The 72,089-nt window shown below is 33.6% G+C and overlaps 3 protein-coding genes across 5 annotated transcripts; 1 reads left to right on the top strand and 2 right to left on the bottom strand.

Annotated features, from left to right (window-relative positions):
* Positions 1-12,202: 12,202 nt before the first annotated feature.
* LOC127084912 (AUGMIN subunit 4) lies at positions 12,203-18,801 on the bottom strand. 3 transcript variants are annotated; one of them, XM_051025432.1, is made up of 13 exons: positions 18,446-18,801; positions 18,278-18,325; positions 17,260-17,385; positions 15,823-16,164; positions 15,600-15,699; positions 15,445-15,517; positions 14,449-14,542; positions 14,186-14,257; positions 14,051-14,109; positions 12,896-12,964; positions 12,766-12,817; positions 12,588-12,665; positions 12,203-12,477 (listed from the first exon to the last, which is right to left on the bottom strand). In XM_051025432.1, the coding sequence occupies exons 1-13, from the start codon at positions 18,572-18,574 to the stop codon at positions 12,403-12,405; spliced, it is 1,317 nt and encodes a 438-aa protein (XP_050881389.1). In that variant the 5' UTR covers positions 18,575-18,801; the 3' UTR covers positions 12,203-12,402. The 3 variants fall into 3 exon arrangements, with proteins under 3 accessions (XP_050881389.1, XP_050881391.1, XP_050881392.1); XM_051025434.1 differs by having other exon boundaries at positions 15,445-15,499; XM_051025435.1 differs by having other exon boundaries at positions 15,445-15,493.
* A 35,210-nt stretch (positions 18,802-54,011) lies between these two features.
* On the bottom strand, positions 54,012-58,263 carry LOC127084910 (syntaxin-61). Its single transcript, XM_051025430.1, has 7 exons — positions 58,079-58,263; positions 57,733-57,843; positions 55,862-55,975; positions 55,536-55,720; positions 54,659-54,749; positions 54,418-54,483; positions 54,012-54,317 (listed from the first exon to the last, which is right to left on the bottom strand). Exons 1-7 carry the CDS (start codon positions 58,130-58,132, stop codon positions 54,207-54,209), a joined length of 732 nt encoding a protein of 243 aa, XP_050881387.1. The 5' UTR covers positions 58,133-58,263; the 3' UTR covers positions 54,012-54,206.
* Positions 58,264-69,378: 11,115 nt separating this feature from the next.
* On the top strand, positions 69,379-71,088 carry LOC127080822 (uncharacterized). Its single transcript, XM_051021115.1, has 3 exons — positions 69,379-69,604; positions 69,842-70,005; positions 70,123-71,088. The coding sequence occupies exons 1-3, from the start codon at positions 69,379-69,381 to the stop codon at positions 71,086-71,088; spliced, it is 1,356 nt and encodes a 451-aa protein (XP_050877072.1).
* The last annotated feature ends 1,001 nt before the right edge of the window (positions 71,089-72,089 follow it).

The following is a 72,089-nucleotide window of genomic DNA, read 5'->3' as shown; positions in this document are numbered from 1 at the left end:
CATCATTATTTTGGTTGCATTATGCTTCGGTTTTGACATATAATTTGATTAAATCTCAAAATCAGATTGGTGCATTATGCCTCGGTATTCTTCTATATGCTGTCAAAATTACTCACACCTTATTTTGGTCCTAAGTTAAATATGCATGATAGGACTAGGTTTAAGTGGTCTTATAAATTACAAATATTTTATTGATGAGACCGTATCATATAGCTCTGTGGTTTTACTATGGTTGTTATCTTGTAATGAAATTTGTAAATAAATTTGTGGTTTTGCTGTTTAGTCTTTATTGTGATGGATTGGATTTTAATTTGTGGATTCGGAAATGTCATGCCGATATGCCACCAAGGTTTCAATAAATTAATAGAGTATTTTGTCGCGTTTGGACTTCGCAGATAACATTAATCCTTGTTATCTCGCACGAACCGGTTTGAGCACATCAATTTAAATTAAATAAATCAACAATGTCACTATTTTCATTTATTTTCTTAAAAATTATAATTAATTGAATTTTTGTTTGATTAATTCATTTTAATTAATTAATCTTAATTAACTTAATTATTTGAGATAATTAAATAATTTTGATAATTAATCTTAATTAATTCAATTAATCAACTTAATCAAATTCGGATAAATGAATAATTAAAGGTTGATCGTTCTCTTTTCCACCATCTTTTCATAATAAACAAATTCGATTTCAATTCATCATCAATTCAAATCAATTTCAAAAAGCACAAACCACAATTCTCGATCCAAATATCGATCCCATTTTCAAAAACACCTTTGTAAGTCGATCGCTTTTATGCATCGCCATCAACCTCACATAGCTTACTCTTGGGCTTTCTTACAATGAGACATGTTTGATTATTGATTAATCGAGTAGATGATCGATTCACCATAATTTATTCAATAAACACAAATTCAAACCATTTTCTAAACCATTTATCTCCAAAATAATTTTCTCTTAATATAAATTTTGGGATGAAAAAGATATAGGAAGCGTTCGCTTCACTATTTCCCAAGCACTTGAATAATTGGCGTACGCCATATTGCTCGAGTTCTTGTCACCCGATTAAACCTTAATCATACACTATTCAAATCATTTCTTTCAAATTAATTATAAATTCTAAATCCTTCTATATTTTAAATTTCAGATAATAAAAAGGATAGGAGGCATTCGCCTCATTATCTTTCGATCATTCGAATAATTGGCGTACGCCACATTGCTCGAATTTTCGTCATTTAATTAAAACATCAAACCATAACATTTCAAATCATTTCTTTAAAATCAACTACAAGTTCCAAATTCTTTTAATTATTTCCGATAATTAAGGGTAGGAGGCGTTCGCCTCATTATCTTTTGATTACTCGAATAATTGGTGTACGCCACATTGCTCGAATTTTCGTCATCAAAATTAAAACCATAATTATACAAACTCAAATCACCTTTTCATATCACACCCAATTTCGCAAAATAAACTTTAACTTCAATAGAGAATGGGAGGCGTTCGCCTCACCATTCCTTGATTATTTGAATAATTGGCGTACGCCACATTGCTCAAATCATCGACTTTTCAAAACCTACCAATTCAAAATTCAAACTATCTTCGCAAATCGAATACAATATCTAAAAACATATCTTTTATAAATTAAACTTCGGATGATAAAAGATGGGAGGCGTTCGCCTCGCCATCTCTCGATTATTTGAATAATTGGCGCTCGCCATATTGCACAAATTATCGACTTTCGATTAATACATTTTAATTAAACTTGGATAAAGGAATAAGTGGCGCACGCCTCATTATTCTTTGAATAAGCAAGTAGGAGGCGTACGCCTCACTACCGTGCATATTCGACATCCGCAAACAAACTTTCAAAATAATTCGAACAAAAAAGGAGTAGAAGGCATTCGCCTTGTTATTCCTCTAAAGAATTGGACGATTGGTGTGCACCATATTGCTCAATCTTTCGTCGTTCTTCAAAACATCTCAAACAAATCAAAACTAACTTCTCGCCCCTGCGCGATCGAAACCAACCAATCAAAACACCAAACACATCAAATCAACTTGTCACCCCCATGTGGCCAAAAAGAACACTGTTAATCCTTTCTAATATGCACAACAAACCAGTGCAAGAGCCTCCCCCGAGAGTAGACAAGCCAGCGTTTAGCCTTTAGAACGCCGATCTACACAATCGTTCATCAAAACAAAACACACCAAATATTCGTAGTAGCCCAAACTACGAATGCTCTGATTTCCTTATTGCACCATAAGGACACGTAGGCAGGAGATTACTGTATCTTCGCGAGCACACTAATAAAAAGCCTCTCATTTCCCTCCTGAGGTCTTCATCCATATCTATCATCAATTCCAATTACTCGAAGCAAGCGAATAACATTCAACTAACAGTCAAATAGCAAAATCAGAGTAAAAGGTTTCCGTTGAGTACAACGGACATGAGGGGTGCTAATACCTTCCCCTTGCGTAATCGACTCCCGAACCCGAATATGGTTGCGACGACCATTATTCTTATTTCTAAAGGTTTTCTTGATATTTTCCTATTCCTTCATGGGAATGAATAAAGTTCGGTGGCGACTCTGTTCGAACTAACTTTTTTTCGCGTCCTATCGCGAGGGATCGCATTATCATTTTTCGAGGTGCGACAGACTGGCGACTCTGTTTCGAACAACATTTTTTCCGTGTTCCATCGCGAGGGATCGCATTTTTTCGAGGTGCGACAGTTGGTAATCTTTTCTTTTAGGCCTTATTACCTTTGTCAAGTTATCACTTGGCTGATAGTTAGGTAATTTCTCCCCTAGTTGAGTTAGGCATCCCTTTTAATTAATCTTTTCCCCGACGAAGTCTTGCCTTGCTAAGACGTCCCATGTTGGGCCTTTGGTTCGCTTATTTTTTTAACTATACATTTGTTTCTTTCCAATACAATAGTTATTCCTGAGTCGAGTCGTTCCCTTGTGGAACTTTGTTTCTCGCCAGTTGGGTTTTCCCCCTTTAGAATTTGTTTCCCCTACGGAATTTCAGTCTCCTCTTTTCTCCAGCAGTTCTTTATCTCTCATGACGCTACATTCCCCACAGAGATCCTTGTCTGCATTCATATCATATCATAAGCATTTTTACAGTATCTTAGGGCCAAAAATTAGGTTTTCTGTATTTAAATCTCCTCAATCTCGTCGAGATGAAGATCTCAATCTTCATATATCTGAATTGAAGAAACTTAAATATGGGCATTTGTTATACCCTAATTTTTAACCCTAAGATCCCACATGTCATTTGCATCCTTGCATACAAACAAGATCACATATTGGTCATCTCCCTATCATCTTTGGGGTTTGCCTTTTGTAGGGATCATCAAGCACCTCTTTGTTGGTATTTTACCTTTGTGTTTATATGTCCGTTGTTTATCTAACCACTAATCAAAATACTAAAAATATGTTTTGTTTTCTACAAGTTTATTGTGCAAGGTAGGGATTTTCATCAAGAGCATCAAGCATAGCTCCTCGTCCAGGTTTTCTTTGATTCCTCAACAAATTGTAATCAACCATTGATTCTTAATGGGACCATTTATCAAAGCATGATTTCTAAGGTTCTCAAGCATCTTGCGATCTCATTGTGATCAAGAGTATCTCAAAGTCTTGTGGTTTATTTCTCAAGAAAAGTCAAAGGTTCATGTGTTTATTTCCATGCCTTTTTCAATAAGTTACCTCAAACTTTGAGCAATTTAATCAATACACATTCAAGTACATCTTATTTTTAGTTCATATGATCATCCATGTATCTTTAAATGCAAGAAAAGTCCAAGTACACAAGTTTATTCCAAGAGGTCATACCAAAAATTTAAAGTTAAAGTTCAAAGGATAACAACTCCTTCAATTCTCAATATTTTTAATGCTTTTTTTCTCATATGACTCTTCTCAATATCCTCTACGACTTCTCTTTACATGACAAGAGCTAATTATGCATGGAGGATCATCAAATGTTTGAGGACATTATAGGTCATTTGTGGACTTAGTGAAATTTGACATATTTTCAAGTGATTTTTTCTCAACTTTCAAGGATTATAACTTCTTCAATTTTCAACATTTGAGGCTGATTTGTTTTGCACAATATTTTTTGTGATGCCCTCTACAAGTTTTCTTCAAGGGTCAAAGTCAAATTATGCTTGGAAGGCCATGGAATTCTTTGAAAGATTACATGTCATTTTCAGCCATTTGGGACTTAGAATTTTCTAAGTTACATGACCAGATTTTCGTGCCAACTTCAACATGCCATAACTTTATGCTTAAGCATCCAAATGCAACCTTTCTTGGCACATTATAATCTTTGTTATGATGTCAACAAATTGCAAGAAGAATGGGATCAAAAAGCCCCTTGAGCAAGATGCCTCATTGAGTTAAACATGGTGACTTGGAACTGAAGAAATCACCATGATCAGAATTTTGAACTTCACTAATCTCAATTACAAGCCAAATTACCACGCGTTTTGAACCTAAACATGTTTAATCAAGTCTCCAAAAGTTAATTGACTCTTAAAACACATCATTTGGTTGAGTTTTGATGGATTGAAAGTCACACTTTTCTCACATTCTGATCAAATTCATTTTGCACGAATTGAGATTTATTCCACACGTATTTGGATCCAAACACATTCCCTATAAATAGAGTAATGTATTGCATTCATTTCCAAGCATTTGAGATCCAAGAAGTCCCTGTTTCACTCTAAATTTTTTCAGAAAATTGAACTATCGTGTTTTGAATTCCAGCTTGTTTCAATTTAATTTCTTGATTCAATTAGCACTTCCGGTCTTCTCTGAAGCTTTTGCAACAATTCCCAAGATCTAAGATCTTCTGAAGTATCCTGACCAGATCAAGCTTCATCAACTTCTAATCACCATTTGGACAAGGTAGTTCTGAATATCATTTGATCAAACAAGTTACCACAATGTAGTCATTCACTCTCTGATGCTTTCCCCTAACTTATCTGATGTTGATTGATCGTGTTCATCATTTAATTTAATTTTCTGTGGCTTGCTTCTGAAACTTCTCTGAAATTCTTCATGCTCAATTTAGATAAATGAATTTTAAGCATGAGGTCGAATTCATGATGAGGAGGCGATCATATTGGTGTTTGTCTCGTGTTTTAAATTTACCAAACAATGAAACTTCAGTGAGGGATCATCGGGGAAGATGACCTGAGTGTTTCAGGTCATCTGAGTTTGGTCATCCACATTGGTATTTGAAATGTTTTGATTGTCCTATTTTAAATTGGACCTCGTATTTCATTTTTGCTAGTTTACATCGTGCGCCACAGCCTGAGGATTATTGGATCTGCCACGTCAATTAATGAGGTCAGATCCAACATTCCATGATTTTTCTAATTTTATTTCTTTTTTTTTCATTTTAAATTTATTTTTCTTTTAAAATTAATAGAAATTTCACTTTGCATCCAAAAGATACCAAAATAATTTCTAAAATTTTCTTTTATTTTTCTTCATCTGATATTCATTTTTCAACATTTTATTTTCTTGATTTCCTATTCTTTATGGATTTTCTCTTTTTCCCTTTGTTTTGATTGGTTCAAAAATACTTTTATGCATTTTAAAATTCTAAAAATTTTATTTTATGCTTCTTATTTTATTTCCAACCTTAATTTTCTTACCCATTTATTTGGTATTTTAGGCCTTTATGGATTTTCTCTTTTATTTCCCTTTTAAAATTCATTTTTAAAATGTTTTTAATGCATTTTATTTTATTTTATTGCATTTTATTTTTTATTTGACATTTGTTGACTTCTGTTGGCCTTGGATCATGTTTGATTTGATCATAGGTCTCATCAAACTCAATGGATCTTAGGTGTTGATGGGGTGAAAACCTTAATCCACAAAAATAGATGATTGATTTTGATGATGACTTGATCAAACCTTTGATCCAATTTGGATGTGATCTATCTTGTCCTCTTCTTCTTCATCTCTTTCTTTTCCTCTTGATCAATTGGATGATTTGTGTCCATCTTGTTCATGATGTGTGGGTTGGTGCTTGATGAACTTTCATTATTTTAAACCTACCTCTTAATTGATCATGGATCATTTAAGGTACTTTGGATTGATGCATGAGTTTGTCCTAAGTACTGTGAAGTATGGATTGGTGTAATGGACCACTCTCCTAGCCTTTGTGCTTGATCAATTCTCTTTTCTTTTTTGTGTGGCATAGCTTTAGGAGAATGATTTACATATCATTTCTCTAACATGTATTAACATAGATATTATTATTGACCGGCCTCAGATGATTGTGACTTCTACATAAGTCCAATTATGATTGTTTAACATGGCGCTAAATTTGAACCGAAAGCAAGTCATTTTCATAAGTGAGATTGTAAGTTTCCTACTCCTCATGGTATTATGTGAAAAATATTGCTTCCTTTTTACCTAAGAGGGCCAGTGGCATACTTATTGATTTTTATCCAAGTTTGAGCCCTTCTCATAGTGATGTAAAGGTCCATATTTTTATCAATAGCATCACTTACTAACATATTATTGTATTAATTTTTACTTTAATGTCATTTATCTTATGATCTTTATTCTTTTGTCATTTACATTATGCTTTTATTTTTAGCATCTCATATGATATTGTTTGTGCTTATTGTTTTTTTGTTCTTTGTCCATTTGGACTTCATTTTTCTTTTAAAGACATTTATAAAGGAAAAATACATAAAAAATTTGACTCTCTGGATTCATGGATTTGAGGTTACTATCCTTAGCATTGTTTGGAGTTATGAACTTAGAACTAGGATATTGATCCTTGCTTTGGGAGCTTGTGATTTGAGACCTTGGGATTCATCTGGTACCTTTGACTTTGGACTTCTTTTGAAGACTTGGCTTGGTTACTTTGGTTTCATCTGATGCATGGTTTATTTTTTGCTTATTTGGCTTGCTTGAGGCTTAATTCAAATGAGGGAGTTCTTACTTGACTTATGTCATAAATCTTGTTATCTCTTGGTTAGATCTTTTCTCCCTAGCGTTTTACTTTATGCTCTAAGATAGTCTCTTCTTCTCCTCTCCCTCTTTGATTTTCAAAATCTCCCCTCTCTTTTCAAAACTTTCTTTTCAAACTTGAACCACTTTCTTAATAAACCTTAACTTTTGTCAATTGATTTTCAAAACCTTTTTCTTAATAAATGCTAACACATCTTAAGCATATTCTGGCCAGTTTCCAAAGACTTAAAAAAATACATAACTCATTCAAACCATTTTGTGCCCTTTGTGCATATTTTCCTTTTAAAACTTTTTCTCAAAGTTTAGACAAAAGTCATTTCCATAGTTGAGATGTAATTCCTCTATCCCCATAGTATTGATGATAATTCTTTTCTACCTAAGAGAGCTAGTGGCGTACTTGTTGATCTTTATCCAAGTTGGAGCCCTTCTATATGGTGATGTAAAGTTCTCGTACTTGTAGGTGATTAGTTGAGTGTTCTCCTTAAAATGATAAAATGTATTTTCATTAAAAATGAATCAAAACAAACATCTTTTTTATTTTTACCACGAACTACGGGGTTTTGATCCTCTGTTGCACTTTGTTGCTACGTAGGCATAAGACTTAGAAAGTCTTGACAAACACAAAAAATATAAAAAAATATATTTATATTTCTCTTATCATCTCCCCAATCTTTTGCAAACAACATCATTTTTAAGCCAAAATGCATAGATTTTCAAAGAGGTTCCTATAGAGTACTATAGATGTTTAGGGTGCTAATACTTTCTCTTTGCATAACTAACCATCGAACCGTTATCTCTTTTTATTAGTTTTATTTTAAAACTTCTTTGGATATTGTTCTTACTTTTTATCTTTCCTTTGGAAATAAAAAAAGCGTGGTGGCGACTCTGTCTTTGTGAGTTAAGTTAATCAATGGCTTAATCTCAAAAAATGTACCGCTACAAATACATTTCACCTTTATGAGACTAAGGATTCAATCGAGGTGGCAGCCACACTAGCAAGTCAATAGGTGATATTATAAAAATGCTAAAAGATCACAATACATATTTTAATGATGATATGTTATTTTAGATTTATGTCATGTTATTTTAGATTGATGTTAAGTTTATGTCAGGTTAAGTTATGTCAAGATCTTGTTAAGTTTGTGTTGAGATTATACAATGTTAAGTCATGAACAAGTAAAAATACAATGACAAAAAGTCATGAAACAACAAAAAAGTCATTCAACAATAAAAAGTCATGATCCAACAAGTAGTAATAATACATCTATAACAGTTCATCATGTGCAATGTGTGCAATCCACACTGGTAAAGCGTAAGCCTTTCCATCTAGATTTAATAGAAAAAAGAGTTACTGTTTACAATATTTGTCGATCATGCATACCAGATTGTGGAGGCGATGGTGGAATGTCTTCTAAATTTTCAGCAACATCTAGAGGGTCGACTAAACTATGAGGGATAATAAGAGTGTATGATACTATATAGTACCACTCCAAGTATCCAGCCAGACATTGTCTCGAAAAAGTCACAACCACTACATTTTCTCTAATCAAGGAGACACTAGCCATCATATAAGCATAAAACCATCCATCACCACTAGATGGTACACTAGGGATTGGTTATGGTATGCTCTGCATGTAGTCAAACTGGTAGACACACCGCACAAGAATGTAAACAATCATCGAACTCTCCAAATGCACATAACCTAAGATGCGTCAACTAGAGGCAACAAGCTAAAATTATCCACTAAACTCATGACCTTAACAGGCATGTGCGTACGTGCACAGATGAAAACTTCATCACATGAGTAGAGGGACCTTCAATAGAATGCAATCATGTAATAATTAAGTCATAAAATACCTGTTATTTTAGATTTACCACCAATACATCAAATTAAATTAAACTAAAATATTTATACCTACCATAATTGAAAGGCAACATGAAAACAGGACTCTGTCAGCATTATCAAGTCCAATGGGCACTCTTGGGAACCCCTCAATTGTATCATGTTTGGGAAGCACTGTATGATCAAACACCTCAGCATGTCCCTCTATATCAACATTATTAGGCACATCAGCATGTGTCTCTATATCAACATGAGTAAGCACCTCAACATGTGTCTTTGCATTAACATGAATAGACACCTCAAAAAGTTCCTCATCATCATCGCCTTTGAAGCATCTCGCTCTACCTGTATGACAAATAGTTTATGATTCATGAATCTCTTCGGTCCTCCCACATTGAGGACCGATGGGAGCTAACGTATTTGTCTTGGTTCGCAAAAGACCATCAATAACAGTGACATATATATCACTCAACCTAGGGATGATACTATGTATCTTCCTCTTTGTCTTACTAATAAATAAATAGATAAAATTATTAATAATTAAATAAAAAAAGCCTATTGTTTTTATAAAAATCCAAAGCCACACGCACCCCATATCGATTCTTTTGAAAAGTCTAATGTCAATCAAAATGCTATATCAAATGTTTTAACTTTCTAGTATCGGCCTTGTATTTAAATCGAATATTACATATAAATTTAAATCGAATATTACATATAATCTGGTACAATCCCATGCATTTCTTCAAGTTTTCTAAAAACCTGATGTTAACCTATATATTACACCGGATATATATTAATAGACACCTCAAAAAGTTCCTCATCATCGTCGCCTTTGAAGCATCTCGCTCTACCTGTATGAAAAATAGTTTATGATCCATGAATCTCTTCGATCCTCCCACAATGAGGACCGATGGGAGCTAACGTATTTGTCTTGGTTCACAAAAGACCATCAATAACAGTGACATATATATCACTCAACCTAGGGATGATACTATGTATCTTCCTCTTTGTCTTACTAATAAATAAATAGATAAAATTATTAATAATTAAATAAATAAAAAAGCCTATTGTTTTTATAAAAATCCAAAGCCACACGCACCCCATATCGATTCTTTTGAAAAGTCTAATGTCAATCAAAATGCTATATCAAATTTTTTAACTTTCTAGTATCAGCCTTATATTTAAATCGAATATTACATATAAATTTAAATCGAATATTACATATAATCTGGTACAATCCCATGCATTTCTTCAAATTTTCTAAAAACCCGATGTTAACCTATATATTACACCGGATATATATGAATAGACACCTCAAAAAGTTCCTCATCATCATCGCCTTTGAAGCATCTCGCTCTACCTATATGACAAATAGTTTATGATCCATAAATCTCTTCGGTCCTCCCACAATGAGGACCGATGGGAGCTAACGTATTTGTCTTGGTTCACAAAAGACCATCAATAACAATGACATATATATATCACTCAACCTAAGGATGATACTATGTATCTTCCTCTTTGTCTTACTAATAAATAAATAGATAAAATTATTAATAATTAAATAAAAAAAAGCCTATTGTTTTTATAAAAATCCAAAGCCACACGCGCCCCATATCGATTCTTTTGAAAAGTCTAATGTCAATCAAAATGTTATATCAAATTTTTTAACTTTCTAGTATCGGCCTTGTATTTAAATCGAATATTACATATAATCTGGTACAATCCCATCCATTTCTTCAAATTTTCTAAAAACCTGATGTTAACCTATATATTACACTGGATATATATATGAATAGACACCTCAAAAAGTTCCTCATCATCATCGCCTTTGAAGCATCTCGCTCTACCTGTATGACAAATAGTTTATGATCCATGAATCTCTTCGGTCCTCCCACAATGAGGACCGATGTGAGCTAACGTATTTGTCTTGGTTCACAAAAGACCATCAATAACAGTGACATATATATCACTCAACCTAGGGATGATACTATGTATCTTCATCTTTGTCTTACTAATAAATAAATAGATAAAATTATTAATAATTAAATTAAAAAAAGCCTATTGTTTTTATAAAAATCCAAAGCCACACGCACCCCATATCGATTCTTTTGAAAAGTCTAATGTCAATCAAAATGCTATATCAAATTTTTTAACTTTCTAGTAACAGCCTTGTATTTAAATCGAATATTACATATAAATTTAAATCGAATATTACATATAATCTGGTACAATCCCATATATTTCTTCAAATTTTCTAAAAACCCGATGTTAACCTATATATTACACCAGATTTTACCAAATATCTGATAAAAATTCAAACTTTTAATACCGGTTATATTACAAATCTAGTATAAACACATAGAATTGTTGCATTTGTATGTAATTGTGTCAAATTTTAGTGATATTCAATGAAAACCTAAATAAATAAAGAAAAAGAATACTTGCTTGTGAGTACCCATTAGTCTAGAAAAGTCCGAAATTTTACAACAAAATATTATAATCCAAAAAAAAATTTTACTATTAACAGTTATACTTTAATTTATTAAAGAGTTTTACATTTTTCCATTCAAGATTTAGGGGTGTCATAAAAAATTGAGAAATGCTAAATTGACGCATAAAATCACATCAACACCGTGTATAAATACTTAAGTATTTTTATTTTTTAAAATAATTGTTTGCATGCTTTGATTTCTGTGTCAAAGTTAAAATATTAAAAAAAATTATGGTGTTAGATTCGGGGTGAGTTAATAAGGTGTCAACATAATACGTCTCTAAAAAATTCTATCAGATCTATCTATACCCATAAACAACAATCTAAAAACTCAACACATCTTAAAACTCAAACAAAAACAAAAAACAAAATCAGCATTTAACTTGTTAAAAAGCCATCTTAAAGAAGATTAAAAGGAGGACGAGAGCAAAATCTGGAGAGGAGAATGGAATTTCAAAACGGCAAGGTGTATTCATTGAAATAAGTTTGAGGATTTGTTGGTAGATTTACACTAGGCGTTTATTATTTATTGACCAATGGAAAACTTGTCGATATATTTGTTTTTTTAGGCATTGGAGGTATATATTTTCTTGAGAACTATCATAATACTTTATACCTCCCCTATGATTAACTCCAAGTTTTTATACCTCCCCTATGATTAACTCCAAGTTTTGCGAGTGCATCAGCATCATGATTAGCTTCGCAATACACATGCACAATTCGAGCTTCCAAATCCTTCCTAAGTTCAATTCAAATATTTGTTCAATTCGAGTGCATTTTAAGTATATTTGTTAAAACGGGTTTGAATACATCTTTTAGGATATCAAATTCGTGGATGGGTTTGAGTAAATTTGAATACATCTTTTAGGTAAAAATCCATGAAATTAGTGTGATGAAGAAATTACATTTCTTTAATAGTTTGGTATGATGTTTCAAATCGGTGGGTCTATATAAAAAGTAACAAAACAAATGGAGGATTAAAGGAGGAGTCATGTCTTTAACACCATTAACAACATGTGGAGAATCAAACCGTGTTAAATGAACACAAACATAAATCTTCTATTAGGTAGAACTATCTGACATGCGTTTCAGATCCATCTCAACTTGGTCTATTGTCCATTGCATGTTTTCCAATTTCTGCACAATTTCATCAATGTAAGAATCTTTTTAAAACCAAAAGATTGTTCCTACAGGAAATTGAAATGATATTAAAACATGGTGTGTGTATTTGGTTTAACTATTGTCACCTTTACAATGTCGTGGTACTGCCTTGCAATGTCGTCAAAGTGAGGATCCACACCCTGGTACTCGCGCAGTCGAGTAACCTGGTACAAGGGTTAATATTAATACATATAACCAACACATCCATGACGAGCTCTAAATCATCCAAATGAGAAAACATGCATATGGAAACATACAACATACCGCTTTGTTATATGCAATAGAAGCCTCTTCAGTAGCCTCGACGAGATACTTCCTACAATTTAAAGGAAATGGCTGATTAAAATTAAATCAGGAACTGTTTACAGAGTTACAAAGGCTTCATCATTCATACCTTATCTTATGAAGGGCGGGAATAGACTCCTTAGTGTAAGTTCCGAGGAGAAGAACATTTTCGAGAACCCTGACATGAAATTGCAGATATCAAAATTATTAGATAACAGCAAAACTAACAAATTTTGAAACTACTGATAATATAATAGAAATACATAATGTAAGTAATGTAAGAAGTAAACCAGAAAATATCCGGGCTATAGTACATCGATAACATCCAGCACAAATACAAATTTAATTTCATTTAAATTTAAGCAACATAAATCCAGCAAAGTTTTAGAGTTATTTGTGGATGAATTATCAATCGAAACCATTTTACTACAAATTCGGCAATCCATGTTATTTAAATTGGGCAAAATACCCTTTTTGGTCCCTTAACTATATACCCTTGGGATCAGATTGATCCCTTAACTCTTAAAACGCGTCATGTTGGTCTTTTTGTCTAATTAGCGACGAATTTTGCGATCGATTTTTTAACTTTTCCGTCGCTAATTAGACAAAGAGGACCAACATGACGTATTTTAAGAGTTAAAGGACCAATTTGATACGAAAAATAATTAAGGGACCAATCTGAACTAAAGATATAGTTAAGGGACAAAAAGGGTATTTTACCTTTAAATTATGCAGTTTGGCCATGTGACTAAAAGTGTGATCAAAATTACTATTCAAATAAGCAAAAATTATAAACATGATTAATTATTGGTATAAGAAACTATTTATTTCATTGATGTCTCCTGCTGATCTTCCATTATACATGAAATTTTCTCAAAATCTAATAACTACCAATGTGCATGCATAAATTCAAAAATAACATACAACAACAGCAACAACTAAGTCTTATCCCACTAGGTGGGATTGGCTTCATGGATCAACTTTCGCCATAATGTTCCATCAAGGACCGTGCTTCAATCCAAATCATTAATCTCGAGATTTTTTTAATAAATTTTAGAACCAAGATCACTCTTCCTTTCTAAAATAAACACATCCATTTGGGAATTTTAAACACAAACTATTAAAAAATAAAAACAAAACTGTCTATTTATCAAAAGAATCCCTTCTTAAGTTCTAAAACATGGCTGTTTTTGATATCAAGGTGTAAGATAAAAGATAGCAGTATTTTGATATCAAGGTGTAAGATAAAAGATAGCAAACAAACCTCAATTTTGCACTCATGGTCTGACATCTTTTACACAGCCAGGTTTTCTGCATCTCATCCTACAAATATATTTGGAAGTCAAGATGTGTCCTTAGCTATCAAAATAGTGGACTATGGTGACTAATAAATACTCACATATTTATGTTGATGATCCAACTTCAAATCTTTGACAAGTTTATTGAGCACCCCAAGTATCTGTTCCAATACCTGATTAAGAGTAATGACATCAACTATCTACATTATATCACCATATACACAATACCTAAAAAGAAATACAATGTATAAGCATAACAAACCACACATGATATCTCTCTCTCTCTCACACACACACACGTGTAGATTCAGAGTGGGAATTTTGAGAAATGTTGTCAGCAAGAGAGAAATGCTGATGCACGTACACTATAATATTCAGCGAATTTTCTATCAGCAGAATAAAGGTCATCCCTCAGTGCTGCTTCTTCTCTTTCGATCTCCTCAATCAACAACTTCACTCTGGTAAGATAACAGATATTAGAGAAAGAAACTTCGGTAAACAGATATATTTCTAGTATCAGCATACAAGTACCGAAACATGCACTTCACACATTAGTGCTCTCCTACTTCATTAAAGACCTTTGCCATATCAAATGTTTGTGGCTAGCATAAGCCATAAGCAATGGAAAATATAAGCCCGATTCATACTAAAAATATGTGTAATAGTACCACATTGAATAAGATATGACCTGAACATGTGTTTATATGTGGTGGGTGGGTAGTTCCCAGCTTACGAACCGGTTTTGTAGGGGTTGAGTTAGGTCCAACCTAAATATTAGTAATTAAAGTATCTTTTTGTCTTTTCATATTTATTAACAAGAACAAACGTTAATTTTACCAAACACTACAAATTCGCTAGCTTATTCGCCATAAGCCTACCCTGCTATCAAAAACACCCCCGTCTTGTGGAGATATAGAACCAAAAGTTAAACAAATTTTGATTCATATAATCTAAATCACAAAAATTAAAGGAACCATTGAGTATATAAGTCATATCAGTTGAATCATTCATTTTAATCAATACACTGGACTGATATAAAATTGTATGAATAAAGATATGACCTACTTCAAAATCTTTCACAAAAAGGGATAGACATCATTTTGTCATTCGTTAAGTTAGAATTGATTATTTCGTAAAAAAAAAAGTTGAAAACAAGGTAGTAGTCTCTTAAGCGTTAAATATATGCAATTCTCGTGTAGAAGCCCTAGGTTGCATACTTACTCCTCAATCCAACCAAAATAATGTGAACTCTCTATGTTACAAATTACAAGTGAATAAGAATTTCCTAAACATTAATTCCCAAAATAAAGAAGAATTTATGAAGTATTAAAAGAATTAGGCAACTCAAATAAGCTCAAACCTTTCTGGAAGCCGTGAAGTTGAACTTTGACTTCCAGATGATGATGAATCTGAATCTAGAAACAAGGTATCAGCTGGCAGAACCAAACTATAAATCAGACGAAATCGCCACCATTGTGTCCCCATATACATCAGAAATCTGCAATTCACACTTACCATTGTCATCCAGTACAAACGCGTCTGATAACTTATCACATTTCATTTTCAAGCGAGCATCTACCTCCCGTGAGAGAGACATGCGATATTCTGTCATATCCTAAAGATATTGTTCGTGTCAGTAATAAAAAAGATAACCAAGCTTGCTAAACACTTCAAAATAATAACTATCATAAAAAAATACTAAATCTGGCTTTCATATACTGTGATTCACATGTTATACCACAGATAATGGTGTTTTCAGATGCTGAGTCTGCCACAAATAAGCCGGTGTAATTCCAAGAAAACGATTGGGAACACCACCAACTACAGGTTCTACTTGATCCATAGAAGCAAGGGAATAATTAACCCCACTAACAGAGCTGTTTGGAGTGGCATAACTAGAAGAATTCATGCTTGAATTGTTAACAGCATTGCTGCTAGTACTGTCAAGGGAACTTCGAGACACTACACTTAGCTTTTCAATTTCTTCATCGTGAACTTCTCCATCTTTGGAAATAAGAGGAAGTCTCAATCGCTGAGCCGCTTCAGCGACAATCATTTGATGTTCTAATGTCTGATAAACCTGACAATATATAGACATGTTCATTTGATTCAATAAAGACCGGTGCCCTAAAAACATATTTAAGCACATAATGCACAATGCATAAATATGAAAGCATGAAATATCAAGAATCAAAACAGTAAAATAAAGAGATAACAGAACATATTCTAACAAAATTAACAGAAAATGAAATATGTAATTCTATAAGAAATACATTCACAGTCCTCTCTAAGGCAAACTAACTAAGACACGGATCTTTTGTGATACAGAACTGGCGTAATTTCAGGAAGTACTCAATAGATTAAACTTTCTCTGCTTTGCAATTCCGTAACATCTAAATTAAACTCCCACTATCTTTATCATTATGCAGTTCAAACATCACTTCCCTCCATGTAACTTATGATCTAAGGTATGACCGTATGAAGTGAAGAGAAGATCTGTATCATATGCCATTCCCACAAAGAGCATTTTGTAAAGAGCATAACTGTTCTCTTCATGTTCATGACTCAAATTTTTTAGAAGGAACAATCAGCATCACTCTCAAACAGCTAACATATGATGTAATCTATTCTGCTTTCAGAAATCAATATCTTCTTTATTATGCTATTTAAATATCAATTCCATCCATGTAACCAATGATTAAAGGTGTTAAGATTTCCACATCAGACAATATTTGATTTGAACATGTGCTTATCCTACAATATTTAAGTGGGGTAATCCTTATCCTACAAGTCGGTTTTATATTGTTGAGTTAGACCCAAACCACACATTCTTAACATGGTATCAGAGTCTGGCTTAAGATCCGGCGAGCTACCTTCTGTCAGATTTCCGCTATCGGGCCATCCACCATTTATAAGTGGGGGCAATCCCTACCCTATAAGCCGGTTTCGTATTATTGAGTTAGACTCAACCACATTTCTTAACAAAAGATACGAAGTAAAAAGAGATGATCCATACAATACTCCACTCCCTCAAATTACATTTACCAAAGAGTTTAAATGTTATCATTATGTTGATGACTCAAATTTTCAAGTACCAAAACCAACAACGTTCTCACACAAGTCTCATATTGGTTTCTAAATCAAACTAAACTTTCAGTAATAATATTTCAAGAACCTGAGGAGAGTTCCTCAATCCAAACTGCGGATAAAGACCTCCAGTATCTCTCATTCCACCGATGCTAGACACAGAAATGGCTTGATGATACTCTTCCACCATTGCAATAGCCTCAGAATATATAGCCTACAACCAAATCCACCAAACCAAAGTATAAATCACTAAAATAAGAATATCACATTCACACTACACTTAACAAATTAGTCCTGTATTATAATCTACGAGGGGAGGGAAGGGCTTATTTTTCTTTTCTAAATTAAGCAAGCTATAAAATGCTTCCAAAATTAGATTAAGTGTAATTGAAACTTAATCATGTGACACCTTCAAATAAATTGAAATCTCAAATATATACCAAGATATAGACTTAGCTTTCCAAAGTCCTTCCTCCCAAACCCTCCATCCAAACACATTATAAGAGTTTATTTAGCATATATTACAATATAAATTAGTTTTACCCTGACATTCAGTGGGACTCCTTCAACTTTTATAGTCAAATTATCAATTCTAAAATACAGTTATAAAGGTGGCTAGTGTGGCAAAAAAATAAATAGTTTCAATCATGGTTTTAAATTGTAGTTCGCAACTGCAATTATGGCTGCAACATTGCTGATGGAGTAGTCTCCGCAACCACATCGGACCATAATTGCGGTGTGAATTAAAAACATGTGTCCAACCACCATTAGAAATCAATTCAGACAATTTCGCCCACTTTTCTTCATGTATTTTCATCAAAACTCAAAATTTCAGAACCCAAAACCTCAATTTACTTCCTATGTTAAAAAAAAATCTTAACATCAAAGTATTTTTTAACTGTATATTTCAAACATCTCCTAATTAAAATTCACGCCGCAATAACCGTATTCACAACACCTGCAATTTAAAACTATGGTTTCAATGAATGTAAGTGTACAATCGGTTTACATTACAGTGATAGTACATATGGTTCACATCCAATCTAAAACCCAAACACAAGATAACATTTTATGAGTGTGTATAATACACACGAATACATACATACCATGGCTTCGAGATAGCGATGTCTTTCCCTGCACATTTCCTCTCTAGCCTGCAAATCAAACAGCAAATCTCAATACCCAACTAAATTTTTTTCAATTTTTCGGACATATAACAAAATGGGGAAATTCAACAAACACATAGAGAGCATTGTTTGGAGAAAGAGAATTACGAGTTGGAGATCGTTGTAGAGAGGCTTGGAGATGAGAGATCCATCAGGAGCCAAGCAGTGGCGCTCTAGCTGATCGACGACATGTGCTACATCGGCGGGGAGGTTTTGGCTGTGCAAACCCTTAACCATCGATCGAAAACGGTGTCGTTTCGGTTACTCGGGAACGGAACGATGCTTTCAGTGTTAGTTGGTAGCTTCGAGTTGAAGATGAAGAGAAATCGGGTAGAAGTTTGAGAATCTCGATTCTCAAACTACGAAATCATAAAAATGTTTGAAAAATTTAGCATTAATTTGTCCAGTAGTAACAGAAAATTCCCTCCCTTTTTCGTGTTTTTTTTCAAGAAAATAATCTGAAAATTTTAATTAGTTTAATGGTTCATTCTTCTTGAAAAATATTTTTATATTTTTAAATAGAAATTCATTAACTATTTTTAAAAATACTATTGTGATTTAGTGGAATACATTTGATTGATCGGATAATAGTGTAAAATTATTTTACATCGTGAGTGTATATTTTTTTCTTCTATTTATAAACATGATTTTTTTATTAGTAATTATGATAAAAATTTAGAGAAAAATACAAATATTAATCAATGACGATTATGTATTCCATCAAATCTTAAGAGTGTGATAGATATACAATTAATCGATATTGATCATCAATGGGCTCATATATTTACCAAATCCTTTACTATTGAAAGATTTGATTTTATCAAAAAGAATTTGAACATGCATTTTGTTAAAGATTAGTGCTTACTTCTGAATTGAGGATCAGAGTCCGATAATGATAAGAAGCTCTGAACCATCTTCTGATGAATAGTAGCATCTGATGCAACTTTGCCTCTGATGCTCAGAATTTGATTAATTGCCTCTGATAGTCTATAAATGGAAAAGTTTTTATTTTAACACTTGTCCACTTATATGTCATGAATCTGAAAGGTTTTCTGACACTTGGTTTTCTCATCTATTGGGTAATAACGGGTGGTCAATGATGCGAGTGTTTTGAATACTTTGTCTTACCTTCATATGTCCTTTTCATATGTTTTAGTCTCATATAATTCCTTTTTGCCTATGATTGTTTTCTCAGAGTTTATGAGTTATTACACTCTGAACCGGTCAGTTCTCTGAGTAAGAAAGTTTTTTGGTTCAGAAGGTTCTAATCCAGAATTCCTCTTGAAATTTTTTGTCTTCTGATCTCTAAGTTATCTTAATAGGCATAACCGAGCACTTTCTATTAAGGAAAATACTTGTGACATCTATCATACATACTCTTTTGTTGTCAAAAATGTTTGTGTTAACTTTGGGAATTATTTTCTTGGATAAAATTAAATCATGTTTTATCACCCCCTACATCATTTCTTTTATGGTTGTGTGATTAAAACTCCTTTTAAACTCATTATATTTTTCTTAACACTCACAACTCAAAATTGGTTGAAATGGTTGAAAACTTCTCTAAAAAATTCTTCTTAATGGCTCATCAAATGAATGTTAGTGACAGAAAATTCATATATAAATGTAAAAGCAAAGGATCTGTTTTATTATTAATCAAGAATGTGGTACAACTCTTCATTATTCTCATAAGCAAATAGATGCATTACAAAGACTACAATGCTCAGACTACGTCGGGATGAAAATCACGTGTTTTTAGGTAGTTCATCCAATCCTCATCAGCATCTGATCCATAGTCATCAATTGGATCCTTATTCTTCTTGAGTTTCTTCATCTTGGAGACTGAAGTCCTTCCAACCATGGAAACTCCTATAGATGAACCAGTTTGTGACTTTGAACCTTCAGAATTATTGAGCTTATCTTCCTTGCGGCTTCTTCCTTCCGCATCCCTGACAGCCTTGCCAGTCTCTTTGGAAGAGCTCACCTTGGAATTCTTGGACGACTTACTCATATTATCAGATTATGAAAAGAGATAGATGGATATGAATGTGACTCTGTTGGTAACGGAAAATAGCTTTTATAGAGATTTTGGGATAAAGCAAAATCAGTGTTGTGTATTGTGCACCAATGGGTAGTGGAAAAAAAAATATTTTTAGTCTTCAAGCACATCTTTCCAACTTTAACTTCCCTATTTCTATCAAATGCTCAGTTGTTAGAACCAACCTTGACCATCTTGTAAGTTTAAGAGTTGTTTTCCCAACCATTCTATCCAAATTTCAATCACTTCTCAAAATATTGTATATAAATTATTTTTAAGGGGAAATCAAGTATGATTTTAAATTCATTTTTATCCAGATCTGATAACATCCGGAAAAAAAAATTATTTGTGCATTCTTCTTATTAGATTTTTTAGCCTCTAAAAACTTCTTTGGTGGGATGAAATATTTATCTTCAATATCTTTTCTATTGCCTTAATTTGTTTTTGTTGATTACAAAAGGGGGAGTAGATATAGAAGTATTTAAGTACTTGAAATCTGACAATTTTCATTCTTGCTTAAATTCTGAAGAATTACTATTGTGTTTTAATTGTTCAAATTTAATTAACCTGGATAAGATTTAAGGGGAGCTTACAAACCTCACCCTATGGACTAATAGACTCAGGGGGGCTTACAGACCTCATACCCAAATTCACCTTGTTAATTAAATTAAAAATCATTATTCTTAAATACTTATGCTTGTCATCTTAAAAAAAAAGGAGATTGTTGAAACAAAATTGGTCTTTCTCATATCCCTTAGGTTTTGATGATAACAAAGTATTTAAAGAGTATTTGGGTGTACTAATATTTGTTCAATATGCAGGACCATGGACTAAAAATTCATGAATAATCCATGTATTGGTTCTGACTATGAACATCTTAAGAGAAGCTTAAAAACCAGAATCCTGAAAACCAGACTCAGAAAAAGGTCAACATCTGAAGGTCAGAGTTTGAAGAAGTCATCCTCTGAAGACAAAACTTTAAGTGAGTCTGATTTTGATGATCAAAACTAAGTTAGTTAAAGCGCAAGGACCAAGGTGACTCTGATGGGTTACTGTCAACCTCTGAGCCTACTTTGTCATCTGAAGACCTAACCTCTATTTTCTTCATAGAGTCGGTTGAGATACAACTGATAATTCCTCTTACAAAAAAGGAATTTCAAATAATCTTTCAATGCCAGTATCCATTTGAAGAAAAATCTCAACGTCTCTATTCAAGCTTCTCAAAGACTCTTTTGTGTTGGATCTTCAACTATTCTTTTCCTTCTCTATTTAAGGAGCAGAATACTTGAAGTTAAAGACATCTATTGACATCAAAAAAGAGGTTACTATGTTAAAACAAAGCACAAGCTGAACTTAGGATTTCTTATCTCTGTATATTTTATCCTTAAGTCTTAAAAGAGTCTATTTACATTATATTATTTCTACACCTCTGATAGTATATAAAGTGTATTGCCCCAACAATATTTTATCTTTTAGGTAGAATGTTAGAAGTCTCTTGCTTGTGTTCTTGAGCATAGAAGTCTCTTACTAAGTGTTTGAGCATTTGAAATCTCTTGCTTGTATGCTTGAGCATTGGAAGTCTCTTGCTTGTGAGCTTGAGCATAGAAGTCTCTTACTTCGTGTTTGAACATGAAAGCCTATTGCATGTGTGCTAGAGAAAATTGTAATCTTATGTGATTATAGTGAAAATTTCTTGTAAGTACAAGGGGGTTTGATTACTATCAAGTTGTGAAAGGAACCAAGATAATTTTGTGTGTCTCTCTTCTTTTTTGCATTTCATATCCGCTGCCTACCTCTGATTGTATTAAATTCTATATGTTGTGTTTAGAATATGACCGAGTGTTTTAAAAAGAAAGAAAAATTCAACACACTTCAAGCCCCCCTTCTTTCTTATGTTTTTCTCACCTTTAATTGTATGTTAAATTTGCTTTTGCCATGCAAAACTGTTTGTATTTTGAAACTATGATAAAAACCATTTCCCAACAAATTTTTAACTTGGGAGGTCTATTCACCCCCTCTCTAGAACATTTATAATCCATATTCTCAGCCAAGAATTGGCCTTAAATTTGGTCTTTTGATCAGGTCTAAGCGACTCGAAAGTTTGGAATTATGGGTGACGGAGATCCGAAGGGAGCGTAGAATAGAGCACCACTTTTTAAAGGCGAAAATTATGCTTATTGGAAGAAAAACATGTATGTACACTTAATGTCATTTGATAAGAATTTATGGGTAGCAATTACCGACATGCCTTTTATCCCTAAATTCGAAGACGATAATGTTGTTAAACTCCCAAAAGATTGGATTGACGATGAAACCAAAAAGGATTCATATGATTTAAAGGCAATGAATATACTTATATTTGAGTTAAGCACTAAAGTATATTACTATATCTCACATCGTAAGAGCGCACAAACCATGTGGAACGCTCTTCAAACCCTTACGAAGGAGCTAAATATGTTAAAGATTCTAAAATAAATATGTTGATAGAGGAGTATGAACTTTTCCATATGGAACCCGGAGAGTCTGTGGAATCCATGCAGACTTGTTTTCTCCATTTAATCAACAAGCTAGAAAATTTGGGAAAGACCTTTTCTAACAAAGTGTGATAACAAAATTCTGAGATCTATGTGCAGGAAATAGAAACCAAAGGTAACAACCATAAAAGAGTCAAATGATCTTAGTTCTTTGGATATCAAAAAATTGTTTGGAAAGCTTACCGAACATGAGAATGAACTGAAACGGCTTGTGGGAAGCAAAGTAAAGTCGAAAAAGAAAGAGAAGGTAAAATAAGAGAAGCATGATCCATCCTTGAAAGCTTCAATGTCAAGGACAAATAAAAATAAGGACGAAACTGATAGTTCCGATGAAGACTTTCTTAAAGAAGATGACATGGGGTTACTCGTCAAGCACTACTAAATTATGTTCCTCGGATGGAAAGATTTCAAACATAATGTCTAACACAATGTATATGACAAGATAATTACGTAGAAGACATAATAAAAACAAAATATAAATAACACATGAAATGGTAACCCTCAGTGCAAAATCACTTATGTTTGGAGAGCGTAAACCCAATGAAAGGAAATTTACTCTTAATAGTCAGAAGTAAAATTTGGTCTTAGTTGAACCCTCTTGGTTCAATGCCTTTTTTCCTAATACTACATGTGAATTTCTATTTAGAACTCCCTATAGAGAGAAATCCACTCTTAATATTCAGAATTACAATTGGTATTATCTAAAATCACTTCATCCAGTGCCATTTTCCTAATAATACTTGTGAAGATATGATCAGGGCTCCCCCTGAATCTGAGACACCTCTCACTTTCATTTGAGCATACTCTTAAGATTTTTTTCAATAACAAAGATGAAATATAAACTCTAATATAACTCAAAACTCTATTTGCCTGATTGAGAGTTAAAGCACATGAATATAATGTACAAAATACAGAAACAAGACTTAACTAAAAAATCTTTATGTAGTAGATATTTTCTATGAAGTTCTAAGTTTTCACAAAGGATATGAAATCTTATATAATAACAATGATCCAGCTCTAATAGCTCATCACATGAATTCGGTTGCAATCTCGAACTAGTCTCTCATTATAATGATTAAAAACATGATTTATTAAGTCTTGAATAAAATCAAAAATATTCAAATATCATTTTGAATAAATTGATTGTGATAAAAAAAATCTTATTCCAAAAAGTGAAGTTTCAACAATCTCATGATTATACACATAAGGAAACAGATCATTAATCCAAAAAACACTAGAGATCAATATTCAATAATGGTTTATTGCAAATCTTGATTGATCAAATATGAATTTCTTCATATTAGAAACTTTATTCTTAGTTAAATTTATTTGAGATTAAACTTTCCAAAAAAATGCACATTATCAATCAAATCTTTATTATGATAATTGAGATCCCTAATTGATATAAATCTTGAACAAGTAAGAACACCAAATGCAATCTTGATAGAAATAGATATTTTTTCAAATCCGAACATGTTCTAATACACTCAAATATCTCATATAACAGAAAAAGAAAACAAATCTTGAAAGGAATAGATAAATTTCAATTTATCTTGCACTCCAAGGAAACAGTCTGTGACATGTTGAGACAGAATGGTTGGGACATTATGTTCAACATCTTGCTTTCTGCGAACAATTTTTTTTTGAATCTTCATTAAATATATCCAATAATATCTTTGCTTGATATAATTAAGAATTACAAACCCTCAAGTATAGGATTTAGAATATAATATTTTTCTAAAACATAAACACACTACAAATCCTCTTTAATAGATTTCTTCTTATTAAGTGCAGAACTAAATCTTATGATAAATGCAAATTCAAATCTCTTGTATAAAACATATTCAATTGAGATCTTCTCCAAATAAATGTACGATATAATCAAATCTTTTCCACACTAGTTTGGATTGAAATACTTTTCAACTTCAATATCATTGTAGAATAATTAAAACCAAAACAAATCTTGAATAAAATCTGAAGTGAATTAGAACAAATCTGAGTAGCACATGTGTAATGATGTCACACAAAATATGCGGGACATCTTGCTCAGCAAGCTGCTTACACAACTTGCTAATCAAATCTCTCTTTCACAACAACTTCTGCAAAATCTTAGACTGGACAATTTTTGAACAAAATCTTGTAATAACCTATTAATCAAGCACAAAACCAAATGAGCCAAAATGTGCTTAACAAATATCGCAACATATTACTTTAAATTTTTCCTATAAAAATAATTCAATCCAAAAGTAATAACAACTACAATCAATATATGAAGAGGCATAAGCTCAAGTATTCTGACAAAAATCTAATTAACTTCAAAAAGTATCATCCGCATAAGAAGGAACATAAGAGAAAAGAATAAGACGTCACATGCTTTGAATGCAGAAACTCGGGTCACTATAGAACCATATTTTTTAGTCTTAATAAAAATCATAAGGAGAAGGATAAGAAATTCTACAAGATGAAGGTCAAACATGCTAAGGTCATATATATTATATCTCCTGGGAAGAAGAAGATAAGAGGTCCTCTTCATCTTTTGGTTCAAGTTCTGATGATGAATTTTTCAACTTATGTTTTGATGGAATACAATAAAAGTGAAGAATCTAAGGAATATACTTTCGATCCTGGAGTTAAACCATCTTATAAATAATTATCAAAATCTTTTATTGACACGCATGCAAATTCTCCAAATACTTTTAAGAAAAATTTCTCTCTAAAGAATACTTATTTAAAAACATGAAAAGGAGATTAATGATCTTAATAGTTCCTTAGATTCCATAAATGAAGAGCATGCATCTCTCGTAGTTGAGCATTTTAATATCTCTGATACTTTAGTTGAAAATATAGTAAAATTAGATTGCGTTACTTGTCCAATTTTAAAACTTGAAAATGAAAACCTCAAAGGACAAATAACATAAGTTATTTCTCTATCTTCTACTAGTTATATGTCTTCAAGTGAAAGAGGGATTGGTTTGGAGTAAAGTTCTCGACTTGCTAGAAGAAATAGAAAGAGTATTTCATCTAAAGCTATATGTCATTATTGTGATGATAAATATCACATTAAGCCTCTTCGCCATGTTAGAAATGTAAAAGTTCTTAATGATACCATAACTTGGATACCTAAGTGTTCTTTAACTTTTGGTTCAAGTTCTGATGATGAATTTTTCAACCTATGTTTTGATGGAATACAATAAAAGTGAAGAATCTAAGGAATATACTTTCGATCCTGGAGTTAAACCATCTTATAAATAATTATCAAAATCTTTTACTGACACGCATGCAAATTCTCCAAATACTTTTAAGAAAAATTTCTCTCTAAAGAATACTTATTTAAAAACATGAAAAGGAGATTAATGATCTTAATAGTTCCTTAGATTCCATAAATGAAGAGCATGCATCTCTCGTAGTTGAGCATTTTAATGTCTCTGATACTTTAGTTGAAAATATAGTAAAATTAGATTGCGTTACTTGTCCAATTTTAAAACTTGAAAATGAAAACCTCAAAGGACAAATAGCATAAGTTATTTCTCTATCTTCTACTAGTTATATGTCTTCAAGTGAAAGAGGGGTTGGTTTGGAGTAAAGTTCTCGACTTGCTAGAAGAAATAGAAAGAGTATTTCATCTAAAGCTATATGTCATTATTGTGATGATAAATATCACATTAAGCCTCTTTGCCATGTTAGAAATGTAAAAGTTCTTAATGATACCATAACTTGGATACCTAAGTGTTCTTTAACTAACCCCTAAGGACCCAACTGGAATTGGGTACCTAGTCTTATCTATTGATATTTAGTGCAGGAGAGTCTAGGAATATTAATGGATTCTCAAGACAAGATAAGGAAGATGTATCCAATAATATTTTTGATCGTATTGTATTCTTGTTGTTGTATTAATATTGTTATTTACTAACTTTAATTATGTAGAAAATTTAGTCCTAGGTCATCGTAATTAGTATGATTGTTGATTTCTTCTCTATCTTGTATAGTTGCACTTAAGTTATCCTGATTGTTTTGATTGTGTTGTGGTCATTCAACTATTTTTCATTTGCATCAAAATTAATTTTCATCTGCATCAAAATAATGTTTTAGTTTCATTTAAAAAAATTGACTTAAATAGTCTGTTGGTCCATGTAAGTTAGCGAGTTTTTGGTTTTGGTCCCTATAATTTGTTTTTGTTTTTGTTTGAGTCCCTATATCTCACTTTTTGTGTTGGTTTTAGTCCATAAAGTCAAAATCTGCAGGAAAATCCACAGGTTTCCTACGGATTTTACTTTTAGGGACTAAAACAACAGGGACCAAAAGACTATTTAACCAAAAGTGAGATATAGGGACTCAAACCAAAATAAATAAATTACAGGGACCAAAATCAAAAACTCGCTAACTTATAGGGACCAAAAGACTATTTAAGTCAAAAAAAATTCATTAAATTCACCTTGCATTAAAGAGTCTTTTTTTTTGCATTAATTTTTTTTTTGCATAAGAAGTTGCATATTATTTTTAGTTCAAATATACTTTGATGATATTATATTTGGCATCACTAATGATTCTCTTTGAAAGATGTTTACTAGTATACTGCAATGAGTTTTAAATGTCTCTAATGAGAGAGCTTACCTACTTTCTTGGATTACAAATCAAATAAGCGGAAGATGGAACTTTCATAAGCCAAACGTAGTATTGCTTAGAGCTTCTAGAGAAATTCGATATGAAAAATTAGAAGAGCATCTTAACCATCATGGAGTCAAATGTGTTAATAGACAAAGATGAGAATGGCATAGAGATCAACTTTACCAAATATAGAGGTATAATAAGATCCTTGTTATATTTAACTACGAGCAAGCCATATATTATGATTAGTATGTGCATGTGTGTTACATTTTAGACGTGTCCTAGGGAATCCCACTTTAAGATCTTAAAATTAATTTTGAGGTATCTTAATGGAACCTCCCATCATAGTCTTTGATTTCTCAAAGGTAGCGAATGTAGCTTAGTAGGTTTTTCTAATTCTGATTTTGATGGTTGTAAGTCAGATAGGAAAAATACTAGTGGTACATGTCACTTTTTTGGAAACTATTTAGTTTCTTGGCGCATTAAGAAGCATCATAGTATTTCTCTTTCTACTGCCGAGGTTGAATATGTAGTTGCTGGTAATTGTTATGCATAAGTCTTATGGCTAAAACAAAAATTATTGAATTACTATTTAAAACTCGGTTGCGTTCCTATCAAATACAATAACACTAGTGCAATAAGTCTCACTAATAATTGTGTACTTCATTCGTGTACTAAACATATCGAGACCGGACACCATTTCCTTAGGGATCATGTTGAAAAGGGTGATGTTATTTTTGAATATGTGGATACGAAAAATCAGTTTGCTGATAGATTTACAAAACCATTATTCTATAAGCCTTTTCACAAGATACATAGGGAATTGAAAATCCTAGACTCTTTGTGTTTTAAATAGATTTCGTTTTCTATTTCATTTCATTTTCTATTTGTATTATGTTGTACACTAACATTTTCTTGTAGCAAATTTACTTTAATCAACCTTATTGGTATGTTTCTACAACTCTCATATTTCCTTTATATCATTGTTTGTATTTTGTTCTTATATGTTCTTTTGCTTACTTATTACATTCGTTATTTCATTCATTCATTCATTCATTCATTCATAAGTTGTTGTATGATTGTTCATCTATTTCTCTTAATATATTTTTAAATGTGTATTGTTAACTATGTGAATTTGAGCATTTATGTGTTTGTTTTCATGCATTATTTAAATCTTCCATTCATATAAATTTTGATCACATAATTGTATTTTATTGTGTAGTTGCATGTCTACTTGTTTATGTGTTGCATTTAACATGTCTAACTTTGTATTCTATATTTGATCTTTGATGTTGTATATTCTTCTCAGCTATATTTAGCTCTTTTATTTCTCTGGAATATCATTTGTTGCTGGTTTTATTTGCATTTAGGTATTAACATCTATATCTTTTTTATCCTGTCAAAGAGGGAGAAGTTGTAATGTGAGTCTAGATTTGTTTTATGTTGTTGTGTATTGCACAATGTTTCAGGGGGAACATAAGAAATTGAAGGAAAGAATTTATCACATTTTTCTTTTGCTTGAAGTCGACTCAATTCGAAATCAAATATTATCAATCATCAAAAAGGGGAAAATAAATTTGCATGTCTTAAATGCATTAAGGGGAGGATTATGTGTCTCTGCTATATGGTTTTTTTGCTTGTCTCTTAATATTCAATTTGCTTTTTTAATCTTATATCATTGTGAAGGAGAATTGCCATCCAAGGCGCAGCGGAATATAAAAAATTTCTCCTTTAATGATCCTTACGAATGAGCATGATCAGTGATAGAATCGTTACCTCTTGTGGAGATTCAAACCTTTGGTGCAGATCTCTGACAATGATCAACCTTTGATACAGATCCACGGGGCGATCACGAACGTTGAACGATGACAACGTCTCTACTCAGTCCACACGAACGGATTCCTTCAATCGCAGTGCTAGCTGTTTGTGAGTGAAGGCTTTGAGTGAGAGAGAGAGAGATACGAAATTCCAACTCTTCAGTTGTGTTGTCTGGAGTGTTAATGCTTCTACCCAAGGGGTTCTATTTATAGAACCACTTGTGTGGGCTTCAAGCCAAAAAGCCCACTTAAGTGCATTTTGGCCCATATCTCAGAATATGCCAAAATCACTTAAGTATTTGGTACTTTACCATATTTCATATTCTTCTTAAGTACACCGTACCTTACGATGTTCCTTAATTATTCTATCTCTCATCAATCCGTCCTTTGTGTGTGACCCTATAGGTTTTCGCGGCGTTGGCAATTATATTAAATCATGCATTTAACATAATAAACAGTGAGCGGTATCTAGCAACACATCACTGCTACCCAAGTCACGAAAATGTCATGTGATCTGACAAAACCTCCTGTGATAATAATTATGTGTATAATTACCCCTTTGCCCTTATGTCTATATTGAACACAAGGTATAGACCATGTCACCCTTGTCCAGTTCAATATTGGGCCCATAGACATTTATCCTGTTAAGCAGGATTGGCAAATTCCATCTAGGACACTCATGTCCCTCAGCATGCTTCGTGGAGTACCTATCAACTGCCTTTATGGTTATCCAGTTACGGATAACGTTGGATCAGCAATAAAGCACTCGACTCTACATCTAGGATCCATAGTGGTTTCAGGTCGAAGAGTGGTATACACTATTATCACCATGAGAATAACTTATGACACTTTGCATAACTTTCTATATAGTATTCTCATAGCGGGTCAATCCAGTATGAATATTACTCTTAATATTCATACCTATGTTTAAGACTTGATAACTCTTTATCCATGATCCATGAGACGTGATCATCAGTCTACAAACATAATAGTCTTCATGCTTTAATGTTATCCCATTTCATAATAAAGCTTGACTACGGACACTTTAAGAATAGTGTCCTTATGTTTAATGTGATCTCATGATTAAGTCATACTTGATACATTAAATGGACTATCTATTCCAGGGACTTTATTAAACAAACATAATAAAGAAAAATGCCTTTTATTATTAATAAATAATTCGATACAAGTACCAAAAGTATTGGCCTCTAGGGCTTACACCAACACATTGAGTCTCCTCTTCAATTGCTCATATTTAAGGATTGAGTTTTGGATCCGTATTTTTAGCATGCATAATTCAAAATGTTTAAGTATGAGTATGAATATTATTCTTTATATCAATTAGTCGAGTTTTTGGTACAAGAACCATAATTGATATTGGTTCGAGTCATATCACAAGTAAAATCTCAAAATAACTTTGAAAACTTTGATTTTTGAGATTTTAGGTGTGTAATTCGAATAACACAATCCCTTGTGTCGAATCAAATTGAACAGAGGGAAAACAAGAATTTGTATGAGCTTGTGTGTCGAAACACAACTTACACGTGATTCAAATCATGCACCCTATGAGTCGACTCACAGTTTCAACATGAGTCAAATCATGAGAATTCCTTCAGCCTCTGCAAAGTTTGAGCCGAATCACGACTTGTTCATGACTCGACTCACAACTTGTGCCAGTCGAATCACAACATATGCTTGACCCGAATCATGGCGAAATGGGGTTCTCTTTAAGTGAAGATCTTATTCCACATTATTTTCCACTTGACTAAAATCACTAAGTGTTCTTGACTCGACTCAAACATGTGTTTTCACCATTTTTTGTGTTTCATCTCCAACACCTATAAATCATTTTCTATTCTTAAACCATTCAGCATGTTAGAAAACGCATGCTTCCATTGATGATTTCAAAAATCACAAACCACATGTTATCTCATTTTCAAAAGAGTTTTTAATCTTTCTTGAACAATTTCAAATGATTTCTTTCGTCTTCTATCTCATTCTTTTCCCATTGTTGCATGGATATGAATCTTATCTTGGAAGATTTGTGATTGACTGAGGAGATTCATTTTTTAATTTAAAGTTTGTTTAAGATTTCATAGGCTTACAAGAGTATGTGGTATTGTGACTGGTTCTGACAATTCAAGTGAAAAAGAAGGAGGCTCTTCTCTCTAGTTTGATCGTGGTAGTGATGTATATAAGGTTATGGACAAACTAGGACTTCTTCTCAATCTTCGGACAGACCAACGCTCAAGATATTGGAGAAACTGTTTGGAAATTTCTGCAGACGGAGACTTAAGAGCAGGTTGTTAAGGCTAGAAGATTCAAGAAGCGAACTAGAGTAAATTTTTTGCATACAGTTAAGTTCATGAAGTTGTGTACAAGTTAAAGATCCACAAAGAAGAAATTTAATTTTCAGCATTTATTTTGGACTAGTGATTGTATGAACTCTTTTAATTTTGTTATAAATCATAGTGGAAGACCAACGAATTTTCAATGGGCAACCATTGGAGAGTGGATTAAGCACAAACTTAGGATGAACATGCCAAACCACTATAAATTATGGTGCACACAATACTCTCTCTCTCTCTCTCTCTCTCTCTCTCTCTCTCTCTCTCTCTCTCTCTCTCTCTCTCTCACACACACACACACACACACACACACACACACACACGCTCATTTAAATTTTGTAGTTAATCACATGATTATATTGCTTCTAATGCTTTATGGAATTGCATGTTGATAAGATTTTCTGTTGGTAGCAATTTATTGTATAAGTTATAGGTTTTTTTAGAATTGGTAATTCAACCTTCTCTTAGTGTCGATTAAACGTGAAGACTATGGTTGTACAATCTTATTAATGTTGTGAATCATACAATAACATTTCTCATGTAATTTTTCAATTAGTTAATATAATTAGTTTGTTCTTTTGGTGTAATTCAATTGTCCAACTTCATTTTATTATGAGTTGTTTAAGTATATTTGCATAACTTCTGATCGATAAGTATAATCTATTTTATGCTAAATTCGCTTCCTCCATGCAAAACCGTTTGTATTTTGAAACTCTGATAAAACCATTTTTGAACGAATATTTAACTTGGGAGGTATATTCTCCCCCTCCCCCTCTAGACTGTTCATAGTCCATATTCTCACTCAACAATATCTATTTTCATAGCCAATCTACCACTATGAGTTTTCTTGTGGAGGCGGTTGATTGCTTTAGAAGTTAGGAATATACAATCCATAATGCTTCCACCCTTGATGAAAACCCCCTTATTCTTTTGTGGTTAGGATGGGCATCATAATAGCTACCCTCTCAGCCAAAAAATTTATAATAATCTTGAATTTAAAATTAGCAAGAGCTATTGGTATAAAGTTCTCAATGGGGTCAACATCCTTGGATTTAGAGATGAGAATGATAGTGTTGGAGTTATAGTTGGGAATTATTCATCATGTCTTGAAGAATCGAAGAATGGCTCTGCAAACATCTTTCTTAATGATTTCCCAATATGTTTGGAAGAAAACACCTCCAAAGCCATCAGGGCCCAAAGCATTATTCTTGTTGAGACTAAAAATTTATTTCCTAATTTCCTCCTTGTAAGGGATCATAGTGACCAGTTTATTCAGGTTGGTGTCCACAAGCTCAATAATAACTTTCTCAAGAACATTGGAGCATTGACAATTATTTGCAAAACAAAAGATGTTAGAAACGTAGTTGACAACACTATTAGTTGTCTCATTAGAATCTTGAATGATAAACGTGCCATTTCTTAAGTAAGATGTGACATTTTTGGAACCTTTAACCCTAGCCATTCTATGAAAGTATGCAATACTTATATCACCTTCAAGATGTCATTTCACTTATGATTTTTGATGCTAAAAAGCCTCATTCATTACTAGGGTTTTCTCCAATTAAATTTGAGCAATTTTTTCCTGGTTCTTTAGAGATTCAGTCATACCGGTTGTATTGATTTTATCCTAGATTTGTTGGGGTTTGTTTTGTTGAGTTCTTGACCAAATTGTTGATGTCTCCAAAAATCTCCTTGTTCCGAACTTTGAGGTTGGCCTTAAGAAGCTGAAGTATTTTCTGAGAGAATGTATATTGGACAACCCACAATATGAGTCTCCTAAGTATTTTTAATGAGCTCTAGGAAGTTTCATGGAGTGTCCACATGCTTAGGAACTTAAACTAATACATAAAGGTGTGTGGTGTGAAACAATCCTCGTATAAGATAGGAAAATGATCAAAATTGAGCTTAGAAATAGTTGTGGTATTTGCAGATATACAAACAGAAATCTAGGATTGAGTGCCAAAAAACTCTATCTAATTTCCTTTTCGTTGAGCCTAGGTTAGTTCTACCATTAGACCAGGTATAAAAGGACCCCCTTGTTGGAGGATCAACAAGATTATTGTGAGATTTTTGAATTTGGAAGTCAATGAAGTGGAGTCTATTAGGAGTTAATTTTGCCCTGTGTTCATGGGAACCAAGAATTGAGTTGAAATCCCCTATGAAGCTCCAAGGGACATTGGTAGTAGTTTGGATGTAGGGCAAGTCTGACCAAATATTTTTCCAGTGAATGTGACAGTTGGAAGCATATATAGTTTTTATTCCAACCTGAGTGGAATTTTGGATGGTCATAAATGAGATAAATTGATCAATTATAGAGATTACTTGAGGATCAAGATTTGTATTATAAAGGCACCAAAGGATTGGGATATTATTTGGTCTTGAATTAACAACAAAGAGCTTCAAGTTTAGAGCATACAAAAATTTAGATGGGAGATTTCCAAAATCCATCTAGGGTTCTACTAAGAGACGGAAATCAAGATTATGAGTTTGAATTAGCTTTTTTAGTGTCAATCTAGTTGGGGCATTGGACATACCCCTTAGGTTCCAGAAAAGCACTTCATTGTGAAGTCCTATCATTACTAGATTTGGACCTGGTTGAATAGGAGCTTCTAGATTTAGATTTCTGTCTTGATGTTTTCTTTTGGGATTTGGTCATTGCTAGTTGAAAATTAAGAAATTCAACTTCAGGGTCTAATTTCTCACCGGACTGGTCCTCCTCTTCAATTTGATCTATCATATTTCCCCATGAGTTATTTATAAACTTTTCATTCTATTTTTGAGAATTATGTAGAATTCCTCCAGCTTCATTTTTTGTGTTGCGTCAATAACTTAGAATCATATAAGCTAATGGCCTCAATTGTTTCCATTGAATTTTCAATTCTATCCAATTAATTTTGAGGTTCAATAGAATCTATAATCCTAGTTTGATTAGAAGGATCCACTTCCACATCCTAAACTCAGGCCATAGTGACTTGAGTTATCTTGTTCACACTACTCGTATCCCCACCATTAAACCGAGTCTTTTGAGTTTCTGAGGGCTCCACATACGGGTCATTTCCTTTGTTACTCACATGCACATAAATTTCGTTGACCTCTTTTGAGGTTTTTGAATTGCTTCTTGATTCTATATCTTGTCCATATTTCCATTTACACGTGTTCTCCATATGCCAGATACATTTGCAAAAAACCATTGAACAATAGGATTCTCTCATATTCGATTTCTAAAAAAAATGCAAATCTAATTATTTCAACCAAGATTTTGTGCCTTAGTTCTTGTGTTAAACCTATGTCAACAAGATCCCTATATAGTGTCCAAAGGCTCTATCGAACGAAGACTTATTTAAAGTGGAATCTAAACAAATTGGAATGCCAAGATTGCTTGTAATTGTGAAAATGATCGTGGGCCTCCAATACTCCTGAGATAATCCATGAATTTTTGACATTCTAAATCCTAAAATAATATATTTGATATTTATAGATATTTAAAGTGTTCAAAACTAATAAAGTTTACCAGTTTCAAAAACTTTTTGAGATAAAGGACATCACTTCGTCCATTTACACATTATAAATGATTATTAAAGGAGACATTAAATTAAAATAATTCTACATAGCTATAGTGAATATTTATAATCTTTTAATGCGAATAGTAGAAAAAAATTAAAAATGATTTTCCCAACCCGATGTCACCTATCAAAGCGGGGTTTCTCTCAAACTTGAACTTCAAGACTAAAAAACATGTATTTACTGTGATTTCGCAAATGCAGGGTCAAGCCTGACAAACATAAACACAAAAGGGTGAGCTTCAAAAACATGTAGTAGTATAAAATAATTGATAAAATCACTCAATTATCAAGTAAACATCGTATCATATCAAATCATATTTAACATGGACCATCAACATCAAACAACTACATAATTCACTATTTCAAGATATAAACACTCACATCTCAAAGCAACCTTATTAAAAGCAATCAATATGGAATATCAATATAAATCACGACATTTGTAACACCCTTCTAAAATACCCCAAAAGTTTAATTAAAATAACAACATATATCAATCAGAGTAAATATGCAATTAAGGGTGTCACACAATCACTTCACACCATTTTCCAAAACATCCTGTCATGCTCATTTATTTAATCAAAATAGAACGTGTGCATAATACGCAGCGGATACAAACTAACAACATTCAACCATGTAATACATTACATGTAAAGTTGTCCAACAACCAAATGAAAACATAGTAAAACATCTCATCCCGATGTTACATCTACCAGAGCATGACCCACTAAGGACTACACTAGACTCCAAGGACTAGCTTCTACTCAATCACTGCTCGTTACCTGAAAACATAGTTGTAAGGGTGAGTTCCTCAATCGATATAATAAGCATTATAAATTATCATGTAATGTTAAGTAAGTTAACACATTCAATCACCCTAATCAGATCACACAATCAGTAACGGCAATATCAATTCCAAAATCATACTCAACACAATCACCAAAACAACACGTATAATATTGGAATACATCCATTCATATTATACGCCATACATACATACATTATGCAATGAGACTCCATGCATGCGGTACCGACTATTCGTGAACATATAGTTCAACCTCACCGATCAAATCCAGATACGGCTACCAAGCTCACTAGTCCCACTCATTTGAGACCTAGTGACTCACTCACTAATTCCTCACCATGAGAATTAGCTACCACCCCAAGGGCTATGATATGCACGCTAATCACCTAGCATGCAAACATCAACAACAATCCACAATACTAACTCACTAATTCCTCACCATGGGAATTAGCTACCACCGTAACGGCCACAATATGCAAGCTAAATCACTTAGTCATGCAAACATCAACAATCATCCACAATGGACATATGTTCACACTCTAAGCCTTAAACAGTCCATTCATAATTTCATACATGATAGATACATTCACAACATTATGCATATCATCATACATCATCAACATATTCACCACATAATCATATCATGTCATACCACATAGTCAATCACAGCATTAGCACACTCTACTAATACCTATACTGCTCAAAATAACGGGAAATGATCCCTACTCTATCATACATCAGCTAAATTACATTACTCAGCTGAACAACCAAAAACTGCACAACAACAGCACAGAAAATCACAATCCTGCCCATACGCGTATTGCCTATTCCCATACGCGTATGCCCATCTCCTGACCAAATCCCATACGCGTAACACCATCTCATACGCGTATGCTACGCGTAACACTTCCCCGTACGCGTACCAACAGAGGTCAAACCACGTTCAAAACCTCATCTTCCTCATCCATACGCGTATTGCCTCCCCCATACGCGTACCAGGCCATCTCATACGCGTATTGCCTAGTGCCATACGCGTATGACCAGAAACCAGAATTTCCAGATCTGCAATGGCTTTCTCTGCTACGAGATCTATCCAATTCAACCTTCCACAGTCCAATTTTTACACAGTAATCGTTCATATCATCTAACACGAATCCTACCTTATTCGATCTCACAAATTCTAACATTATTGCATCTAATTCCTACGAATTTCCTTCGATTTTAATCCAGATTTCGTTCATCCCAAAAGTTCACAATTTCATCATGCATCATTCAAATCAGAGGCAATTCAATGGTTTATCACTACCCATTACATATTATCCCATAATACCCATTAAACGATGATAAACCCCCCTTACCTGAGTTAATCCGGCGAATCTTTAAGCTTCAAGCTTTTCTCTTCTCCAACCTTCTTCCTCTTGCTCTGCCTCTTTGCCCTTTTCCTCTTTTCAGCCGCTTCTCTGTTTTCACGTGAAAACCTTTTACCAAAAAATGGAACTCTTTTCCTTATTTCCAACTTATATATTTTCCAATAATTATTATTCCAATAATAATAATAATAATCCAATAATTCCAATTATTTAATTAAATTAATAAATATAATATTAACTTAAATTAAATAATTATCTTATTTTTATCGGGGTGTTACAACTCTCCCCCACTAAAAGAGTTTTCGTCCTCGAAAACATACCTCAAGCGAATAACTCCGGATAAGACTCCTTCATCTGACTCTCAAGTTCCCAAGTCACATTGCCACCTGCTGGTCCTCCCCAAGCTACCTTTACTAAAGCAATCTCTTTACCCCGCAACTGCTTCAACTCTCGATCCTCGATCCTCATAGGTGATGTTTCAACAGTCAGGTTATCTCTCACCTGTACATCATCTATTTGGATCACATGCGACGGATCATGAATGTACCTCCTCAACTGAGACACATGAAAAACCTCATGCAAATTCGCAAGTGACGGCGGTAAAGCGATACGATAGGCTACCTCTCATATCCTCTCCAAAATCTGATAAGGACCAATAAATCGAGGTGTCAACTTCTTCGACTTCAAAGCTCGACCAACACCAGTTATCGGAGTAACACGGAGAAACACATGATCCCCCTCTTGAAACTCAAGTGACTTCCTTCTCTTGTCGTGATAACTCTTCTGACGACTCTGAGCAATTCTCATCTTCTCCTGAATCATCTTAATCTTTTCCGTAGTCTGTTGAACAATTTCCGGTCCAACCACAGCACTCTCACCGGACTCATACCAACATAAAGGCGTCCGACATCTCCTACCATACAAAGCTTCAAACGGTGCCATACCAATGCTCGAATGAAAACTATTGTTGTAGGTAAACTCAATCAAAGGTAAATAACAATCCCAAGTACCTCCCTTCTCCAAAACACAAGCCCTCAAAAGATCCTCTAGTGACTGAATCGTCCTCTCAGTCTGACCATCAGTCTGCGGATGATATGCAGAACTCAATCTCAGCTTAGTTCCCAAAGCCCTCTGCAAACCTTCCCAGAACTTCGATGTAAATCTAGGATCTCTGTCCGAAACAATACTCGACGAAATACCATGCAAACTCACAATCTTCTCAATATACAACTCGGCTAATCTCTCTAACGGATAATCCATTCTGATCGGAATGAAATGAGCCGATTTTGTCAATCTGTCGACAATCACCCAAATAGCTTCAAAATTCTTAATTGTCCTCGGTAAACCAGAAACAAAATCCATACTGATACTATCCCACTTCCACTCTGGAATAGCCAACGGTTGCATTAGCCCAGACGGCTTCTGATGCTCAATCTTTGACTTCTGACAAGTCAAACAAGAATAAACAAAACTCGCAATTTCTCTTTTCATTCCCGGCCACCAAAATAACTTTTTCAAATCATGATACATCTTCGTAGCCCCAGGATGAATACTCAGGCCACTACGATGTCCTTCCTCAAGAATACTCTTCTTAAGTTCGGTAACATCCGGAATACACACCCGACTACCAAATTTCAAAACACCATTCTCATCAACTCTGAATTCACCACCTTGACCTTGATTCACTAGAGTCAACTTATCAACCAAAAGCGCATCGGATTTCTGACCCTCTCTAATCTCATCCAGAATACCACTCGTTAAATTCAACATTCCCAATTTAACACTATTGTGAGTACTCTCACACACCAAACTCAAGTCTCTAAACTGCTCAATTAAATCCAATTCCTTAACCATTAACATAGACATATGCAATGATTTCCGACTCAATGCATCAGCCACTACGTTTGCTTTACCCGGATGGTAATTCAAACCAAAGTCATAATCCTTCAGAAACTCCAACCATCTCCTCTGTCTCATATTCAGCTCTTTCTGATCAAACAAATACTTTAAACTTTTATGGTCACTGAAAACCTCAAATCTTGACCCGTACAAGTAATGCCTCCATAACTTCAGAACAAATACCACGGCTGCCAACTCTAAATCGTGTGTCGGATAGTTCCTCTCATGAACCCTCAGCTGTCTCGAAGCATAAGCTATAACCTGCTTATTCTGCATCAACACACCACCTAAACCCAACAATGAAGCATCACAGTAAACCTCAAATGATTCCGACGAACTCGGTAATATCAGAATAGGAGCAGTAGTCAACCTTCTCTTTAACTCTTGGAAGCCTTCTTCACATTTTGAGTCCCAAACAAACGCTTGCCCCTTTCTAGTCAACATCGTCAACGGTAACGCCAACTTAGAAAATCCCTCAATGAATTTCCTATAATAACCTGCAAGTCCAAGAAAACTCCTTATCTCAGAAACTGACTTCGGAGCTTCCCACTTAGATACCGCTTCTATCTTAGAAGGATCAACAGCAACACCACCTCTTGAAATCACATGACCAAGAAAACTAACCTCTTCTAACCAAAATTCACACTTAGACAGTTTAGCAAATAACTTCTTTTCTCGTAGAACTCCTAAAACCACTCTCAAATGCTCGGCATGCTCTTCTTCAGATTTCGAATACACCAAAATATCATCAATAAACACCACGACAAACTTGTCTAGGTACGGATGGAAAATCCTATTCATATACTCCATAAACACTCCAGGCGCATTAGTTACACCAAAAGGCATTACAGAATACTCATAATGTCCATACCTCGTTCTGAAAGCAGTCTTCTGAATATCCTCAGTTTTCACACGTATCTGATGATACCCAGATCTCAAATCTATTTTGCTGAACACACTCGCACCAGCCAACTGATCCATCAAATCATCAATCCTCGGCAAAGGATACCGATTCTTGATTGTCACTTTATTCAGTTGCCTGTAGTCCACACACAACCTCATAGTACCTTCTTTCTTCTTAACCAATAACACTGGTGCACCCCACGGTGACACACTCGGACGAATAAATTTCTTATCCAACAGATCTTCCAACTGACTCTTCAATTCAGTTAACTCAACAGCAGACATACGGTACGGAGCCATCGACATCGGCCTAGTACCAGGTACCAAATCAATCGAAAACTCAACTTCACGCTCTGGCGGTAATTCATTCACTTCTTCAGGAAACACATCAGGAAAATCACACACCACGGCTAGATCGCAAATCACCAGTTTATCTTTAGCCTCCAAAGTCGCTAACAGCATAAACAACTCTGCCCCATCTGCTACTTCCTCCTTCACCTGCCTTGCTGATAGAAACAAATCCTTTCCTTCCTCAATCTCAGGAAAAATCACAGTCTTATCAAAACAGTTGATATAAACTTGGTTAGACACCAACCAGTTCATACCCAGGATAACATCAATCTGCACTAGTGGAAGACACACTAGGTCCATCCCAAAGTCTCTACCAAAAATACTCAAAGGACAATTTAAACAAACTGAAGTAGTAGTCACTGAACCCTTCGCAGGAGTATCAATCACCATACTTCCATGCATCTCAGATATCTCTAACTTAAGTTTCACAGCACAATCCAAAGATATAAAGGAATGAGTCGCACCTGTGTCAATAATAGCTACAAGAGGAAAGCCATTAATATAACACGTACCTCGGATCAAACGATCATCTGCAGAAGTCTCCGAACCCGATAAAGCAAAGGCCTTGCCTCCCGACTGGTTCTCTCTCTTCGGCTTAGGACACTGTGGACTGATATGACCCACCTCTCCACAGTTGAAACAAGTCACAGTCTTCAACCGACACTCTGCAGCCAAATGACCACCTTTGCCACACTTAAAACACTTCTTCTCATTACTGGTACACTCATGGATACGATGTCCAGCTTGACCACATCTGAAACACTTAGCAGGGGCACTAGAGTCTCCCCCACTAGGCCTCTTCATCCCACTCTGTCTCTGGAAACCTTTGCCAGCTGCATACGGTTTCCCCAGATCATTCTGATTCTTGCCTTTCCTATCAACCCTCTGCTGATAGCTCTCCGCTCTGGCCTTGGTATCCTGTTCAAAAATCCTGCAACAGTCAACCAAATCAGAAAACACTCTGATCCGTTGATATCCAATAGCCTTCTTGATTTCGGGACGTAACCCGTTCTCAAACTTCACACACTTTGAAAATTCCCCAGTAGCCTCGTTATAGGGAGTGTAATACTTTGACAGCTCTGTGAACTTAGCAGCATACTCAGTAACAGACCGATTACCCTGCTTCAATTCTAAGAACTCTATCTCTTTCTTTCCTCTAACATCCTCTGGAAAATACTTCCTCAGGAATCTCTCTCTGAATACAGCCCAAGTGATCTCAGCATTCCCAGCAGATTCCAACTCAGTGCGGTTAGCAACCCACCAATCATCTGCTTCCTCCGACAACATATGCGTACCGAACCTGACCTTCTGGTTGTCGGCACACTCAGTCACTCGGAAGATCCTCTCGATCTCCTTCAACCACTTCTGAGCACCATCTGGATCGTATGCTCCCTTGAACATTGGAGGATTGTTCTTCTGGAACTCACTCAGTTGACGAGCAGCTCCCAATCCCACAACATTCGGATTCCCTCCAAGTACTCCAGCTAGCATACCCAGAGCCTCAGCAATCGCAACATCGTCTCTACCTCTTCCAGTCATCTCTATTCTGAAAACCCAACAAGCTAAAACAATAAGTACTGATAGGGTTACACAACACCTATCCCGTACAGGGGAACAGAATAACTACGACTCGACTTGACCGACTATGCTCTGATACCACTAATGTAACACCCTTCTAAAATACCCCAAAAGTTTAATTAAAATAACAACATATATCAATCAGAGTAAATATGCAATTAAGGGTGTCACACAATCACTTCACACCATTTTCCAAAACATCCTGTCATGCTCATTTATTTAATCAAAATAGAACGTGTGCATAATACGCAGCGGATACAAACTAACAACATTCAACCATGTAATACATTACATGTAAAGTTGTCCAACAACCAAATGAAAACATAGTAAAACATCCCATCCCGATGTTACATCTACCAGAGCATGACCCACTAAGGACTACACTAGACTCCAAGGACTAGCTTCTACTCAATCACTGCTCGTTACCTGAAAACATAGTTGTAAGGGTGAGTTCCTCAATCGATATAATAAGCATTATAAATTATCATGTAATGTTAAGTAAGTTAACACATTCAATCACCCTAATCAGATCACACAATCAGTAACGGCAATATCAATTCCAAAATCATACTCAACACAATCACCAAAACAACACGTATAATATTGGAATACATCCATTCATATTATACGCCATACATACATACATTATGCAATGAGACTCCATGCATGCGGTACCGACTATTCGTGAACATATAGTTCAACCTCACCGATCAAATCCAGATACGGCTACCAAGCTCACTAGTCCCACTCATTTGAGACCTAGTGACTCACTCACTAATTCCTCACCATGGGAATTAGCTACCACCCCAAGGGCTATGATATGCACGCTAATCACCTAGCATGCAAACATCAACAACAATCCACAATACTAACTCACTAATTCCTCACCATGGGAATTAGCTACCACCGTAACGGCCACAATATGCAAGCTAAATCACTTAGTCATGCAAACATCAACAATCATCCACAATGGACATATGCTCACACTCTAAGCCTTAAACAGTCCATTCATAATTTCATACATGATAGATACATTCACAACATTATGCATATCATCATACATCATCAACATATTCACCACATAATCATATCATGTCATACCACATAGTCAATCACAGCATTAGCACACTCTACTAATACCTATACTGCTCAAAATAACGGGAAATGATCCCTACTCTATCATACATCAGCTAAATTACATTACTCAGCTGAACAACCAAAAACTGCACAACAACAGCACAGAAAATCACAATCCTGCCCATACGCGTATTGCCTATTCCCATACGCGTATGCCCATCTCCTGACCAAATCCCATACGCGTAACACCATCTCATACGCGTATGCTACGCGTAACACTTCCCCGTACGCGTACCAACAGAGGTCAAACCACGTTCAAAACCTCATCTTCCTCATCCATACGCGTATTGCCTCCCCCATACGCGTACCAGGCCATCTCATACGCGTATTGCCTAGTGCCATACGCGTATGACCAGAAACCAGAATTTCCAGATCTACAATGGCTTTCTCTGCTACGAGATCTATCCAATTTAACCTTCCACAGTCCAATTTTTACACAGTAATCGTTCATATCATCTAACACGAATCCTACCTTATTCGATCTCACAAATTCTAACATTATTGCATCTAATTCCTACGAATTTCCTTCGATTTTAATCCAGATTTCGTTCATCCCAAAAGTTCACAATTTCATCATGCATCATTCAAATCAGAGGCAATTCAATGGTTTATCACTACCCATTACATATTATCCCATAATACCCATTAAACGATGATAAACCCCCCTTACCTGAGTTAATCCGGCGAATCTTTAAGCTTCAAGCTTTTCTCTTCTCCAACCTTCTTCCTCTTGCTCTGCCTCTTTGCCCTTTTCCTCTTTTCAGCCGCTTCTCTGTTTTCACGTGAAAACCTTTTACCAAAAAATGGAACTCTTTTCCTTATTTCCAACTTATATATTTTCCAATAATTATTATTCCAATAATAATAATAATAATCCAATAATTCCAATTATTTAATTAAATTAATAAATATAATATTAACTTAAATTAAATAATTATCTTATTTTTATCGGGGTGTTACAACATTCGTCAAGTTTAATCACAACAAATTATGTTATCCGTGCTCTTAGACTCTAACGTTTTTCTATTTCTTTGATATCATTCCACTCTACAGAGGTAATGTTTATCTCTATGATAATACGATATGCTCATAATGCAAATACACACGTCTTTCTCTCAACTGATATTACAGCTGTGTAATACTTCTCTTAAGTGATATTGTATTACATCTTATGATTCAATTCTAGGCGTGTTTCTCTCAAATGATACTACACTTGTGTAATACTTTACTCAAGAGATAATGTATTACATCCCATGATTCAATTCTGGGTGTAGTTCTCTCAAAAGATACTACATAATATGGTTCCTTCTCTCTAGTGATAATGTGTCATATCCTTGTGTTTCTCTCTAATTGATATTGCACCATACTGACCCTATATGTCGGCTACTTCTCTAGCATCAACTTAAGCCTATCAGACCCTACCTATATGGTGACAAAATAACATCCACGTGAAAGCCTATAATATCTAGTCTCTCCTCTTGTTGGCTTAGGTTACTCCTTAAGAATACCGTCTTCAACATAGGTCGAAACAACTGCAATTTCAACATCTATGGGAAAACACCAAATACTTTTATATCTCAATTTCACAGTATCTTATTCATTATTTATATATCATCATTGTGTAATTTATAATTTCACGCATCACTCAGTATATGTATACACATATAAGTAAATCAATTCACAATCTAATATAACAAGTATTCACATAAAGTTAATCATAGTTTCAATATCGTCACTACTACATCATTATGACAAATTATCACGTTAACTCATTCATCACATATAAAAAGTTCACAATCATATCAATTATCAAATAATTATGATAACTAGATGACTACAATATTTCACACATGAACAAAATAAAACTCAATCATTCACAATAACATCAATTATCACACATTCAACATAAATTAAATCAATCAAGACCTTAATAGTGTTTCTAGTTCCTCTTTTAATCTCACACTTTCATATTTTCACACTAATTTAAGGGTTAATACATACCTATTCTCCCCATGTCATATGGATCATTTCTGGAAAAAAAATCTGTAAATTATTTTTGATGTAATCCTCTAATATTTGAAGATTCTCTCACTTTTAACCTTCATCAGGCCAACTCATCAAAAAAGCTGACATGACACTATTTTTTTTTCATTTAATGTAATTTCCACATGTGTATTTCAGTGTGTAAAATGAACCAAATGTCCCTAACTAAAAAACAAAACCCGAGAGCTGAGAGAGAGTGAATCATTGAAAGAAAAAACCCTAAATTCACTTTCTTCTTCGTCGTTCCCTTCTTCATTTTCATTTCTTGCAGTCGTCCCAAGCGTTGTGTTCGTTTTTCATTTTTGAAAATGAAAATCTCAGAATGTTCTAAGTCTAGCATATCTTCAAGTAGAAGAATCACTCCCAAATGTGGACATAATATTTATATGAATATGTTTGTTTCAAAGTCGTATGTAAATCCTAAGAGAAAATAGTGGAAGTGCAAGTATTGGGATAAAAAAGATGACAAACACTTATTCCATTAGGATGATGAGCTTTTTGGTGAAAGAGAAACAAATCTAACTGAAGGATGAAGATGAAAGAGAAGGAAACTAAATTTAGGGGTTTTTTGTTCAATGAACATTCACTCTCCCTCTCTCTCAGCTCTTGGGTTTTATTTTTTAGTTGGGGCATTTGGATCATTTTATACACTAAAATACACATGTGGAAGTTACATTAAATGGAAGGAAAAAAATAGTGATACATTTTTGATGAGTTGGCCTGATGAAGGTCAAAAGTGAGAAAATCTTCAAAGGTTGAGGGATTTCATCAAACTTTTTATTAAAGTGGAGTTTTTCCGAAATGGCCCATATGGCATGGGAGAATAGATATTAACTCTTAATTTAATATCGCTCAGGGACTACAACTATCGCAACAAGTCCCGGATGAATTATGGGAAATACGACTCTTTTATTCCTCTCACTTATTTTACACTCATAATTCAAACTCACTATCACCTCGTATCTTATTTTGAAGCTTTCACGCGCTATTATGAATCTATATTCACCAAAAGGATCTTTAATTTGTTCCAATCATCACCTTGCAATGGACCAAATTTGATGATATGTATTTAAATATCAAATATTAAATATGAAAATACGTTTAAAATGCCAATTTCAAAATTTGGGTCAAATAAATTTACTCCAAATCAGAAATTAAACTGGTAGATAGTATTAGTAATGCTTTTACGACCACTTGGGCGTAGGTTCCACTCAAATAGGAGTTACGGTGAAGAGGAACGGATTAAAACAATGAGATTCAACAATGTTAGTTAAAGGTAGAAAATTCATACTAAATTTTGAGATGAATAGGTGAATAGGAGAAAATATTTTGCACAGCTAGACGCAGAGAGCTACTGGAGTGCTTTTTCTTTCATTACTCAGTTTTTTATTCATAAAAGGGTTAAGCCCATTATTCTCACATACCTCATTTTTAAGTATTTATTTAAAAATATTATTAATCACAAATGCACACTTATCTATTTTATTTTATTTACTTATAATTAAAATATTATTATTTAAAATACTCTAACTAAAAAATCCATCACTTAAAAATATAAAATTAGCATAATAAATAAATAAATATAAATATTTATCATACTTTTTGAATCATATAAAGATATAAAGATGTTTATAGAAAATTAACCATATCATATGATTGTGTATATAAATATAATAAATAATTAAAATAATTGATGGTTTAGATGTTATTATAATATAATATGCATACACCTATCATAAATCATATCATTAATCAAATCTGCGTGAAAGTATCTCAATAAATAATGGAACACATATACACATAAAATTGTCTAAACAATACTACAAAATACGCATATCGTAATGTGTTATTGTCTCGGTTATTCAATCTAATAGTTCTTATTTAGGCACCTCTATTTTTATTTTATTAAAAGATTTTTTACTACATTCCATACTAATAACCGTGTTGATATGTTAAGCCTTACAAAATTCGAATCCCATTACCAATATTTTTTCTATTTCTTCTATAGAAAAAATGTCATGTCCCTTAATTTCTATAGTTAGATTAAAATAAAAATATTTTTCACCACGGTCGTTTCTAATAATCGTAGTGAAAAATGACGTTCACAAACTCAAAAAGAGTTTATTTTTCACAGAGTTAAGTTTTTTTAAAAAGTCACCGTTTTTACAATCTCATATAGACTTTGTGCATATTCATTCATTTATCTTATACCTTAAAAAATTTGGCATTAAAAATCAATCGTTTGCTTGATAAAGTGGATATTAACATTAATCTTTAAATTAAGTTTTTCAATATTTATTATTAACTTTTGAGAAATGAAATATGCATGTTGAAAGTAGAATGACTTAGGTTTAATAAAATGGTGAATGATTCATTTGTTGAGTTTTATAGTAAAATCTATAAATTGTTTCACCATAGTTGTATTTGTCAATCGTGGTAATATGTTTCTCTAAAATTAATATGTTTCACTATGGTTGATCTTTTCAATCGTGGTGAAATGTGTTTCTGTAAAATTAAATCATAATAGGTTTTAGTTATTTCCTTCGTAATGTAAGTGCTCTAGCGATGAGCAGACGAAAGTGATAATGAATGAATAGATGAAAGCGATAGCAAACTCCATCATTTCTTGGAATAAAGGAGTGGAACGCCGAAACTTCAAGAAGCGTACACGGAAATCATTTCTTTGTCTCTTCCTTTTTTCACAGTTATGGTACGTTATATATTTCATCATCTTCATCATCATTCATGTTGAATTTTAGGTTTTGGTGTTGTTAAATGTTGTTGTGATTAAGTGATATTGAGATTGTTTTATGATGTTGAGGATGTTATATATTCTTGTTGTAGTTGTTTCATTCTTATTATATTGTTGTATTATTAAATTATTCTACAAGCTTTTGATATAAATTTCAGAATGTATTATGGACCGTAGTTTTATGAAAGACGATGATTAAGTCTGGTGTATGAGAAAAGAGTTCTTGAATTCCTTGAATACACATAACAAAATCTTCCCAACAATAATTGACTATTTTATAATCATTGTGTTATATGTAGGAATATTAAAAAAAAATAAAGAAATATTATATCGCATATGTTGTGATGAAATTTGTCAAAATTATAGAATATGGACGTGACATGATGAAGTAGATAAAAAATAAATTGCATTCACAAAGACATGAAATTGATGAAGATATGAATGATCGACTATAAGATATGATACGTGATATTGGAGAATCTTCTTTTAGGAAAACCCATATTTGTGATATTTTTTGTAGTGATAAGGATACATCATTATATAATGGGTGCACAAGTTTTACACGATTTTCTGCGATGTTAAAATTGTTTAATATGAAGACAAAAAGTGGACGGACATATAAAAGTTTCACATAATTGCTTGATTTACTGAAACAAATGCTATCATAAGATAATAGTTTGTCAGATCGTTGTTAAGAGGCCATGAAGATATTATATCTAATGATGTCATGATTGCATATTATACAAAAAAGAGTATGAAATTTTGGTTCAATGTCTGGAATATGGTGCGTCGCGCTACAAGGTGAAGGACATCAGTGGTGATGAATATGACGATGTTAGCAAGAAGCATCCTTCTGCTAAAGTGTTATTGTACTTGCCAGTAATTCCAAAGTTCAAGAGACTGTTTGGTAATGGAATGACACAAAGAATATTATATGACATGCAGATGAAAGAAAATGCGATGAAAAAATTCGTCATGTAGTTGATCCATTACAATGGAAGAAAATTGATTTGTTGTTTCTGGATTTTGGCCTTGAGCCAAGAAACATTAGGGTTGGCTTGGCACAAATGGAATGAACCTCTTTGGTGATTTCAGTACTAACCATACTTTGTGGTCTATTTTTCTCACGATTTACAACATATCTCCTTGGTTGTGCATGAAGCACAAATATATGTTGTTATCTAAGATGATTTCAGAACCAAAATAACCTGGAAACGAAATATATGTTTATCTAATTCTATTAATTAAGCATTTAAGACTTTTGTGGGAGGAAGGTGTTGATGTTAATGAGGCGTATTTAGGTAAAAAGTTTAAGACGCATAACATGTTATTTCTAAAACACAATCACCCATATCATAGGTTGCAGAAGGCTTTTAACTGTGAGCAGGAGTTTCATACCGCTCTTAAACCTTTAAACGGGGATGAAGTTTATAAACGAAAAGAACATATTATTGTTGTCTTTATAAAGAATAAAAAAGTTCCGTTGAGATAAATATTTGAAAAAAGAGATCGGTGTTCTTGATCTTTCATATTGGTCTAGCCTCGATGTAAGAAGTTGTCTTAATGTGATGCATGTGAAGAAAAAATGTGTGATAGTTTGATTGGAACACTTCTAAACATTCACGAAAATACTAAATATAGTAATAACTCCCTTCTATATATAGTGGGGATGAGTATACGACAACACTTGACTCTAGATGAATTAGGAAAAAGAACTTATTTACCACCGACATATGACACTTTATCTAAAAAGGAAAAGAAACATTTTTGCGAGTGTTCGCATGGTATCAAAGTTCTCCAAGGTTACTCATCAAACATCAAAAAACTTGTATTAATGAAATATCATAAGTTAATTTTCTTAAAATCTCATGATTATCATGTCTTGAGGAAACAACTTCTACCAGTGGCTATCTGTGGCATCTTACCAAAAAATGTAAGAATAAATATAACCAGATTGTGCTTATTCTTTAACGATATATGTAATAAAATTCTTGATTTCATAAAAGTAGATGAACTAGAAGACGAGACTACAATAATCTTGTGTCAATTGGAGATGTATTTCCCTCTATCATTTTTTGATATTATGGTTCACTTAATTGTTCACCTAGTCCGTGAAATTAGATTTTTTGGTCCAGTTTATTTAAGGTGGATGTATCCAATAGAGAGATACATGAAGATCTTTAAAGAATATACTAAGAATCATCATCGACCAGAAGCTTCGATTGTAGAAAGGTACATCACAAAAGAAGCTAATGAGTTATATTCAAACTAGTTGTTATAAGAAAATTCTATAGGAATTCCCAAGTCTTGTCATGCTGACAGATATGAAGGTAGAGGTACTTAAGGTTTAAATTTTATGTCACTGCCTCAGGATATAGTTCTTCAAATACATTTGTATATATTGAATAATGTTGATAAAATTCAACCTTACTTATCTACTCATAAAAGACTTATCAAGGAAAAAATATCCCCGGATGAGTGGCAAGTGGTTGTTGAAAGCGCATAATAAGAATTTCATAAGTTGGTTTAATGAAGAAATTTCTAATGATGGTAGTGCATCCAAGAAATTTAAATGGATGTCATACATACCAAAGTTTAATGTAGTAACTTGGACTACATACGACATTACTAAGTTTTTCTTTTATACAAAATCAAAAGATGATCATAGTACAATACAAAATCATAGGGTTATGGTTGAGGTCGAATCCATGTATTTCTCTAGTTTAGAAGATAAGAATCCTATATTGGTATCTAGATTGTACTTTGGGGTCATTGAGGAGATTTGGGAGATTGATTGTGTTTTATTAAAAATGTCTTTATTTAAATGCAAGTGGATTGACAATAACACTGGTGTACAAATTGATGAGTTAGGATTCATACGGGTTGACCTTGACAAGGAAACTTATATGACTGAACCATTCATCATGACTACCCAAGCAAAATAGTGTTTTATGTGACTGACCCTTCTGACAAAATATGGTCAATTGTTCTCCAAGAAAAACACATTTCTCATAGTGATGAAAACCATGATTTACCTTTGAAACCTTCTTACACATACACAAGTGTCTACTTCATATAAAGAAGTTGATAGAGATGATGCACATGATATTCGTAATGATCATGAAGAAGGCATATGAGAAAATTAACGAGTAAATATTTTTTATTGTTTATTCATAATTTATTGTATGTTATAATTTCTAAGGATATATAATAACAAGTATTATTATTTAAAATTATAGGTGTTTAAAGTCAAGACACCAAGAGACAAGACACATTCCTCACGTTGTAAATATTATTTGATGTAATGATGTGTAAGTTGGATGTTATTTTGTGTCATTTTGATTTTGATGTAATATATATTTGGTTCTTAATAGTCGCCAACTATGAGTTTGATTCACAAATGGTATGCGTTGTTGTTTCTGGTTTATTTATGATTCACAAAAATACAGGTTAAAAATGAGAATTCCATACAATCAATAAATTTATATTAAAAAAATAAATTATTTCATCACAGTTGATTCTTTCAACCGTGGTTATATGTAACGCACTATCCAAATTAATAAACGCCAAAATATTGAATCTATGACCTTTTAGTTTTTCACTATGATTATTTATTACAACTGTGGTGATATGTATCACACTTTCTAGGTTATTTCGATGACCAATAGTCTTTGGTAGTAAGTATCTCATTTATTACCACACACTACTTTACCACAGACCATCAACTGTGGTTATATGTCTGTTTCAACCGATGTAAAATGTGTATTTTGTAGTAGTGGAAATAATAGTTATTTATTTATATGATGAATATACATATAGATATATAATAAAATTTTAATATATAAAAATAAGGGTGTTACATGCACCACACCTAAGCTGAGGTGTTGTGAACTTTGGATGTTACGAAATCACATGTCCAAGGGAAAAGGTTCAAAACACATGGGATTGAGTTCTAAAAGTTTACTAATATAATCCTACACACATCTTATAGAGTAGAGAATGAGAACTCAAATAACCTTTTTCCTAGCGAAGTTATTCCCCATCTAACTATTGACTTTTAAAGGGATTCAAATTTGATTTTCAAGTTTACAACTGTCAGAATGAATGAATCTTTTGGTCAAATGATTCTACCATGAAGGTCGTGTTTGCAGGCTTATAGCCCAAGTAGATACTCATCTTTTGGAATCACAATGACTAGTCGATTTCCTTTCACACACGAGACTCAAAGCTGACATATCGGAATATCACAAACATTTTCACATCTTTAAAGGGTTTTAAAGCTTTTAAAGTGATATTATTATCTGGATCTTGCTTTGACGTCTCAGTAGTTGGTTCAGTTTCGACATTGTGGGATTGAATCCTAGTTTTGGGGAAAAGATCATTGATTGTTGAGAGGTCCATTGAGAGTGATAAGTTAGATCAACAATACATGTGGTGTTATCGCCATATACATTTTTTGTATGATACGTTTGATGATTAACTATGTATATGAGTTAAATTTTTAATATATAGAATTTTATAGTTGTTAAATTGTAAATTCATATTATATATTAATGTAAAATTAATTTGCAGTATTTTTTCATAAATTATTTATAAAATTAAAATTGAAAAAGTTTGAAGAAAAAGAATTTAAGTGTTAAATAAGTATGTGAATAAAATCTATATTGGCACACTAATTTTTTAAATAATAGATCATTCAAAACAAAACAAAGAAACATTAATACTTCATTTGAGATAAAATATTAAGAAAAAGTTATTACCACATATTTATGCAAACTAATTTATAATAAATTAAGGGCAAAATATTTGTTTTCCCCGTACTCTTGGATTTAAATTAGTCTTTTAATTTTTTTTCGTGTCAGATTGATGTCTTAACTTTTTAAAATGTATTATGTTAGTCCTTTTTGTCTAATTAACGACAAAAAAAAAATTCAAAAATCGATCGTTAAATTTATTGTTAATTAGACAAAAAGGACTAACATATTTTAAAGAGTTAATTGACCAATCTGACATGAAAAAAAAATTAAGAGATCAATCTAAACCCAAAGATATATTTAAGAGACCAAAAATGATATTTTGTCTAAATTAAATCTCAAAAAAATAGTGAAAAAGTTCAAATTCAAGGACAAATACTAATAATTATTAAAGATTAATCATATTTGTGTTCTCCTAAATATCCTAAATTTCATTTTTAATCTTTTAAAATATTTCTTTTAAAGAATGATTTATCTAAAAAATTTCATTCATGTTTTTGGTCTCTAATATTAAAATCGTTTCTAAAATTATCGCTAATTTAATCATAAAGTAATAATTTGTCGCTAAAACAGTCATTGTTCTATTGCTAAATTGTAAAAATTGTCACTAAATTGCATAAGGGACCAAAAATGTGAATAAATTTTTTTATGTGAGATTTAGAAAGCCCACAAATATATTTAACCCTATCATTAATTATTAAATTGAATACTAATTTCGAAACCAAAATTTTATAATATTATTAATTATTAAATTGAATACCAATTTTGAAAGCAAAATTTCATAATATTTAGAAAGCCGTAAACATATTTAACCCTATTATTAATTATTAAATTGAATACCAACCCTCGTTTCAAAACCAAAATTTCATAATTGTGGATTGGTAAAATAATTATTTCAAAACCGAAATTTCATAACTGTGGATTGGCAAAATAATTATTGTCATTTCATCTACCTATTTAAAACATTTTGCTAACAAGAACAAAAAATATTATAAAATTAAACATATGAAAATGAAAATAAATAAAAAATGTGGAAATTAAAGTCGAATTTACTTTAGATTTATTTGTAGACTTTTGAAGTGAACAAGTATTTTCCCACAATAACAATATTACATGTTTCACTTTTATTATGGGTCAATTTTTTTATAGTTATATGAGCTATAATTAGAAAGCAAATTAGTAGAGTATTAATCAGAGTTAAAATCCTATTATAAATCATAAAGTACATTACACTCTTTGTCCATCATAAAAAGAATTTTCTACTGTTATCAGAAACCATGAACAAGAAGGATTCTTCATAGATGTATGCGTATTTCCTCTTTCTCCACATAAAAATGAGATCAGTTTCCATATACAAACAACACAGTAACACTGACTATGTAAGGAAGACTAAGAAAAATAGGAAAATGAACAAAGCCAACAAGGCCAATATCATCATGATCTGGCCTTTAGCACTAGCCTTCTTCATAACCATTGCCACTTTTTTCTGCAAGTATAATATAAGAGCATCATTTTACCTCTTCACAAGAGTAACTGAGTAGAGTAACATTACAATGAGAAAATGAAAACTACATAGAGAAACTCACTTGGACAAAATCTAGACGATTTGATGTACTATCCATCTCGTTACCGAGTTCATCTATAATCTTTTCCTGAAGCAATAAGATATTGATAATTTTAGAATGAGAAATTATGAAGGCACAGGAACACTACATTTATCTATGAAGATTAAAGAAAACACATGTTTTATCTAGTATTCTATAATTAGAAGAAAAATAGAATACTAAGAATCGCAGAAAGTAAAAGCTTTCGAATTTAAACCCTTACCTGTGCCATGAGTTCTTCATGGATAGTGAGTCCAACGCCTCCAATTCTTTGCACGCTTAAACTAAGTTCATCTAACTCATCATCCTGTTGCCTATCATTATTCCAAATAGATGTAAAATAAATCAAAACTAAAATAGCAACCAAAATCTGATTGTATTTTCTGAAATCATAAGCCTGCCCAGACAAATTTCTAAGCTATCAAGCAGAATACAACAACAACAAGAACAACAATCAAGCCTTATCCCACTAAATGGGGTTGGCTACATGGATCAACTTTCGTCATAATGTTCTATCCAAGACCATGTTTATATCCAAATTGTTTATCTCGAAATCTTTCTTAATAACTTCTCTTATAGTTTTTCTAGGTCTACCTCTACCTCTAGTTGTTTGAGTTCTCTCCATTTGATCTACTCTCCTTACCACAGAATCTACAACGACTAGTAGATCGAAACATCAATTAAATATTATAATGAGAATTTTTTTATTGAATATAATGACATCGAAAATTAATGAAATTATTAAAGCAGACAATTTTATTCAACGAAACACATACAAAGGTGTAATCAATTCAATTTAAAATCACACTTTATTCAACAAAAAAGAAGAAGCATAAGAAATGTGTACTTCTGCACAAGTTAATGCACATGGAAAGATCACACATTTCTTGCCTGAAAAAGAACAAGGATTGGATTGGGCATTATAATTTAATACATTGGAGAGATCACAAACAATCAAAACATTGTTTTCCACCTAATAACCCATAAGTGACCATGTTTAGAGCTTAATCTCATGCAGATGAACAAAAGTCACTTTAAATGAGGAATGTTATGCCAAATGAGAAATGTAATGCATATGATTTTAGGGAGGAAGTGAGTACTTTATAAGAAGCATCTGTCTATCTGATTCTGATTCTATGAAATCATCATTGTCATTGGCAGCATTATGGTTGGATGTATGAGTTTGGTAGGAATCCGGTAGCCTCATTAGTTCTCGGTGCATCCCGTTAATGCTTGTTGTGCTTGAGCTCTTTCCAGCATCCACTGTTTTCTTCATTGTGACAACCTAAGCAAGCAAGAAAGAAACCTTTAATCTTTATGTATGATACAGGTACAAAAGTAAATATAAATATACACTATACAGATAGTTGAAAAAAATTGATTGCATCTTCCCAACTAACTAAAATTGGGCGTACATTTTGGATACCTGAGTACGGGCACTGCTTGTCCATCTCCTACGATTCTCAATCTCCACGTTATCAATGCCATACCAAGAAGGTTCCTTAGAAGCAACAGCAATGGCTTTTTCCAATTCATCCACCTTTCTATCAAAACAAAATACTTCAGCATCTGTTTATAGGTTAGGTTGCAAAGTTAAAGATCGAGTAGGACAAAGAAAGGAATCAAAGCAAATATTATCCCTGTTTTATGTGTAACGAAAGTAGCCCTAGGTGGAAAGTAGAGTCCGTTCATGTTTGTTGGACTGAAATGAAGCAAGCAAGTAGAAAATTTGAATTGAAAATTATGTTGGACTAGCTTAGTACATTGATATTTATTAATTACAGTGAAATGCAATTAACTTTCACTCCACCCACATTTTCGAGACTCTTGTGTAGCATAAAAATAAGCTGAAAGTGACATTCTACCCATTCTCAACGCTTTACCAAACAATATCAATTTTAACCTTTCAATATTCTATTTAACTCTATTTCATTTTTTGCACCTTTCTAGCAAGCACGCCTGGGGCATCTTAAGGTTTTAGATGTGAAAGCAAAGGAAGAGAAAATAAGAGGATAGACTGATAGACAATGATTTTCTTAACCGTGAGTTACTTAGATGTTTTAAATAAACAAGGGGAAGGAAAAAAAGGGTAAAATGAAAAATAATAAGTATAATATAATTTAAATTTTTTTAATAATTTCATATTAAAATTATTAGTATTATGTAATTTTGCAAATATTGCGTTGGAAATTCCTTCTTTATTCATATTGTGGTCCACCCCTAGCTACCTAACTGTGCCGTTTGGGTTGCCTTCTTTGCAACCTCCAATACCTTCATTGCTTTGGGTGTGAAGGGCTAAGTTGTTAAACTCGGCCGAAACGGCCGATATATCGGCGCAGAACCGCACAGTGGTGAAAAACGCATCAGACCGCGCCAGAAAGGTACAATTGGGCGACGTGGCCAGAACAACCGAAAAATCAGTAAGAAAAGGCGCGGAACAGTGGTTACGCGGCTTGGAACAGCTGAGACTGCCGTGTCCGGTTTCTCCCTTAATTTTAACACGCTGAGGGCTATTTTGGACATTTTAACATTAAAGAATAGCCCTAATACAGCTCTCAGCAACTTCTGAATCTACAACACATACGTCTCTCTTTGCTTCACACCTATCACTCTCCTTCTCTGCTCCTCTTCTCCTTCTAGCTTCCATTCATCTTCTTAAATAACATTCCACATGATGCTTCAGCTTTTGTTAGAGGCTTTAGTTAAGCCTTTGTTTTTTTATTAATTTCATTGAAATTTGAAAGTATGTTCTGTTTAAGACTTATGTATGTGTTAGTAAGTAAATATATTAGTGTCCGCGTCACTAAAATAACGCCCCTTCCGTTCTGTGTTCCATTCCATTTTTTGAGATGGTCGTACCGGCACCGTGCCATTATCCGAGTTTAACAACATAGTTGAAGGGTTGAATTTAGTCCCACGTTCCCTAGAGATATGGTTTGTGTAGTGATTCTAACCTTGGGCAACCCTCACTTTCGGTTGGTTTTGAAAGGTTGAGTTAGGCCCAACCCAAATTCCAAGACTTAAGAATAATAAACTCAAAAACATGTTGAAGATCACTTGTTTCTTTCTCTTTATAAATACTCCAAATCCTATTTCTAGGAACTTAATAAAGTGATAGTTGAAATATTTTAAACTTTGAAGGGCAAATCATTTCAATTTCCTCCCAACAGAATCCCTCCAAAAATAAGCACATAAAACTGTGCAAATGAATGCAATAACACTATGGAATAACTAAATAACCTAATTTATGATAACCCATTTTTTCAACCAGTATGCATGTGCATCCAATGAATCTACCTGCCACTCTATGCTTTCGCATCCGGCGAGAACCTCCTTTGTAACACGTACTTGCTCCGCAGCATCAGAAGCACGTTTCCATTGCTCAAAACTCGATTGCAAATTATCAATCTGAAATCAACAATTAATCAAACAATCAAACACTATCCTACAACAACAATAGCGAACTAACTAATCCCACCAAGAACAAACCTCATGAATTAAACATTTTTAACACTTCCTTTAGCAATATCCGGATTTCAGTTTGAGATCACACTTCAATTTTAACTAAAAACCCCAAATTCCAATTTTAGGTATCCGAATTTAGGAGAAAGTGAACCCTAAGTGATTTGAAGAAAAAACTTACAGATTCTTGAATCTCGGACTTGACAACGTAGAATGGATCCTGAGCTGAGGGCATGTTATGTTATGGATCGGAGAGGAATGAAATTTTGGTGAACACTGAGACACTGTTGTTGTGCTTTCTCTCTTCTCTTTTCTTTTTATTGAGTATTCAATTTAAATCTAATGATATAATAAATATTCCATGACAAAAATATTCCATGGCAAGAAGATGAACTTGTTTTTTACGAGATTAATGAGAATTTTTTACGAAAATAATCCATTTTTTTAAGGAAATTCCCAAATACCCCTGGTTTCAAAAAAAATCTCAAACTATCCCACTTTTAGGAGGAGTCGTCAATTCAATTGACGACTTCTCTTAAAAATTGAATGGAGGCGCCAATTGGATTGGCTAGGGCAGGTGCCCTGACCAATTGGATTGGCGCCCCTGTGTAGGACTTAAGAGGAGGCGCCAATTCAATTGGAGCCTCAGTGTAAAATGCTATTTTTTTTATAAATGGTATACGTGATAGATAAATTTGATATATGACCAATTGATATTAATAAAATTTGTCGTTTACACAAAGAAACCTAATGGTGATGACCGGGATCACCTAACCGACCTCCGGTCCTACATCCTCTAGCTACCCTAACCCATGACCCTAACCCACGTTGATGATTCGGTACCGGTGTTTGAGCATCTGAGGGCCCAGGAGCGTCACTACCAACTACAGGAGAAGGTCTGTTGAGGTAGTCAGACAAGTCAGCATAGTCTTCAGTATGCATTGATGGTGTACCGCCGTATCTGAGCTCATAACGCATGCCAGAGAAGTTGGGATATGGTTGACTCATTGATGGGCGACCGAGACGGTTGAAGGGAGACATGGGTGTGAGCGATGCGTCGAGGAAAGGTTGGAAAGGTTGTTGGGGTGTTTGGTAGAGATAGGGTTGTTGGATGTTTTGGTTTTGTGAGGTTTGGGCTTCTTGGCTACGGTAGGAGGAGGGGCGGTTGGTGTTGAATGATCGTTGGGTGTTCTGGCTTAGGCGACTTTGGTAGGGTGATAGGGTGGGTGCGAAGCGATGTTGAGTCTCAGGTTGATGGTCAATTTGTTGGTGGTGGTATGGGGTATGCTCTTGGTATTGGGGTTGGGTGTAAGGAATGTTTTGGTTGTATGTTTGTGTGTTGGTTGAACGGAATGTTTGACGGACATGGGGTTGTGTGTATCCGGTCTGACACTGTTGTTGGTGGTTTGATGTTGAGGTGTCAGGTGTGTAAGTCATCTGGTGTGGGTCGTACAAGTACATATCTTCGGCAATGAACTGAAAACCAACTGATATGTACCAAGCCATATAAGTACGACTTGGTTTTTCTTCAGTTGGCATGACTGCGTCAGTTAACACATGATCATGACAGTGCTTCCATTTGCGACACTCCGATCTTGCGAAGCTTTGCCATGGATTGAAGTTCCATTGATCGTTAACTTTGCGCAGATGTCATTCTCCTAGGCTAGCTGGGGGATCTGGGATATTTTGGGGCATACCGAACTGCAGCTTCACACGATCACTGTTGTGCATCTCCATAGTTGTGAACCGTATTATCGGGTGCATGCAGTCCATACGGCCGCGTCTTCAGCGTTGACTTGATGGTCATGATCCAAATTAAGGTATGGACGCTAAATAAACTGAAATGTAAAAGAAGATTGGATTATAGTCAAGGTAGAAGAAGTTAACAAAATATAACGAAATAATTAAGTTATTTTCCTTACGTCTGTCGGTCGAAGGTGATCCAACAGGTTGCGATACTGAGTAATACAGTGTCTTGGACATCTGTTGTAACTCATACCACGTGCAGACCATCTACACGAAAAAGTAAAAAAAATATTAGTTAGAGGTAATAATCTTTAAAGAAGTAAGTAAAGATATAGCAATTTAAACAACTTACTTTTGTGCATACGGAAATGTGAAAGGGTTGTTGTTGACGGGTGCTAGGGACGGTAGTCTTGACCAACCCCCATGTTTGTAGCAAAACAGTACATCCAGAAAATGTAGATGTGTCTTTGTGTGAGTTTTTGCACAAGGAGCTATAGAGATAGGCTAGACAAGCAGATCCCCAATTGTAACTTCCTATTCTATCTACATGTCTAAGTAAAGATAAATACATAATATGCATGCTAGAACCACTATCTTCGGGAAATAGAAACGAGCCAATTAACAGCATAATATAACACCTAGTTTTTATTATTCGAGCATCTTCGGTAGAATGCTCATCTAAGTATAAACTATTATAGTACGACTTAAGGCGTGAAAGTAGTATACCTTGACCTCTTGCGTTATCATCTAACAAATCAGTCTCCAAGAGATCCATGCAAATTGAATTCGCATAGTTGGTTTTACCATTAACAGCCTTACCTTCAATGGGTAGTCCCAAAAGCATGTTGACGTCTTCTAACATCACGGTACACTCACCGGTTGGGAACCAAAATGTGTGCGTTTCTGGTCTCCATCTTTCGCATAAAGCTATAATGAATTTGTTATCTATGGACCAAGACAAAATCTTGCTTATATGACCAAAATCGGCGAGTTCAACATAAGGTTGAATCATCGGGTCCATATGGACATATTCGTGGATCCGAGTTCGGAACCTTGATACATCCTATAAAAGAAAGAACAAAAAACTTGACTAAGTTGGTATGTTAAAATAAAAGGGGGTTGGTGAAGATGAAAGATAAAAAGTTAACAAAAGAAAAAACTTACATATGTTGCGATGTTTGCAACCGTTCCTTTATGTGATTCGCCCATTATGAGTATCGGGGGGTTGATGTAGATGAAACTACAAGAAGTTATTGCAGATGAAATTGTAGAAGAAGTATTATAGAAGAAGTAGTGAGAGTGATGGTGTGGAAGAAATGTTGATGAAGTGGATGTATTTATAGGCAAATGGATGGGAGCATGAAAAGTTGTGCTTGCATGGTGTCTCCACTTGAATTGGCGACCATGTACAACCTTTAAGAGGGGTCGTCATTCAAATTGGCGCCTCCATAGGGACATGCATGCAAGACCTAGGTCAAATTGGCGCCTCCATATGGACATGCATGCAAGACCTTGGCGCCTCCACAAGCCAATCTTTGTTTGATTTCTGATACACATGCTGCCATTGAGAGAGCCTACAACAACCATGACAACGGATGACATGATCCTCCTTCTACCCATGTCTATTGCATCAGACACATTGCACAAAACTTCATGCGTGCTATAAAAGATAAGAATCTTCGCAAGAAGGTGGTGAATGTTGGGTATGCTCTAACTCAGCCGTCATTTCAATATTATCGTGATGAAATTAGACTGTCTAATGAAGACGCGGGGAGATGGCTAAATAACATACCAGTAGAGTAGTGGACAAGGGCATTTGACAGAGGTTGTCGATGGGGCCACATGACAACAAACCTTGTGGAATGCATGAATGGGGTATTCAAAGGAATTCGAAATCTGCCAATAATCGCCTTGGTAAGATCAACCTATTATAGGTTGGCTTCTACGTTCGCAACCAGAGGTGAAAGATGGAGTGCGGTGTTAATGTCCGGGAAAGTATTCAATGAGTGTTGCATGAAGGTCATGAAAGAGGAGAGCATCAAAGCTAGCACACACACTGTAACAGTCTTTGACCGTCATAGAAAAAATTTCAGCGTCCAGGAAACAATGGACCACAACGAGGGGAGACCAAATTTAGCCTACGCTGTTAGACTAAACAGAAGTTGGTGCGATTGTGGAAAATTCCAGGTCTCCCGCATACCTTGCTTCCATGTCATTGCAGCATGCGCTTATACTCGTCAAGATGCTTACAACCATTTATCTGATGTGTATAAGGTCGACACCGTCATGAATGTATATAATCAAAGCTTCTCAGTACTATCAATGGAGGATTACTGGCCTCCATATGAAGGTGATATTGTTTGGCACAATGACGAGATGCGTAGAAAGAAAAAAGGAATGCCAAACATCACACGTATCAGAACAGAGATGGATTCCACAGATAAAATGATAAGATTATGTAGTATCTGTCGTCAACCAGGACACAACAAGAACAACTGTCCCAATCGAGGAGCATCATTTAGGTCTTAAGCTTTTTGTAACATTGTATTTCTGTAACCTTCAATCATTATATATCATTAAGTTTTTGTTACAACGAGGTTCACAACAAACATCAGTACAAAATAAGCTATCTGAAAACAAAAATATTTCTAACTGATTACAACAATCAAATTGATGTCGTCTCGACCGAACATCATTTCCCTAGCATCCTTATCAGTCTTCATTCACACCCAACCAAAGATACTGTCAAGTCTCTCAATACTTCTAATTTTTCCCCTTCTGGTATTTTCCTATCTAACCAACGAACCAACTCCCTCTTCAGTTGATCGAAAGTAGTGATGTTCCAGAACAGCATCAGCATCTGAGGTTTGTCTCTCGCATAAATCACCTTACCGTATCGGCGACGAACACTAAACATGATTGCCAAATGATTATTTGAGATGTGGAACAATTACTCACACAACGCATCTATTTATAACACAAAAATAGCATTTTACACTGAGACTCCAATTGAATTGGCGCCTCCTCTTAAGTCCTACACAGGGGCGCCAATCCAATTGGCTAGGGCACCTGCCCTAGCCAATCCAATTGGCGCCTCCATTCAATTTTTAAGAGGAGTCGCCAATTGAATTGGCGACTCCTCCTAAAAGTGGGATAGTTTGGGATTTTTTTTGAAACCAGTGGTATTTTGGGATTTTCCTTTAAAAAATGGATTATTTTTGTAAAAATTTCATTAATTGATATATTATAAGAAAATTTTGATTTTTTAATTCATATCTGAAATATTAGTTAGTCCAAATACATTTATTATTTAGTGAATTTAAAAAATATTTTTTTTTATAAATAAAATTAGAGGAATATGTATTAACAATAAATTATACACTCAGAACTATTCACATCATATGTGTTATTTTACATGTGTTATTTTATATATAATTAATGTAGTTAAAAATTGATATACTGTTTAAATTGCGAGAGTTTTATTTTTGAAGGTTAAAAACTCCCGAAAACAAAATCATTGTAATTTTAACCGTGTTTTTGCTAAAAATTGACGGAAGAGATCAAATAAAAAACAAAAATGAAGTTAAGAAACAAATTTATAACGTTTCTTAATTAATAGATTAAAGCAAAATATTAAATTACGTTAAAAAATTTGATGACTAATTATATCTATAATTAAAATAAAGTTAAACAATTATAAAAATTTAATGCATATCAACTAAATTCATTTTTATTAAAGTAATCTTTTTTAAAAGGTCTATTTTATCTTTATTCCCTTCAACTTAGTTTATTTTTTTACGAATGTTTTTATAGTAGAAGGTAATCTGTCTCCATTATGTGTTGTTACATCTCTTAGTTAGGATTTAATTTACTTGTTCTCTAAGTTTGTGAGGGATTGGCCACTTTGTATAAACTACTCATTGACTAGTTGTTTGGCTGATTCAAGTGGTTTTTGTAACTCCGGTTACTTTTATAAAATTTTATTTATTTTTTATTTTTTAGGCATCATTGAAGAATGAGGATCATTAATGATATTTCTATGGGTCTTGCTAACTTGTGCCCTTGGGGCACAAGTTAAGGTTACTACTATTAAAAAATTTGTGTGGAAGAAAACAAAATTTTAAATTTCAAGAAATCAAATGCACGCGCTTCAAGAGAATATTTCTATAAGTGTATCATTAACATGTGCCCTTGGGGCACATGTTAGCATTTGCCTATTTCTATATTAAAATATTAAATTAGAGAGATCAAATTTATTATAGGAATAAATAAAGTAAAATAATTAGTATACGAGTAAATAGCAATGTTAATCCGATCAAGGTACTAGATCATGAATCATTGAATCACAATAATTTTTCCTTCAAACCCCCAATTATACTTGATATCCTTTAATTTTTTTTAATATTTTCAAAATATCTTTGTTAATATTTACACTTTAAATTTTACTTTTCTTCTATAATTTTTTATTTTTTCAAAATTATAAAAATGAAATTTCGTGTAGTTATTTTGAAATTTTCGATACGCAATTTTTTACATTTTTCAGAATTCACGTATTTATATCGGAAATTTGGGAAACTATGGTAAAAAATACTGGAAATTTCAAAAAATCTAGTATACAATACCGGAAATTCTCAAAATTTCCATGGACAAACAACAATTATCGAAAAAGTAAAATGATTTGTTTGTGTGGTCCGGAGTCGGCAAGATCATCTACATATTCGTGTAGCTGTAGCGGTAAATTCAAGGTCATCAAGCTATGGGCAAGCTCAACGTCGATAAAACCAGAGTCGGCACCGCGCTTTTATTATTTCCAAAGGAAAAGGGAAAAGTACGAACAAAATCCAAAGATAAGAAGTTTTCAAATCAAAACTAATAAAATGCCAGAGATTACAAGTAAGTGGGTTGGTTACACAGAGGGAAGGTGATAGCACCCAAAGTGTTCTAGATACTCCTAGGGAGCCCTTTTTTACGTGTGTATGTGTTTTCGGTATAAAAGATGTTTGAGAAAAATAGAGTGTGGGGATGAGAAAAGAATTTATTGATTATATTTTTGTGTTTGACAAGACCTTCAGACTTATGCCTACGTACCAACATAAAAATGAGGGATCAAAACCTCGTAGTTCGTGGTAAAAATTTCAAAGTTGGTGAATTGCTTTTAACCAAAAATTTAAATGAAAAGGCACGGAGGGCCAAAAATTTGAATGAAATTGTTAGTTCTTTTTGTCTTTTGAAATTTTAAGTCAATATGATTAGATTTATTTACAAGTTTGATTTAAGAAAAAGAAGTTCAAAAATTCAATGGCATAAGGCCAAAGTTTCTACTTGAAATAAGGTCTAAGTTTAAAATAACAAGCAAAGAAAGTTTTTGAAAAGGGGGAGAGATTTTGAAATTTAAGAAGTGGGAGGAGATGAAGAGGTTATCCTAAGCATAAAATTAAAAGTTAAGAGTTGAAAAGATCTGACCAATGAGATGCAATCCAACAGACAAGAATGTCATATAGAAACCCATTTTCCCTTGGACTTTGAATCAAGCAATAATCAACAAGAAATTAGCAATATCAGACATCATAAAGATCAATGCATCAAATAAAGATAGGCACATCCAAGCAAGTAAATCCCATAGCTAATAGTCTTCTTTGTCTTCTCACGTATCAGAAGAAATATTCCTTGATCATCTCAGAAGAAAACATCAGACACAAGATCAAAATAATAATTAGCATCAAGACAAAGTGACAAATGAAAATAGGGTCCAGGGCTTGCATCAGATGAAGGCTCAGTTCACAATCACTTGGTTTCAGAATTTTGGCATTGACGAAGTCCTTTTTGCACAGGGAATGTTGCATAATCCTAAGTCCAAAAGTTCAGAGCAAGATCAAGAGTCCACCAAACATTTTTTAGGGTTTTTGTTGTTTATTAAGTGTTTTAAGGTCCTAAGACCACAAACAAGATCAAAATGCACAAACAAAGATATACAAATCACAAGATATGGCTCAAATGAGCAAAGTAAAAATGACATAAACATAAACAAGTTAAATGAAATGTAAATGGCAATGAAAGATAAATGACTGAAAATTAAATTGCATAAAGTAAATGACTTGAAAGTAAAACAATATTAATAAGAGTTAGTCAAATGATAGTTAAGTGTTAGTGGTGTTTTGCTTTTTAATTGATTAAGTCATTCTTTGAAGAACACTCAACCATTCATTCACAAGCATGAATCCTTAAACCAAGACATCTTCCATAGGAAGGAAAAAAATGTCAAATTTCCACACAATACCATGAAGGATGGGAGACTTACAATCTTACTTACTAAAATGCTATGCCTTTAGGGTTAAATTTAGCTCCATGTTAAGCAATCGTAATTGGACTTATGTAGAAGTCACAACTATCTGAGGTCGGACAATAAAAGTTTAAGTGTTAATGCATGTTAGAGATTTGGTATAATGAACCAAACTCCTAAAACATACCACACACTAAAAGAAAAGATCAAGAGGGATGAACCTATCTCATCCATACTTATATTGGTTCATCTGACACAATGTCATTGTGAGATTTCATTGGTCAATAAAAGGAATAGGAAAGAATATGGATGAAGATGAAGGGGAAGAGGAATGAGAGAAACACAAATTGGTCATGGGAGGAATTTTATCAAACAAATAGTCAAACATTACAAGACCATAAATATGACTCAACACAACTTTTACACAATTAATCAATTAAAAATAAATTTAAAAATGCATTAAAATACAATTTAATTTGGTCAAAACCTAAAATCTCTTTCAAAACACCAAATAAATGGCCAAGAGATTTATCCTAGGCCAAACAAGGTCAAATGGCCTTGGACAAAAAATTTCATCATTTTTGAAAAATCAGGAGTATTTTTAAACAATTAAAAATATGCACAAAAACATTTAATTCATGAAAAATATCAAAATTATTCCAAAAAATAATTTTAATTCAGAAAATGAAAGAGGAAAATATTTAATTTTTTTTGGTGAAAGTCCCATATTTTTTGGATTAAAAATGAAATTAATATGAATTAAAAAAAATAAAAGGATTAAACATAAAATCAGAAAATACAAAAAAAAACAAAGGCTATCAGATCTCCCTCATTAATTGAGGTTACAGATCTGATGGTCAAAACGCGCGTTCCATCATGTACTACAGTCAACACGTGTACACACGTGATAATCAGAAGTGGAGACTGAGATTAGATCCTTGGACCAAGATCAGATGGATGAGAAGAAGCCAACTCACCACCGGAGCCTAGCTCTGGTCATCTTATCCGGTGACCTCCACCGGACTGGTCCAACTTAAACTTAATGAAAAATGAAAAACAAGGACACTATTTTAAAGAGAAAATGCTTAGGAGCTCGAATCTGGCCTCAATTTTCTCCAATTTTAAATATATTAAGAGATACAGGGATTTAAATTTTGAGGATCATGAATTGAGTTGCTTCGATTTGACCTCAAAGCAACTCAATCTTGTTGCCTACATTGATAGGACTTCAGCTAACCAAAAATCAATCAAAATAATTGAGAAATGAGGGAGAACCGAAGAAGATAAATTTCTGAAATTTCACCTTCGAGTAGCTTCAAGTCAGCTTGATCTTGATCTAGATTTGCTTGATTCTTCCTCCTCTTGCTTGCAGTAACCAATTGAGATGAAAAAGGCAACGAATCCTTGGAGATTGAACTTCAAAACAGAAGGTAAAATTCAAACTTGATTTCAAAGAAATCTTCAAGTAATTCTATGATGTGAGGTTTTGAATTCTCTTGGCAAAGCTTGGGCAAGGTGTGTGTGATTTCTGAGGCCATGAGCTTGTTTAAATAGGCAAGGGAATTGATTTTTGCACCACTTGAAAATTTGCTAAAATTGGAAACTAAGGTGCATAGATGCATGGGCAATTATTTGGGCCTAAAGAATGATGCAATCCAATTTCAATTCATGCACAAAGAGTATTGAGGTCATCACATGGAAGCATGCAAAGAGGAATGATCATTTGAATCCAAAACTTGCCAAAACAAATCCCATAAAGGAGTCATGTGCAATCCCTCAATTTTGGTCTAAATGAGGTGATCTTGGACTTTTTGGAAAGGTGGGATCAAGAGGAATAACTTTCATTTTGAACACTTTTACATTTGAATCTAGGAACATGATGAATTTTGAGGTGGAAGTTTGGAAAATCAAACATATTTGAAAATTTTCTAAGTACCAAGTCAAATGTTCACTTCTTCCACCTTGAATAACTTTTGCTATGGACTCCAAATGGAAATAGTTCCTTCATCAAAGTTGTATCTCTTTAAAACCTCTTCAATTTGGTCATAAATTTGACCTCATTTGGATTTGTCATGAATGAGTTATGCATTTTAGAAGTTGAGGAAAATCAGTTGTTCAATGGTAATGGCCCAAAATGACCTATAATGTTTCCTCTTGGAACATGCATTTTAAAGTTGAATTTGAACTTATTCCAAACATAAAAGTTGAAAATGACATCTTGAATGTGATCATAAGACTTGAATAGATTTTATATCATAAAAATTGAGGAATTTATGGTCCTTGGAAGTTGACCTCATAACAAGGGTTCAGACAAAATGACCTATAATCTTTCACCATAAAAAATGACTTTCCAAGCAAAACTAGATTTTGAATTCAACATAAAAGTTGTTTTTAATGTCATATGGAGTAACTTTTATCTTGGAATAATTTTTATATGATAAAAATTGTAGGAGATAGGATCTAGGGAACCCTAGTTTTGATTAGTTGACTTTCTCTGGTCAACCACCATGAACCAACTTGCTAACTTGACATTCTCTTGATATTTGGGACTCATGGAGGATCATATATGTATAAGATTATGTAATATGAAGTATCCCTTGAGATATTTGGTCAAATGTTGAAGAAACTTGTTGAGGAAGTCACATAAGATACCCAGATGAATTAGGGCTTCCAAGGCTAACAAGCTTCAAACTCTTGATGAATTCTTAACCAAAATGATATGTGAAGACCATAGGGATCCATGTATGATGTCTAGAGTAATTTTGAACCATTTCTTGATTGATCTCCTTGCATTGAGGGTATTAAACCCTATATGTGAGCTTGATGGAGCATGGGTGAACACATATACTACCTACAAAAGCAACAAACTATACATTGACATATTTTTGGTATTTTGGTTAGTAAATAATGAAAAACAAAGTATGATACAACCAAATGTGCTTGGTGACCTCTCCCAATGTAAACCCAATGAATGAGGGGTAAGGAGGATACCAATGTGTGATCTCAAAGCCAATGCATATGATGAGATAGCATGGGGGATCTTAGGGTCAAAATTGGGGTCTTACAGTAGCGATTGTACGCAGTTCTTCAAGACAAATAAAGTATGTTTTGCTATGTAATAAGTTTAAATTAAATATTTTCTCGTCCTTATATGATATTTATAGTATACTTTTTTTGTGATGTAAATGAATAATATTTGAGTCTCGATCTGAAGTATTAGTCTGGGCACAAAATATTGGCAAACAACATGGTATTATAGTTGTGACTGTTCGTTTTGATATTGCAAATGACCAACGAGGTAGGAAAGATAAATTGATTTTGGGTTGTGAGAGAGGATGTAATTATAAAAGGAAGAATACATCTGAAAGTAGTAAATCCTCATAGGGCACTTATAGTATGAAAGTGAAATGCCCTTTTAGGCTTATTCTGTGCCGATTGGTAGTGGTTGGAAGGTGATGGTTAGGTGTGGGTTTCACAATCATAAACTATATGAGGATTTAGATGGTCATGACGTATTGGGTCGTCTAAAATTTTATGAGAGACAGTTTGTGAATGGCATGATGAAGTACAATATGATTCTATGGTACATAGTTTCTACCTTGAAAGACAAAGATTCAGGAAACCTCACAAGTGTTACCCAAGTGTATAATGCTAGAGCTACATACAATGTGAGCAAGAGAGGTTCATTGACGAAAATGCAAATGTTGTTGAGTCTTGTTCATAGGGAGAAATATATGTGTGTGACAAGAAATATGAATGTTGTTGTTGATATCTTCTAGACACATCCTGATTCAGTGAATTTATTGAATACATTTCACTTGGTGTTGATTTTTTATTGTACATACAAGATAAACAAGTATCGACTACCACTGCTTGAGATTGTTAGTGTTACATCAACAAAATTGATGTTTTCGATAGGCTTCCCTTATTCGGAGGATGAAAGGAGGGAAAACTTCAAATGGACACTGGAGAAGCTCAAAGAGTTAATCTCTTTAGAGAAATTTCTACCTAATATTATGGTGATGGATCGAGAACTTGCATTGATGAAAGCAATTAAAGTTGTGTTTCCAAATTCAACTCATGTTTTATGTTTGTTCCATATTTAAAAAAATGTTAGCGTGAAATGTAAAGAGTATGTTAAATCATAACATGGTGGAGTCTGCTCATCTGTTTGTGCTGATATTCCTTTGTTTGTGAAGTATGTGATTGAAACATGGTTGACACCTTATAAAGAAAGGTTTGTTGCTGCTTGGACTAACATAATCACTCATTTATGTAACACAACAATGAACAGGGTGGAGTCTGCTTATTGGAGACTAAAAAACATGTTGACTACAAGCAAGGGAGATTTATACCGAAGTTGGGATGTTGTGAACACCATGTTGAAGTTGCAGCTTGGTTCAATCAGGGTCTCGTTCCAAAAAAGTATTGACAACATTGAGCATCGATATAACACTCCATTCTATACCAACTTGCACGGTTTTGTTTCAAGGAAGTTTATACATCATATAAGGAAGAAACTACAAAGGGTAAAATATATTGGTACAAGCAAATACGCTTGCGGTTGCTTCATTAGAATAAGATATGGGTTACCTTGTGCATGCCAACTTGTCGGTTTCCAAATACAAGGCAAACTTGTTCCTTTAGATCCAATTCATGTTTTTTGGAAGAAATTACACATTGAAGAGCATGGTGTCAATCATGAAGATACGGGTACAAAGTTAGATTTAGAAGCAGAATGTGAAGAGTTGAAGACATATTTCAATTCTTTGGATATTGTAGGCCAGAAGGTGTTAAAGAAAAAGGTTATGAAACTAAAACATCCATCCACAACTTTGATGTATCCACCGTCGGTGAAGTACAAGCCAAAGGGGGGAGTTAAGAAGAGCGGAAAGGGTGAAGCGAGTGATGTGCATCATGATCCTTCACAGTGGAAGTATGGTGAGGGATCGCAGGGGAGTCAAACTACAAAGAAATCATGCACGAAACCAATAGGAAGTCAAACTTCAAGTCTGCCAAGTCAAAGTCAATCGGCCACTGTATCTTCAAGGCATCTTTACTTGTCTCTATTTCTTGGTTTCTTGCATCCATGCATTGATGACATTATTGATATGGGCGACGATGGAAATTATGGTTTTCAGGATATTGTAACTTTACTTGGATAGGGCGAAGAGTCATCGTCGTTGGTTCGGACGCAGTTAGATACTCAAGTTCATCAACATCCTAAATTGTTTTCCAATTTGTTATATGACACAGTCTCTGAAGTTAGAAATGCCTTAAAAGTAGGACACTTGGGTGTCCAAGGTTGAGAAAAATGGATGATGATTCTTGATATGAGTTACCTTATTGCTAGTAGGTACAATGTCGTATTTGTCTCCCTCTCAAAGAGACTTAACATTACCTTTTTTCCGCTTACATTGGCTCCACCTATGTATACGAGCAGACATAAAATCATTGTTGTTGGTTTTGTCAATGGCAATCATTGGGTACAAGTAAAATTGAAACCTGGTAGTCCATTGTCACTCGTCACTGACCATTGGAGACAAAATTGTACTGAAGATGCAAAAGCATGTGAATCAACATATGCATAACAAATTAGACACTATAAAGATGAAGTTAGGAAGTCATCTTAAGTAGTTTTGTAATCTTGTACTTATAACAACTTTTATGGTAAATATGTATCTATTATATGTGATAACTTTTTAATTGAATCATTTATGCAGGTCGTTGTACCAAAAAAAATCGAAAATTCATATTTTTGAGAATTCTGGGAGCATATCGGAAATTTGATATAATTTGCAATTTTCGGTATACCGAGAATCCAAAATTTCTGGTATATCGGAAATCCAAAATTTCTGGTATACCAGAAATCCAAAATTTCTGAGATTCTTAACTATTTTACGTAAAAGTCATGATTTTCGATATATATAAAAATAAATAAAAGAATTAGGTGACATAAAATTATAATTATAAAATCTATAAAATATAAACAAATTTTCAATATATACGCAGAATCAAACTAAAGAATTCAAAAAAATCAATAATCAAATTCATATAAAATAAAGATAAAAAAATTTCTAATAGCCGATAACACAATATATATATATATATATATATATATATATATATATATATATATATATATATATATATATATATATATATA

This window comes from Lathyrus oleraceus, chromosome 5, assembly GCF_024323335.1.
Source record: "Lathyrus oleraceus cultivar Zhongwan6 chromosome 5, CAAS_Psat_ZW6_1.0, whole genome shotgun sequence".
NCBI classification, from domain to species: domain Eukaryota; kingdom Viridiplantae; phylum Streptophyta; class Magnoliopsida; order Fabales; family Fabaceae; genus Lathyrus; species Lathyrus oleraceus.
Note: the sequence above shows the minus strand (reverse complement) of the source record. Positions and strands in the feature narration are given on the sequence as shown.

Excerpts from the sequence above, each read along its gene's own strand:
- LOC127084912 (XM_051025432.1), bottom strand. The coding sequence starts at position 18,574 with ATGGTTAAGGGTTTGCACAGCCAAAACCTCCCCGCCGATGTAGCACAT. Across the intron at positions 14,543-15,444 it reads ACTTCACGGCTTCCAGAAAG|AGTGAAGTTGTTGATTGAGG; the intron begins GTTTGAGCTTAT and ends TTATCTTACCAG. Across the intron at positions 12,965-14,050 it reads ACCATGAGTGCAAAATTGAG|GGTTCTCGAAAATGTTCTTC; the intron begins GTTTGTTTGCTA and ends ATTTCATGTCAG.
- LOC127084910 (XM_051025430.1), bottom strand. The coding sequence starts at position 58,132 with ATGCCCTCAGCTCAGGATCCATTCTACGTTGTCAAGTCCGAGATTCAA. Across the intron at positions 57,844-58,078 it reads AGTCCGAGATTCAAGAATCT|ATTGATAATTTGCAATCGAG; the intron begins GTAAGTTTTTTC and ends TGTTGATTTCAG. Across the intron at positions 54,484-54,658 it reads ATGAAGAACTCATGGCACAG|GAAAAGATTATAGATGAACT; the intron begins GTAAGGGTTTAA and ends TTATTGCTTCAG.
- LOC127080822 (XM_051021115.1), top strand. The coding sequence starts at position 69,379 with ATGGTTAGGTGTGGGTTTCACAATCATAAACTATATGAGGATTTAGAT. Across the intron at positions 69,605-69,841 it reads ATACAATGTGAGCAAGAGAG|GCTTCCCTTATTCGGAGGAT; the intron begins GTTCATTGACGA and ends TGTTTTCGATAG. Across the intron at positions 70,006-70,122 it reads TGTTTCCAAATTCAACTCAT|TATGTGATTGAAACATGGTT; the intron begins GTTTTATGTTTG and ends TTGTTTGTGAAG.